This window comes from Geotrypetes seraphini, chromosome 1 (assembly GCF_902459505.1).
Source record: "Geotrypetes seraphini chromosome 1, aGeoSer1.1, whole genome shotgun sequence".
NCBI lineage: Eukaryota > Metazoa > Chordata > Amphibia > Gymnophiona > Dermophiidae > Geotrypetes > Geotrypetes seraphini.
In genome coordinates, this window is record NC_047084.1 from 378,425,359 (window position 1) to 378,497,447 (window position 72,089).

Genomic DNA, 72,089 nt, shown 5'->3' on the forward strand with positions numbered 1-72,089 from the left:
AGGGAAAAAGAACCCGATGTTCAGCTACAAAATGGGAGGATCATTGCTAGGGGTAAGTAACCTTGAAAGAGACCTGGGAGTGATGGTGGACACGTCTTTGAAGGCGTCGGCACAGTGCGCCACAGCCTCAAGAAAAGCAAACAAAATGTTGGGTATCATTAAGAAGGGTATCACGACCAGGACAAAGGAAGTCATCCTGCCACTGTATCGTGCAATGGTGCGACCGCATCTGGAGTACTGTGTCCAATATTGGTCGCCGTACCTCAAAAAGGACATGGCGGTACTTGAGAGAGTCCAGAGAAGAGCAACTAAACTGATAAGAGGTATGGAAAACCTCTCATATACTGACAGACTGAAAAAGCTGGGGCTGTTCTCCCTGGAAAAGCGGAGACTTAGAGGAGACATGATAGAAACCTTCAAGATCCTGAAGGGTATAGAAAAAGTAGACAGGGACAGATTTTTCAGATTACGGGGAACCACAAGTACAAGGGGGCACTCGGAAAAACTAAAAGGAGACAGGTTTAAAACAAATGCCAGAAAGTTCTTTTTCACCCAGAGGGTGGTGGACACATGGAACGCGCTTCCGGAGGCTGTGATAGGCCGGAGCACGTTACAAGGCTTCAAAGAAGGTTTGGATAGGTTCCTAGAGGATAAAGGAATTGAGGGGTACAGATAAGAGTAGCGGTAGGTTATAGGGATAGTCTGGGACCATTGCTTAGGCAATGGGCCTGATGGGCCGCCGCGGGAGCGGACCGCTGGGCGAGATGGACCTCTGGTCTGCCTCAGCGGAGGCAACTTCTTATGTTCTTCTTATGTTCTTAATTGCAAGATTAAAGATGGGGCACAGCCATTGGAGAGTGGGGGAGGGGCACAGGAGACTGGGGGATCACAAATTTCCTCTTGCTCCTCCGCACATTAGGTATCATACTTTTGTTGGTGGGGATGCCAAAGCCCCATCAGTCAAAGAAATATACTGCCAAAAGCCGCCTCCTTCTTCCTTGTGCTGCCTCAACAGCAAGAAAGTCAGCAAGGTGCCTCCAGCTGCCGGTACTGGCACTCCTCACGCATGCTCAATTCATGTTCAGAGCAAGTTTTGATGGTTGGAGGCATGCTGCTGACGTCCTTACTTCTGAGGCAGTATGAGAAGGAAGGAGGTGGCTTTGGCAGTGGATGTCTTCAACTGGTGGGGCTTCAATATCCCCACCAGCTATTTAGCAAGAACTGCAGCTTTGGAGGGGGCCTGAGCCAAAAGGAAGGGGGGGTCAGGTCTCTGAGGGTCCTGCCCCCAGATCCAACTCTCTACCTATCTATCTTCCTCCCTCCCCCCAGCCCCCAGGTTCAGTTCTTGCCTTATGTATCTCCCTCCCTCCGTCCCCCTCATCCCCTAGTCCAACTTTCTCCCTATTTCCCTCCCTCCTTTCTCCCCATTTTTTTCAGACTGGACAACAAGCATTAAATGTTTTGGTAATTCTCATCGAAAGTTATACTATTTGATAGTGGCATACCTTCAGGGCCTTCAGGGGATTCAGTGAATCCCCAGCTGTACAGCCGTGCTTTTTGTTGTTGTTTGCTTTCTGCTTAATGTAGTTTGATTGGTTGAGGCGATTAGCATTTTGAGGGAAGCTAATGCTTATTTTATGCTTTGAATCCTTGTCCATTGATTTTGGTCAAGTGAGTTAGTGATATTTTTAGATCTGTGTTCACAGCAATTAATTTATCATTGTCTGAGGATAATTTTACAGATTGCTTAAAATGTGTCCTGGTCAAGCCTTTATTTATAAAACCTTTGCTTGATGCTAATTTATCAGAAAATTACAGGCCAGTGAATAATCTTTCATTTTTTAAACTTTATTTTTACTTAAGAATGTAAGAATTGCCATACTGGGATAGACCGACGGTCTATCAAGCCCAGTTTCCTGTTTACAACACTGGCTAAATCAGGTCACAAGTACCTGTATAGATCCCTGGCTAGATTTTATGCTGCTTATCCCAAGAACAAACAATGGATTTTCCCAAGCCATCTTTTGTATTGCGGAATGAACACTATAGCATAGATAGTAAGGAAAGTCAGAATGCTATGGGTAACAGCTATTTATTGTGGCCTTTTATATAATTAACTAGCTGATGCCCCGGCGTTGCACGGGTATTTAATTATAGCAATAACACTGTAAATGGATTCAAATAAAGATACTTTATAGTGGTGAATGAAATTATTTTTTTACAGCTTAATAAAAAGTACAATATTCAAATTATAATGTGAAATATTTGACAAAATGAATACAATACAACTAACGCAAAACGTGATTATAAACAACATTTTTAGGTTCACCTCCTGGAGCAAGAACATATAAATTCTTGGGTGAACCCACCCTTGAGCAAGCAACATAGAGTTGTGGGCTGCGAGACCCCCAGAACATATCACCCCAGGTAGTGAGGGATCTGCATACCAAGTTTCGTTCAAATCGGTCAAGCCGTTTTTGAATTACAGTGAGAATGGCAGCTTTTTACATTTTTTCCATTGACATGAATGGTTGAAATCTGATTTTCTGTTTGTAGCTCCGCCCACATGTGCAGGTGGGCCGCGAGACCCCCAGAACATATCACCCCAGGTAGTGAGGGATCTGCATACCAAGTTTCGTTCAAATCGGTCAAGCCGTTTTTGAATTACTGTGAGAATGGCAGCTTTTTACATTTTTTCCATTGACATGAATGGGTGAAATCTGATTTTCTGTTTGTAGCTCCACCAACATGTGCAGGTGGGATGCGAGACCCCCAGAACATATCACCCCAGGTAGTGAGGGATCTGCATACCAAGTTTCGTTCAAATCGGTCAAGCCATTTTTGAATTACAGTGAGAATGGCAGCTTTTTACATTTTTTCCATTGACATGAATGGGTGAAATCTGATTTACTGTTTGTAGCACCGCCCACGTGTGCAGGTGGGCTGCGAGACCCCCAGAACATATCACCCCAGGTAGTGAGGGATCTGCATACCAAGTTTCATTCAAATCGGTCAAGCCGTTTTTGAATAACTGTGAGAATGGCAGCTTTTTACATTTTTTCCATTGACGTGAATGGGTGAAATCTGATTTTATGTTTGTAGCTCCGCCCACGTGTGCAGGTGGGCCGCGAGACCCCTAGAACATATCATCCCAGGTAGTGAGGGATCTGCATACCAAGTTTCGTTCAAATCGGTCAAGCCGTTTTTGCGTGATCGCGGCACATACACACACACATACATACACACATACATACCTCCGATTTTATATATATAGATAGATGAATGGGTTTGATAAACAGGGTTGCAATTTGATGATTATTATGTATGGGGTGGGTCCTATGGATGTGATGTTATAATTAGTATAATAATAATTGCTGTTGCACAATGAGCTGTTATTAGCCTCCCAGCCCTTTTACTAGGCTGTGGTAGAGGTTTCTACCATGGCCTGGAGCGCTAAATGCTCCAATGCTGCTCCGATGCTCATAGAATTTCTATAACCTTCAAAGCATTTAGCAGCTCAGGCCATGGTAGAAACTTATCCCGCGGATTAGTAAAAGAGAGCCTAAGTTTGTAACTTGTAATGAGCTGTTTTTAAAATTGTAAACTGTTATCGCACTTTGGTTTTTAGCAGTATATTAAGTATTAAAATCAATAATGGCTTATGGACTTTTGTTTTAGGAAATTATCCAAGCCTTTTTTAAACTCTGCTAAGCTAATTGATTTCACCACATTCTGGCAAAAAATTCCAGAGTTTAATTATACATTGAGTGATGAAATATTTTCTCTGGTTTGTTTTAAATTTATTACTTAGTTGCTTCATTGCATGCCCCTCTAGTTGTAGAATTTTTGGAAAGACTAATTCAAAATACAGTCATAAAGAAATATGCTATGATTAAAGACATTTTACAATTTAGATCAAAAACAAAGCTTAAAAACAGGAAATACCTATATATAACATTCAACTACAAAATTTAGGATCCAAGATGTAACACAAAAAAGAAAAGAATGAACTCTTCCATTAAAACATGAAATAGATAAAACACAGATTTGCCAAGCTGACCTTAGTGGTCATGGATCTGCTATACTGCTGTTCTGTGGTACAGCCAAAGTGGTTTAAATATACAGTATTATATGCAAATACTTTCTCTGCCCCTAGTGGGCTCGCAATCTAATTTTCATACCTGGGGCAACAGAGGGTTAAATGATTTGCCCAGAGTCACAAGGAGCTCCAAATATATTATTTGGATAAAGCTGGGCTAAAACGTAGGCAAACTATGCATATGCCTAGAGCCCAAAGGTTTAGGGGGACCCTCTCACATGTAGTCAAGAGTCAGGAGGCAGTAGCTCTAATCGCTGAGACTGTGGCATTACCCAGCCATTAGGAAGCCTGCTAAACTAAACTAAACTAAACTAAACCTTGGGTTTATATACCGCACCATCTCCACGAATGCGGAGCTCGGCACGGTTTACAGGAAGAAGGATGAGAGAGGAACTACAGTGGAGAGATTAAAGAGTTAGGTGTAAAGGGGAAGGTGAGAGGCCTAAGAGGGGGGAAGTGTTACAGTTTTGAGAATAGCCAGGTTTTTAGGTGTTTGCGGAAGAGTTGGAGGGAGCTTGAGGTTCGGAGTGGGGAGGTGAGGTTATTCCAGATCTCAGTGATTCTAAAGGGGAGGGATGACCCAAGTTTGCCTGCATGGGAAATACCTTTTATGGAAGGGAAGGATAGTTTAAAAATTTGTGAGGATCTGGAGGAAGTAGGGGTTGGGGAGTTCCAGGATAGAGGGATAACGGCAGGAATGTAGGATCTTGTAGGCCAGACACGCACATTTGAAGTGGATCCTGGGGATTACTGGGAGCCAATGGAGCTTAGACAGGAGTGGTGAGACGCGATCAAATTTGCTTTTCGCGAAAACAAGCTTAGCTGCGGCGTTCTGAATCCGCTGAAGTCTGTGGAGGCTTTTCTTGGTTAGGCTGAGGTAGATAGAATTGCAATAATCCAATCTGGAGAGGATGATGGATTGTACTAGGACTGCGAAGTGTTTTTGGTGAAAATAGGGTCTGACTTTCCTTAGCATGTGAAGGCTGAAGAAGCATTTCTTCACCAGGGATTGGAAATGTTCATTGAAGGATAGAGAAGAGTCTAAGGTGACACCCAGAACTTTGCTGGGCCGGAGGACAATGGGATGGAGGAAGGTAGATGGTCTAATATTGGGCCGAGCCAAAGGAGTTTTGTTTTGGACTCGTTTAGTTTCATATGCATTGTGAATGCCCAGGATTGGAGGTTCTTTATGCATGAGGATATGTTCGTGGAGAGGTTAGTGAGGTTCGAGTCGGTCTCAAGGAGGATGAGGATGTCAGCAGCGTAAGAGTAAAGAGTTTCAAGGGGGGATAGTTGGAGTAGTTTCAGGGAGGACATGTAAATGTTAAAGAGGATTGGGGAGAGGGGTGAGAAGGGAGGTGCTGAGCTGAAAGTGCTTTGAAGACGGTATAGGACATGAGCCCGATCGTGAAGGTGAAATGGTAGGAATGTAAGAGGGGTTGGGGAAAATGTCAGCGATCTGTTTTATAGTGCAGAAGCATGCAAGAACTTTTCATGATGTGAAAAGCTGGTTGAAGGGAGGAGAGAGCATTGACACACTGCTCAGCATCAGGGGAGAGAGCGAGAGTGAGAAAAAATGTATGCTTGTGTAGAGTAGGGGTCTGCACGGAAATGGGGATTATGGGAACCCCACGGAACCTCACAGGAATCCCCCAAGTCCAAGGGACTCCTGGGGGATCCCCCAGGTCCACGGGAGTCCCGCGAGGATGGACGCTGGTTCTCCGGGGTTCCCATGGAAATGCCAGCCTACCTTTGTTCCAATGTTCCCTCTAAGCTTCTTCGATCCCTCAGCGCACTAGTTGCTGATTGCCACTCACATGACATCACATTGCATCCGAGCGTGTGTGGATGTCCCTCCCAACGCAATCTACTTTTCAAAACCCAGAAAAAGTGCTGGGTTTTGAAAAGCCATCCAGACACCCGGACAGGCCCTCGAAAAAAAGGACATGTCCGGGTAAATCCGGATGCCTGGTAACCCTATCTAAAACCTCTCTCCTGAGACTGGTTAACTTGGGAGCACCCTAGCTCTAATCATAAGCCACTCCGTTCAAAACATAGCTTACCTAGTTCTAATGCTCATTAACAAACTACTGGTGCTGACACACCTACAGATACAGTAGGCCATGCACTTTTGTTTGCAACTCCATCTATATAAGCCTAACTAAGAAAAACCTACATAGACTTCAGCTAATTCAGAATGCCGCGGCTAAGCTTATTTTCGCAAAAGGCAAGTTTGATCACGTCTCCCCACTCCTCTCCAAGCTTCACTGGCTCCCAGTACACTCCAGAGTCCTCTATAAATGTGCCTGCTTAGCCTTCAAGATCCTACATGGCATCCTTCCTCCCGTTATCCCACTCTTTTGGAATTCCTCAAACCCCCACTCCACCAGACCCTCCCCAAAACTGAAATTATCATTCCCCTCTATAAAAGGTATATCCTGCGCAGAAAAACTTGGAACATCCCTCCCCTTTAGAACCACAGAACTCTGAAACAACCTCTCATCCCCGCTCAGAAACTCAAGCTCCTTCCAATCCTTCCGCAAACCCTTGAAAACTTGGCTCTTTTCAAAAATCTAATCACCTCCCGCTCTCTGGTACCCTTGTCCCTCTCTATCTTCTTAGTTCCTCTCCTATAATCCTTCATTGTAGTTCCTTTCCTCCTAACTCTGTAAACCGTGCCGAGCTCTACGCATGCGGAGATGGTGCGGTATACAAACCTAAGGTTTAGTTTAGTTTAGTTTAGTTTAGGTGAAATGTTGGCAGGAAGGCCATGAATGAAGATCTGGGGTGGGGGAAGCAAGGAAGGTAAATGTGATTAGGGAATAAGTGAGGAGGAAAAAATGTGTCCCCGTGGTAGTGAAGCATGATTGCGTAGGCCTCGATATACTTTTAATTCAGCCCTGCATTTGGATTGCTAAATTTGGAAATCCTAACAAGCAGTTAATTTGCATCTCTGTATATGATTACACTTTAGAGCTGAAAGCCTCTATTTAGGGTGATTTTAGATTCTTGAACTTTCCCCAGAACAGCTCAATGCTTCCCTTTCAAATAAGGCCTGGTCTTGTCTATGTCTGATATGTTCTCTCAAGCATTTTTTGGCCAGCAACCAGCTTATAAGGGTGCTTTAGTTGCTGGTTCTTTTGCAGTTTCTCTATTGTAATTCCTTTTTTTGTGGGATTGCTGAAGAAAAGTCTATAGAGTTTACAGATGACGTAGCATGCAACCAAATGGCTGCTGCAGGAAGGATCGATCACATGGCTCCAATGTTGTCCAAACTTCACTGGCTGCCACTGCCCTCCAGAGCACATCTTTAAAAAAAATGGCACCTAAATGTAGGTGCCCATAACCTGCACATGTTCCAGAATAATACACTTACGTGCATTATTGATGTCAGTAATAGGAATGTTACACCTTGGCTCCCCATCCATTTTCGAATACAGTTCAAACTCCTCTTACTGACTTACAAGTGCATTCATTCTGTAGCCCCTCAATATCTCTCCTCACTTATCTCTCCCTATGATCACCCCCGCAAATTTTGTTCATTGGGTAAATCCCTCTTATCTGTACCCTTCTCCTCCACTGCCAACTACAGATTCGGTCCCTTCTTTCTTACCGCATCTTATGCCTGGAACAAGCTCCCAGAGACAATATGACATGCTCCGTCTCTAGCGATATTCAAATCCAAGCTAAACTCACTAACTGTCAGTTGCTTCTACCCACTGATCATTCCTTCTTCTAGAACAGGGGTGGGCAACTAAGGTCCTCGAGGGCCAGAATCCGGTCGGGTTTTCAGGATTTCCCCAATGAATATGCACGAGATCTATTTCCATGCTCTGCTTTCAATATATATTCATTGGGGAAATCCTGAAAACCCGTCTGGATTCTGGCCCTCGAGGACCGTAGTAGCCCACCCCTGTTATAGAAGAAGGAATGATCAGCCCATCCCTAATATATACCGTACCTTTGAGTAATTGAATAAATATTACCTACAGCTGCTTTGCTGGCTTTATTTCTGCACATTCAAGTGAACTAACAAAGCAGGAGAGATGAGAGAAATTCTTACATCGCCACTCAGAAATCCAAAGACATCAGAGTTTTATGTAAAATTTGAATGCACTGAGGAGATAGATATTTTTTCTAGGATCCAGAACAATCAGAAGGTTCCTGAAAGACAAGGAGCAGTTTTCCAGAAATCAACTCCTCCCAACACACATAACTGCTAGGTACAGAGAAGGATTTTCTGTTTTATTTGTTCTCTTTCTCCTTTTGTTTTCCTTTTGTTTGTTTTCTCAAATTTCCTGACAGAGGAAACAGTAAGATTTTGCAGCTGATTTTACACATAAAGGATAGTGGGGTGAGTGGGTGGGGGGAGGATTTATTGGGGGGGGGTTGGTCTTACATTATTTATGTTTAGTTTCTTAGGGCTCCTTTTATAAAGGTGCACTAGCAGTTTTAGTGTGTGCGCTAGCCGCTAGCGCCTCCTTTTAAGCAGGCGGTAATTTTTCGGCTAGCGCACGCTATAGCATGCGCTAATCTTGTGTGTGCGCACCTTTGTAAAAGGAACCCTTAGTGTTTTCTGATCGTATAGTTAATTTATATAAATTTTCTTACACTGTATCAGCTATATTTTGTTTTATAAAATTAATAAACAATTTTTAAAATGAAATAAAATGAAGGGAGGGATGCTGGATGGGAGGGCATTTGGTGGGTGGGGAAAGCAGGGAGGGGACAGAGAGGAGATGAATTGGGGGGGGGCCTCCTCTTTAATTTCTGCCCTGGGCCCCAGCATGCCTAAATTAGGCTCAGTTGCACTTAATTCTAGAACACTGTGTGCAAATCCAAGAAACATCTCTGACCCGCTCAGGCCCATCTCATGGCCACGCCCCTTTTGGATCTGTGCAGAAAAATATAAGTATGTATCTTTTTAAAATAGCAACTATAATGTGTAAATTATAAATATTGCCAATTAGCAACAATGATCGATTGTTAGCACCCAATTATTGACACTTGACTCGTTAATTATATTGCATGCATAATTTGGGTCTGCACCCAAATTTGCATATGCAATTTTGTTTTTTTAATGCTTGTTGAATTTTAATTTTAATCACATGCCAACCAAGTTGTGATATTAGAAACAAAAGCAAATCAATATATCATAGGAAATTTACAATTAAGCAAATAATTATAAAAATCATCCTCATATAAGGAAAAAAATATCCAAAATACAGGAAACATAACAGTGTAAACAATATAGGCTAAAGAAAAACAAAAAATATAATAGTTGACTAGGGATAAGATGTATACTGTACTGTAAGTTTGAGTTTGCAACTAACATTGGATAAAAGATTCTTAAATTGGAGCCTTATTTGAAAATTTGGGGTATGTTGATGGATAGGTTTATGTCTGTCGATATGCGTGTTCAGAAAGTGGCCCAAGAGATCTTCTGGCTACTTAGAAAACTGAGCTGTATCAGGAATTGTTTTAAACAAGATAATTTTAGATTGATGGTGTAATCTTTAATCCTACCACTTGTCAATTACTGTAATGTTCTATAGGTTGGCTGTAGATCTAATATTTGCAAAAAATTGTAGACTTTGCAGAATACATTAGATTAATTTTTTTCCAATGTCAAAATGATAAGGTTACACTGCTATATTTTAAATTACATTGGCTCCCTTTGAAGGCACGAGACATGTTTACGTTATATACTTTTATTTTTCTCATTATTTATGGTGAAACTCCTTTTATATGAGTAATTTAATAATCCTATCAAATTATAATAGATTACAAATACCTAAACACTATTTGGAGCTTTCTTACCCTAGCCATATGCTACAACATTTCAATATCAAGCAGAATTGTTCATTATGGTCAGTTTCGTAGGTCTCTTACAACTTTCCTATTTAGAAAATATTTGCTGCCTAATGATTAGACATGGTGAGGGTTGACTGATAAACTTGTCGATCCTGGGTATAGCCAGCTCTTAAGCTTGTAAACTGCATCAACCTCAGAAAAAAAGTGTTTGAGGATTATAAGTCACAAGTTAATGTTAATGTTAGCTAACATGGTAGATAGTGTGAGTTACCTGCTAATATGCCACATTAACTAATAATAAAAATCACTCAAAATACAGACCGTGTTAATCGTCAGCTTATATCTTTGAGATATTACCTCAGACTGTATGCAATATTTGATAACTGTGGGCTCCTTTTACTAAGGTGCGCTATTGTTTTTAGCGCGCGCTAACCCCACGCTACGCGCCAAGAACTGATGCCAGCTCAATGCTGGCATTAGCGTCTAGCACAAGCGCTAAAAATGCTAGCGCAGCTTAGTAAAAGGAGCCCTTTATGTAACATATATAATTCTTTATAGCATGTATAATTCTCTGTAATATGTTTAACTCTATACAGCATTCTCTGTAGCAATATGTTATGTTATGTTATTTATTTCTTATATACCGCTAAATCCGTTAAGTTCTAAGCGGTTTACATAGAAATATACATTAAAGGATACAATAGAATAAGATAAATAAATAAAGAATGGGTACTTTGAAATTCCTTACTGTCCCGAAGGCTCACAATCTAACTAAAGTACCAAATACAAACAAATTAGCAAATAGTAGATAGGAAAATAAAGATAGCGGAAATGAGATATAAAGCATCCTAACAAGAATACATTGAACTCTCAATAACATACTGTTAAAAATAAAACGTACATTCCAAAATAATAAAGTATTATAAAGAAACTAATTAAATAGAAAATACTTTTAAGAATTAACAATTATAAAATTATATAGAGAAAATAAACATTAGAAGTGAGGAAAAAAGAAAAGGTAAAAGACGGCATATGAATAGATTGGAATGAGAAACAGTTAAACAATAGAATTCTAAGAAAATTTTAAATGAAAACTAAACAAAATTAAATAAAAAGGAATAGATATAATATGCATAATAGAACAAAAGTCAGGAAGGTCTTGATTTCATTTCCATCAGTCATCAATGTCATCATCTCTAAAGCTTTAGTTGTTTCAGCCGGGTAACCGCCATCATCGACCTCTGCACATCAGCCATGGGTCCATTTTTTCAAAGCAGATAGAAGCATTTCTCAATTTTCTGGAATACTGTTCATTATTTTCAACAGCTTACAGATCTTCCAGCTTCTATTCTCCGCTCCTTGGTCTGGATAATGCAGTTCACTCAACCAGACCTCACCCTTGTTGGTACCGTCACTCACAAACAGTAAACCAAGTTGGCTGTAGGACATCTGACGCTGTAAGACTCCAAGCATGATGAAAAGCCATTCTCCAGACCTCCCGTCCTGTTGGTGTCGCATTGCCAGTAGGAGATCCAATTTGCATAGCTGCAGGGAGATTAGAGTCCACTTCTTTCACCTTATTTATGTTGCTTCCGCGTCGGCAACCACCTCCATTCGGCGACTCAGTCGCCCTCCGTCGACCTCGGCAATATGATGATTGTAACCCACCTAGAACTCTAATTTAAGTTTATTAGCTTTTATATACCGCCTATCAAGGTTATCTAAGCGGTTCTACAATCAGGTACTCAAGCATTTTCCCTATCTGTCCCGGCGGGCTCACAATCTATCTAACGTACCTGGGGCTATGGAGGATTAAGTGACTTGCCCAGGGTCACAAGGAGCAGCGGCGGGGTTTGAACCCACAACCCCAGGGTGCTGAGGCCGTAGCTCCATCCACTGTGCCACACACTCCTCCGAATTAATGAGAACTCGATGGAACATAACATAACGTAACATGTTATTGGATGCTGCTTGTTGAGTTAATATAAGACGTTTTAGGCCACAATGAGGGAGTTTTCAGAGAGCTAATTAACTTAGGTTAGTTGCATGTTATTCTTATAAATCATGGTCAGTATTTGTATTCTCTTCTTTAAAATCTTTAAAACACTTTCAGTTCATGTTTCATATTTTCTTTTTATATCCCTGGCCAATGTGGCATACTTATTTTTAGGATTAAATTGATAACAGATTCATAATATGCAACAATTGATTTGAAACATCTAATCCTATGCATATTCCTTTGCAAGTCTGCTTTCATTTTCCAGACTACACTAATGTTTCTAGCTTTAGCTCTTGATGTCAAGCCACAGTGCATTCTCGTTATTTGTGTATTCATGGATTATCTAATTCAAGCAAAATAAATTCTAACCTATTTTTGTTATTTGCTCACATTAACGTTTATTAATAGAAAATACAATAACCCATTTTCGCTACTCACGGACATTTTCGCTTATTCACAGTCGTGCACAATGTGTCCCCCAAGAGGATGAAGATATTCATACAGCTGTATATGAGTACTGTTAGACCCAAAGATTGTTTTTTTTGGAAAGCAGTATATAAAATGCAGATTATAATTAGTAAGCTGTTCTTTACAAAAAGGTTCATGAAATGATGAATTTATGGTGCTACTGTAGATAGCAAAAGTGTTCAGTAAACAGGGTCACACAGGAACCTAACTCCCTTTTTCCCATAGGGTCAATAGCTCTGTATATGCAATTTTGATATTCAAGGGGTTTTCTAGGAACTTAATCCCAGCAAATAGTGAGAATGCACTGTATTAAAAAATTAAAAAAACCCAAAAGGATTGCATTTTGGATCCAAAGAGAGCCACTATATTACCCAAAGCAAGATTAAATATTCTGCTTAATTAATTCTTAACCTTTCAGGGAACACTGGAATTTAGATCTGAACAAGCTCACAGGGTCTTCAATCCCATTATTAGCAAGGATTGACATTTTTAGTGTATCTTCTTTGGATGTATAATTTCAAATTTTCAACAAAAAAAGTAACTAGGGGGGGCGCTGCTGAGCCAGTGAGAGATGGCAGCCTGAATTCTGAGCTCCCGCAACCTCTCTCATACATGTGCAAACAGCTTTACCAAATCGAACCTTAACTTACCGCGGAATGCTCACATGTTCATCTGAAGTGTAGTGGAGCTGATATATCCAGCTATTTTTCTCCTAAACCAATCTGATTTCGGACAAAAAAGTGAGTAAGAGGCATAAGCCTGATCTAATCTCACCATCGAAAACGCCGCTCCCTGCCTCTACCGGTGTTAATAGCCGTGAGATCTTGTCAGAGCTTCGCGAACTGAAGGAACTGGCTTCGTAAACGAAAGTGTGTACAGATGAAATAAATGACAAACTCACCAAACTTATATCTCCGGATCAAAGTGGTTTTATAAATGGGCGTTTTTCCTGTGACAACACACAAACCTTATCTCATGCCATTGCTTAGGTACACCGCCAAAATCAGGAAATACTTGCGGTGGGACTTGACGCTGAAAAAGCCTTTGATCGTATTGAATGGCCTTTTCTCTTTCAAACTCTGCATTGGTATGGTTTTTCGGAAGCTTTCATCACCAAAATCAAGGTACTATACTCTATGCCCATCACTAGAACGTTCATAAATGGTTCTTTATCATCAGCCTTTCAGCTAACCAGGGGCACTAGGCAAGGTTGCACCCTATCGCCACTGCTCTTCAATCTTGCGTTGGAACCATTGATTCAGCTGATGTGAACTAATCCCAAGATCTCTGGCTTTAAATTCAAAAATCAGGAACTTAAAATATTGGCTTATGCAGATGACATCTTTTCCTCATTTACTCTCCTCCATTGAAGCCTTTGCGGCTGTATCGGGTTACAAACTAAATACATGTAAAACGTGTTGCCTATCAATTGCCCCGTGGCAGAAATAGAAATATCTACCTATGGAGTTAAATGGTCGGCTACCTCCATGAAATACTTAGGGGTTTTCTTCAGACCCACCCTTGAGGATACGATACAGCTCAATGGAGAATATCTGCTGGATACCATCAAGACTTATATCAATAAATGGTCTCCCTTGATCTTGACCTGGTGAGGCAGACTTGAAACTATTAAGATGATGCTTGCTCCCAAGATAAATTATATTTTGAGCATGCTGCCCTTCCATCTGCCATCATCCTTCTACAAACAAGTTGACTCCTCACGAAGTTCTTATGGAACTACAAACAACCTCGCATCGCATTAACTTAATTAAAGGCGCTTCGCAGCTTGGGAGGGGTTAATTTTCCCTGCTTCTTGCAATACCATCATGCGTTCATTTTGAGACAGTGGTCTGCAGGTTACTATGGTTCTAGAAATCAAGACCCCCTTGCTTGGCTTTCCTTGGAATATGCCATATACGGAAAACAACGTATCAAATACCTGGCTGGTTTTGACCTGCCTAAATCGGATAAGTCAGACAATATTCTTGTGGCTTACAAGACTGCAATTACCACTGTGGACTCTACTTTCACGTCTCCTTTGGATGCTTCTACCATGATCCCTCTATGGAACAATGAACGTTTAAAAATTCTAAACTCAACAGTGTCCTGGCGCAAATGGCAAAGATGTGATATTTGACTTATTCAAGACCTCATGAATTCAGATGGTTGGTTATCCTTTCAAGATCTTTCTGCTGCTAGAGGCCTTGCTAGCTCCCAATACTTCAGATGGCTCCAACTTTTACACTGTGTCAGACATTCCATCCCTCAAGTTCATTTTATGACTGGTGACCCTGGCCTACATGTTTTACTACACACCCTATCAGGGGCAACCGCCAAAGCGTCTTTGTGGTATAAAATCATACAGAAGGCTGCCTTCACTGGCCCTCTAGAAACGGAAGTCAAATGGCATAATCAACTCAATCTTCCTTCTGATGCTATCGACTGGATTGACTTATGGACGACTTTCTTCAAATCCGTACGTTCTGCTTCACTCCTACAATCTATATTCTTTGTACTTCACAGAGCAGTGTGGACCCCTGTATTGTCTAACAAAATCGATTCCTCTACATCCTCTCTCTGCTGGTCCTTTAAGCAGCAAATGGGTACATTGGAACACCTACTCTTTTCTTGTCCACATTTACGGACTTTTTGGGATAGGGTATTATCTACCAAATGTGATATACTGTCTCTTAATGATTGCTTATCGTTCTCCATTATCATTGTGACGGCACAAGCTCTGACATACCCCATATCTAAGGATGCGTCACACCTACTTACCATAATGTTATCTTTAGCGATTCAGACAGTGTTGTATTGTTGGAAAACCTTACTAAAGTTGACTTTCATATGTGGTGGAATGCCCTTTGCCATACGGGCAAATTTGAAAAGGTGTATGCAGAAAAGTCTAATATACTTCCGAGATTTTTTGCCATCTGGAAACCTCTCCTTGACTATTGTGATGAATGACCTTTTGTATTTACCTAAGCTTGTAGACTCCTTTGCTTAGCCGCCTGAAGGTTATAAATATCTATATCTATATATCACTCTATGTATGCTTATTTACTTGATACCGCTCTGATAATTATACATGATTCTGTTAGTCATATTCAATAGGTATGTCTGAATATTGCTGGTGTCTGTACTCCGAATTTCATTTTTCTTTCTTGTTATTGCTTTTATAATTGTATTCTTTAAACTCAATAAAACTTGTTTTGAACTTAAAAAAAAAAAAAGTAACTAACAGAAAAAAAAGTAAAAAATGCATACATGTATATTTATAATATACAACAAGGGCTCTTCAGAATGGCTGGCATTATCCTTTCTGTCCTCTTCTAAGCATTCAGAAGAAGATACTTAAATCAAGAAACTAAAGTATCTCATTATTTTTCTTCTGACGTTATAAAAGGAATATGGAAAGGTGAAAAATGCCCCACTTTGTAACATTTTCAGCTGTCCTTTTTTTTTTCTTGCCTTCTGCTGAGCACAAAGAGCATTGCATAATCAACTGACAGCCTAAAAGATTTACCGCAAGTCTGCCTACCATGTAAATGTGCCACCCTCAAGCTTGGAGCTGGGATAGCAATGGAAAATAAGTCATAAACAATGATAATAAGAACTTTCAACATTAGTTTGTGTGTTAATTCGTATCCCGAGGCAAACTCTTCTTGGAACACTAAAGCAGTGTCTCAAAAACTGGCACAGGTATGAGAGCATGAAGTAAAAATGGTTCCTGTATAAGAAAGAACACATAATGCTCTTTTTACCTAATAGGCAATAGATTATAGGTTCTATCAGGCTCATAATAAAAAAATATAGACGTCCTAAAAGCATCCTAGATCAGCACTTGGACATCCTGATTGACAGGATGTCCAAGTGCTGATAAAGCTGTCTTTCTGTACGTCTAGCGAGGTGTTCCAGACTCTGTATGTCCAGAGCACGAGAGGTGGTGGAGGCATGTTATGTGCGGGCTTTGAGTGGTCTCAAGGGCGGATTAGACATGGATGTCTTGCAGCGATAATCAAACATTTTGCAAGACATCCTGGATAGAACTTATATGTTTGGAACTAGACCTGTTTTACAAGAGTCTAAGTGCCACAAAGATGCCCAAACTGACCAGATGGCTACTGCATGCATCAAGGTAAGACACCCCCACACTCCCCAGTGCTCACTGACCTCCTTCCACCACACAAAATTAAGAACATAAAGGTGCATACCTGGCTCTAAAACAGCAGCATCTGGTATGAGGAAGCCTAGAGAGCTGCACATAGATGTCTTAAGTAGCCTGGTGAGTGGGCTAATGGACCATAGAGAGGAGGATCTAGGCCCATAAGCCACTCTAACCACTACATTTATGGTAGAATGTGTGAGTCCACCCAAACCTTATTATACTGCCATATAAATGCCACCTGTAGCCATAAGTGCTATTGGGGTGGTACACAGGAGGGTATAGTAGGATTTTTTTTGGGGGGCGCACTCTAAATTATAAGGGGGTTATGGGCAACCTTTATATGAAGTTCACAGCAGTGCCTTCTAAGGTGTCCCATTGCTCTATTGGTATGTCTATGGCCAGTCTATTACTATGCTGGCCCCACCCAAGTCTAAATGTGCAGGATTAGGACATTTTAAACCTGGATGTTTTTTTCTGATCGAAAATGGGGTATAAAGTTAGATGTTTTGGTGGCCTAGATGTCCTGGTGATCATGATGTCTAAGTAGACAATTAAAAAAATATATATATTTGGATGTTTAGCAGTTTACGGATCGAAAAAGGCCATTTTTATATCTCTAACTTTCAGCTGGAAATGTCCAAATTGGACTTAGACTTTTTTTTTAAAAAAATGCCCCTTCATCTACCTATTTATCTACACTATTGACCAAAATTATGGAAATACTTTGAGTTTTTTTGAGATCGCAAAACTTTATTCAACTGTTGCTCCAGTTACTTATTTAATCCTGCAATGTATGATATTTATAAATGTTCTTTGATTGTTTATAATTATTACTGGTAATATTTGTGTAGTAATCTTGTTTATTATGTGGTTAGGAATGACTTTTTGTGATTTGACATCAAAAAGGTAAGCAATTGATTGTGTTTCTTTTGATATGTTTTGCTTAAATTGATACAAAAATCTCTCTCAAACAAGAAAGAATTGCTAGCATATAGTACAGTAAGTTGTTTATGTGTCTCATTTTAATGCTCTGATGTTGTTGTCACAGCTTATGGGTGTTGTCTAAAGGCCAGTTGTGCAATACCATGTTTCCCCGAAAATAAGACTTACCCTGAAAATTAGCCCTAGCATGAATTTCAGGGTAGGTCCTAATATAAGCCCCACCCCCAAAATAAGCCCTCTCTCCCATCCCTTTGTGCACTGGAACCCAACTGACCCTCCCACCATGTTTTACCTATCCCTCCCTCTCATCCCTTTGTGCACCAGAACTCCACCGACCCTACCACCATGTTATACCTATCCCTCCCTTCCATCCCTTTGTGCACCAGAACATCACCAACTGTCTTACATACCTCAGAAACCTCAAAAATGGTGGCAGCGCTCTGAACGGGCTGCTTTGTGGCCTTCCCCACCGGGGCCTTCCCTTTGCATCACTGATAATGGACCTTCCCTCTGTGTCACTGATGATACAATTCTTAATTTGTAAGGTACAGTGTGTATAATACCATCAGAATAATGTAATGGAAAATTTTTACTCACATGAACTCAGTCCTTTGTGTGCATAAAAATAAAATTGTTTTTGCTCACGTGAATTCTGTCCTTAGTGGGAACATTAGACTACATGTCCAGAGATGTTGTGGGTCGAATGCAGGTGCTTGATGGAGTAATAAATACTGACAAATATGTCCTTCATCCCATAGTCCTGCCCTCAGCCAGAGAAATCTTTGATGTCAGTTGACCATTTATTTTTCAACAAGATGGCGCCCCATGCTACACAGCCAAGAAATGCCTCACCTGGTTCAAAGAGAACAAGGTTGAGTTGTTGAACTGGCCAGGAAACAGCACAAATCTCAACCCATTGAGAACCTCTAGGCCAGTAGCAGCAAAGCAACCGTCCAACAAATATGAGCTGATAGCAGCAATAATCAACTCTTGGTTCCATATAATACCTATTGATCTCCAAAGACTTGTGGACAGCATGCCAAGAAGGTGTGAGGCAGTATTCATGACTAGAGAATGACATGGGGAAAAAATTTGTCCCCATCTCTGCCCCGTCACCACAAACTCAGTCCGGTCCACGTGAGCTCGGTCCCCATTCCCGTGAGCTCGGTCTCCGTCCCTGCCCCGTCCACTCAAACCATCTGATCCCATCCATACAAGCCTCGAATAATTTTATACTGAACACAGCTACAATGCTACTTTATCCTAAAGCAATCCTATATCCTAAAGCAAAAAAAGAAAAGAAATAGAAATGTTTTGCTACCTTAGTTGTCTGATTTCTGCTTTCTTCATCTTCTTGTCATTCTCTTCCTTCCATCCACTGTCTGCCTTCTCTTTGCCTCTTCTTTATGACATCTGCTCTATTTCTATGCCTTTACAAGAAACTGTTTGTCTCTCCCTTCCATCTCTCCCTCCCCCTCCATTGGTCCTGCACCCATCTTCTTCCCTCTGCCCCCCCCCCCCCATGGTCTGGCATCTCTGTCTTCTTCCCTTCCATATCTCACTCCCCCATCCAGGTGGTTTTTTGCATATCTCTCCTCTTTTCCTCCCTTCAGATCTGGTATCTGTCTCCTCCCCCTCCCCAAATGTTCTGGTATCTCTCTCTCCTCTCCCTTTCCCTTCCTTTTCTCTTCTTCCTTCTCAATTTGTATTCTACCTCTTGTCTACTTACTTTCCAGTCCTCAATTTCCATTTCATTCTGTCCACTTACTGGCCACATCTTTCCCTCACCCCTTCCTGTATCTCACTAAATCTATCCTCTTACCCCAATCCAGCATGCACTCTTTTTCTTTATCCCCTCCTTCCATCTAGTATGTGCTCGCTCTCTCCTCTCCACTTCCTTCCAGATTCTACTCCCCTCTCTATCCTCTCCCATCCAGTGTCTGTTCCCCTCTCTCTCTCCCCTCCCATCCAGTGTCTGCTCCCCTCTCTCTCCTCCCCACTTCCTTCTAGCATCTGCTCCCTCTCTCTCCACTTTGAGCATCTGTTCCCCTCTCTCTCTCTCTCTCTCTCTCCCCCTTCCAAGCAGCATCTGCTCCCCCCCTCCCTCCACTTCCCTTCAGCACCACTCACCTCTTCCATTCATCAGGCCATCTTCCTCCATTCCCCTCACCTTCACTGGTGCTCTTCAGACTTTTTTTCTTTCTGGGTGTCCAGATGCGGCAAATTCTCACAAGTCCTGCATGACTGCCCCAAAGCTTCTCCTCTGATGCAAACAGGAAGTGCGTCAGAGGAGAAGCTTAGGGGCAGTCAAGTCCTGCGCTTGTGAGAATGGTTTACCACATCTGGACACCTCAGAAAGAAGAAAAAAGTCTGAACAGTGCCCATGAAGGTGAGGGGAAGAGAGGGAGGTGAATAGATGAAGGTAAGAGATACCCGGATAGGTTGGGGTTTTTTTGCTGCCAGAGGGAGTGAGTGAGTGTGCAATCACAAGGAGGGCTGGGAAGGGAAGCAACGCAGCAGATACTTTAGTGCAGGGACAAGGCCATTCACCGCTCCAAGGGGCAGTGAATGGCCTTGTCCCCGTACCAACGGTGACCAGTTTTTTTCTCCCCCGTTTCGGCAGGCTTGCCACAGGTAACAGTCACTGTGTCATTCTCTAATCAAGACTAATGGATATCATATGCGCGACTAGTAAGACTGATGAAGTCATTGGATGACTGAACAAACTATCATTATAAGCTTGGGTAGCTTATGAACAGCATTATTTTTGTGAAATATGTCAAATATTTTGCTTGTCTTAAGTGATAACAGAGTTTCTGTCAGTAGTCAAAACTTTATGTATTAAATACAATTATGATGTTGTAGCCATGTTTTTACAAAGTATAATGCCTAAAATACTAGGTGTTTCCACAATTTTGGCTATCTATCTATCTAGTGGGCAATGGAGGCAGGAGAGATCCTTACTTGCTCCAGTCCCAGTGGCTGTCTCTTTAAAAATGGCATCACTTGAACTGCATATCACACAATACAAAGGAAAAAAACACAACCTCACGTGCAGGATATGGCAACGGAAAAGGAGTGGGGAAGGGACAGCATTGACATAGCGTTCTTTTTGGCACCATGTCAGATAGCAGACTTTGAGAGCAGTCCTTTTTGATTACAGTAGTAGCAATCTGGTGCCATCTACTGGGCTTCTATTTTACACACCCCTGAGGAAGGCTACCCTAGCTGAAACATGGACCATGTTGGGGTCCAGTTTATACATTTATATTTTCATGCCTGCTGATATTGGAAGATCTGGACACAAAGAGGCAGCTTATGTTCATTATCCCCCAAGGAAGACCTGTTTAGGGTTGAAACGCCCATAAAAAGGAAAGGGCGTCAGGAATCATCTAAACATCAACGTTAATGGTGGCAGGATCCACTGTATTTCAAGATAAGTGTTGCCTTTAAATTAAAATCAGGAGTTTTTTCATATGATTTATAATGTCTCTTAAAGAAAATATTTATAGGTACCATTAATTTTTTTTTAAAATAAATTAAAGGATTATAAATAAAGATTTAATAGGGATTGACAGGAGGTGGTGGACAAAAATGATTATAATAATATACAAGACAGGAACTTGAAATGATATACATCATAAGAGGTTCCGAAGATTGATGTCTGTACAGTTATATGTTCACCACAAGCTTAATTACTTGGAGAGGGAATAAAAAGAACATTAATTGAGACACATAAAACAGTAAATGTTAGGAATTAATAATAAATAGTTCATTTGTTATCATAACGTTTAAATCAATTCTAAAAATTCATTATTAAAATTGTCTATTTTGATCATCTGGATAATCCCCCTTTTTGCAATAAGTATTTAATGTACATGACATATATGATATGAATATATGATGTTTTAATAAATTGATTGACCTCACAGTGGTTTGACTCTGTGTCCCTTCCCAACTCCTTTTTCGTTGCCATCACTTGAACTGTAGCAATAGTTTCACAGTATACATATAGATAGATTGACTTGTATATAGATCCACGTATACATATCTATACTGCAAGACAACTGCTAGGGAGACAGCCACAAGGGCAGGAGCAAGTAGTTGATTGGGGATAAAAAAAAAAGCACTCAGGGAGGACAAGGCCATAACAGAGAGACTAAATTAATTATTAGAAACATAGAAACATAGAAAGATGACGGCAGAAAAGGGCCATAGCCCATCAAGTCTGCCCACACTACTGACCCACCCCAATAAGTCTAGATGCTAGTGAATCGTCTTACGTAGGGATCCCACGTACATGTCCCATTTGCTCTTAAAGTCAAGCACGCCTGTGGCCTTGACTACCTGCACCGGAAGCTTATTCCAGTGATCTACCACCCTTTCCGTGAAAAAATACTTCCTGGTGTCACTCCTAAATTTCCCCCCTTTGAGTTTAAGCAGATGCCCTCTTGTGGTCGAGGGTCCCCTGGGGAAGAGGATGTCATCTTCCACCTCGACACGTCCTGTGATGTATTTAAATGTCTCAATCATGTCCCCCCTCTCCCTGCGCTCCTCAAGAGTGTAGAGCCGCAGTCTGCTCAGTCTCTCTTCGTACGAGAGACCCTTGAATCCCAAGATCGTCCTAGTGGCCATCCGCTGAACCGACTCGACTCTAAGCATGTCCTTACGGTAATGTGGCCTCCAGAATTGCACACAGTATTCCAGATGCGGTCTCACCATGGTCTTGTACAGCGGCATTATGACTCCTGGTTTCCGACTGACGAAACTTCTATTGATACATCCCATCATTTGCCTTGCCTTGGATGTGGCCTTCTCTACCTGCTTGGCAGCCTTCATGTCTGCACTGATGACTACTCCCAAATCTCTTTCTACTGAGGTTCTAGCTAATGTTACTCCATTTAAGGTGTAAGTTCTGCACGGATTTCTGCTACCGAGGTGCATGATCTTACACTTGTAGCATTGAAGCCTAGCTGCCATGTCGAGGACCAGTTTTCCAACGTACGAAGGTCCTGTGTCATACTATCATGTAAAACGCTATCACTTACTATGTTGCACAGTTTTGCGTTGTCGGCGAATAATGTCACTTTACCCTGTAGCCCTCGTGTCAAGTCCCTTATGAATATATTAAAAAGGAGAGGACCCAGGACTGAGCCCTGTGGCACTCCGCTGGTCACCTCTGATGTTTCAGAGAGGGTACCGTTGACCATCACCCTCTGAAGTCTACCACTCAGCCAATCATTGACCCATGCAGTTATCGTCTCACCCAACCCCATTGATTTCATCTTGTTTAGTAACCTGCGGTGTGGGACGCTGTCAAAAGCTTTGCTGAAATCCAAATATACTATGTCCAGAGACTCTCCTGAGTCCAACTTTCCTGTTACCCAATCAAAGAAGCTGATGAGGTTGGATTGACACGACCTACCCTTAGTGAATCCATGTTGACTAGGATCCCTAAGATTCCCCTCATCCAAGATAGTGTCCAACTTACGTTTAATTAGTGTTTCCATGAGTTTAAATACATACATATTTGCTTTGGTCCTCTTTGGAGAAGATATGGGGGAGATATCTGTGCCAGAAAGGGCATTTAGTCGGGGTGGGGGTGTCGGCAGTTGCCGGGCCAGGAGGGCTTGGGCTTCCTCCTGGCCCGATCGTTGCTGGGGTGGGGTGGGGGGATTCTGTAACCGGTGTTCTTTTTGACAGACACTAGTTAGAGATTCCAGCTTTTAGGCGAAGGACTGTCTCCTCCTTCGCCTAAAAGCCCTTGTTTTGGGTGTTTGGGACCTAGGTTTTTTTTAGGTTGAATATATGGTGTAAGTTTAGACGTAGTGGTGGTCTGGGCGTTTAAACAGCTGAATGTAGAGGCAGGCCATTATTTTAAAAAAACCTCCTTTTGGACGTTTTCTTTGATAATGGACATTTTCCCTGCTTCTACTTTCAACGTTTAGGGCCTTAGGCCAAAAGGGGACTTAGACGTTTTTTTTTTTTTATTATGCCCCTCTAAATGTCTAAAATATCAAAGGGTCAATACAGACATGTCCAGCACTAGAATGCTCATATTCTAGGATAGGATAGCAACACAAATGGGGAAGAACATATGCAGTTATGATAGCAATTTATTTCTTTTTCTGAAGTTGCCAATTTTACTTTGTTGGGGGAGGGGAATATCAACTACCAGGGTCCTTCTTGGGAGTTAGCTCCCAAGAAAAGAATCTGGGTGCCATTGTAGACAAAACGAATGGAGCAGGAAGGCAGGAAGATTGCTCCTGCTCCATGTACTGGCTGGCTACCAGGGACCCAAAAGGTATGTGGGGGAGGTGTGGTTATCAATTTTGGCAGGCACTGGAGACAAAAGGGATTCCTTCCGTCCCATGCACCATGAGGCCATGAGGAGTCGGGGGTGCTTTTGGGGGGGTTGCAAGGGGGAGGCAGGGAGTTTTGGATTCAGCCAGGACAGGAGACGGGGTTACCCCTCATGTCCCAGCCCACTGCTGGACCACCAGGCCTTTGCGCAGGCCCTGTGGAGGCCTGCAATAGGTCCAGGAGGGGGGACGGATAGGCGATGGCCTGAATGTAAGCCAAGACCCCCATTTTGGGCCTTTTTTGGCCCAAAATTCTCAGCTTATATTCAAGTATATATGGTAATTAGAATTTGGACATTCATGCAATATGGATGTCTACCGTATTTTTCGTTCCATAAGACACACTTTTTTCCCACCCAAAAGTGGGTGGAAATCTCGGTGCATCTTATGAAGTAAAGATATAAAAATTTGTACCCCCCCCTGTACAGTTATAAAACACCCCCACAGCCGCACCACCTTTTTAAAACAAACACCCCTGTACAGTTGTAAACCACCACCCCCGGCAGCCGCATCACTTTTTTAAAACAAACACCCCCGTACAGTTGTAACCTCCCCCCCACCCGTAGCCGCACCACCTTTTTAAAAAAAACACCCCACTCACTGCCATCACCGTATATTTTTCAAACACCCTGGTGGTCCAGCGTATATCCCATAACTGTGAAAACCTCAGGACATGAGAAAACACAATACACAGTTGTGTTGTCCTGCTGTGCTGATGGCACCAAATTGCCACCAATGTTAATTTTCAAAAGGAAAAGGTTTCCAAAAGAAGTGATTCCACAAGGAGTTGTTGTATATGTTCATGAGAAAGGATGGATAGCTGAAAATGGAATGAGAGTATGGGTTGAAAAAGTGAGGTCCAAACGTCCTGGAGGGCTTCTGAAAAAACCTGTTTTATTAGTGCTTGACCAGTTTAGAGCACATATTAGCGAAACAACAAAAAAGAACTTTAAAGAAGTGAAAACTCATCTAGCTGTAATTCCTGGGGGTCTTACTAGCCAGTTGTAACCTCTTGACGTTTCAATCAACAAACTATTTAAAGTCTTTATGCGAGAAGAGTAGAAGAAATGGATGGCTGCTGGTAATCATGATCTGACACCTACTGGATGCAAGTTTGTGAATAGGTTAAACATCATGGCACTCAGTGAAGGACGAAACCATTGTACGGTCATTCAAAAAAATGTGGCATTAGCAATGCTTAGATGGAACTGAAGATAGTATCATATATGAAGATAGCGAAGGAAGTGATATCAGTGATTGTGAGCAACTGAGCTTCTTAAATTCTGACACTAGTGATGATGAGTTCTTGGGGTTTCCAGAAAACTAGAAGAGTGCTTGAACCTTAAAGCCTCTCCTCATTTGTTAATGACAGTGATGATGGTTCTTAATACTGCTTTTGACTTTACATGGTTGAAATATTATTCTGTTATATTTTATTAAATATATTAGTACATCATTTGGCTCAGAATATTTTTTTTTCTTGTTTTCCTCCTCTAAATCTAGGGTGCATCTTATGGTCAGGTGCATCTTATGGAGCGAAAAATACAGCAAATGCCAGTTTTCAGACAACCAAAACATGAACAGAGCTGTTAAAATAATTATCACTGGGGTTTGAAACTCTCTAGATTTTCTTTCTTTTTACATGCCTGACGCAGCTACCATTGAGACATGAGAGAGCTTGACTTTACCAAAACCAGCTGGTGTTTACCCTTTTCATCTAACTTATTTAAAAGAAGGCTGAATGGTTAGTGAGAACAGCCACATACAAAACTACTGGTCTTGTAGGGAGCTACGGATTAGTGCAGCTATAACAACTTTTAGGGCTGTTATAAACTTCAAGAGCCCAAAGGTATTAGAATGTGCTTCTGCTATAGTGGGAAAATAATCTCTCTTGCCTTGTGCTTAACAAATCTTGGGTACGCCACGTCTTTATAATGAGATTCATTTTGCACAGAAGGAGATGTATCAGAGAGAATTCTTGTATAGTATTCACAATTGCTTCTAAGGAGGATTCTGAAAGAGAAAAATCTGGATCTGGGTGACTTCCAGGGCATGTTGAGAGAGCTGAACATGAAAGAGTGGGACCTGCAGGTGATTGTATCTGATGATCTTAAGGTGTCAAATAGGTAGAAAAGGCAACAGCAAAAGCCAAAAGGATGCCTGGTTACATAGGGAGACAATAGCCAGTGAGGAAAAGGAGGTGAGAATGCCTCTGTATAAGTCTTGGTGAGACCTCATTTGGATTATTGTATACATTTCTGGAGACCTCACTTTTAAAAGCTATAACCAGGATGGAGTCGGTCAGGAGAGTGACTACTAAAATGCTCAGTGGTCTTTGTCATAAAGTTTGTAGGGACAGACTTAAAGATCTCAATATCAGTGGTGTACCTAGGGTATATGACACCCAGAGCCGATCATTTTTTAAACCCCTCCCTCCAATATAAAAAAATATATTTTTAGTAATTTTATATTCCATCCTCCCCAGAGAGCTCAGAATGGGTTACAGTTTAACATCCACAGTGTTACAATATAACATTAAATAGGGTTACAACCTCTCCAACCTCAAGCAGGTGCTGAGGTGTAAACAAACAAAAAATGACTTTTCCTCTCTCTGTTAGGTCCTAGCTCACGCTTGCTCTCTAACACCAGCTCTGGCAGGATACACATTTCAAATCTGACATATTGTAATCACAAAATAGAAAATAATTTTTTTCTACCTTTTGTTGTCTGGTCATTTAATTATTCAAATCATGTTGGTCTCAGGCTCTAGTTTCTGTTTGTCTTCTGTTAACTCACCCGCCAGGGACTCCTACCCATTTGACGTTTTCTTCTTTCTCCTTGCTCACCATCCATCTTCCATCCCAGGACCTTCCTTTCTACTGCCATAGCCAATATTTCTTTCCTACTACCATCTCTTGTCTCTTTCTTTCTCTCCTTGCCTTGTGCCCTGGGTCAAACTTCTCTATTCCCCTCCCTGCAGCATCTCTCCCTTCCTCACCTCCATTATCATGTCCAACATTTCTCCCTCTCTTTTCTCCATGCATGTCGCCCTCCCTCCACCATATGCAGGATTTCTCCCTCTCTACCTCACTTTCTACCTCTTTGTTGCATCTCTCCCTTCCTCTCCTCCACCCTATGTCCAATTCTTCTATCCTTTCTCCCCCTGTGCAGCAGCTTTCCATTCCTCCCTCCTATTCCCCTGTGTAGCAGCTTTCCATTCCTCCCTCTCATCCCCCTCTGCAGCACCTTTGGACCCGACCAACCCCCACCATGCATGCACCTGATCTGTTGCTGCGTCAGCATTGGGGAAGCAGGGAGAAATCCCGGGCTCCGCAATCAACTCGCATTGCCTTCAGATCGCGATCAACGTTTTGGGCACAGCTTCGGGACACTCTTTCTGAAAATGGAATATTTCGGCATCCTGAAGCTGTGCAAGGGGACAACGGGACAGGCTACGTAAAAACGGGATGGCCACGTTAGGTATGCCTAAGTCCAATGTAGGTGCAATACTATAAATGGTGTCTAACTTGAGATTGACATGTGCTAAGCACCATGTTCTTTGGTGCTTAAGTTTTAGGTGTTGCTTATAAAATCAGGTCCAAAGTTTGTAAATGTTGGGCCCGCCTATGTTCCTCTCATTTAGATGTCAAGCCATTTTCTGTTAAGAAAGTAGAATAGCACTAGGCACATGGCTGCTATTTATATGTGTAAGAGTACCCTTATGCACATAAATAGAAGTATTCTATAAATTTAAGTGCGAAGTGGAACATTTTTAGATGACCGGTTACAAAATGAGGAGAATATTGCCTTTGTAAAATAGGTGCAACATATGCATCTACCTGCCTTCCCGCCTCAATGCCTTATTATAAAAGTAGCTCTAAGTGGTCCAACTAACTCCTTTGAAAGTGCTTTGCCGAATTCCACCAACTGTAGACGATGAGCTCGAACAGACCCTGAGGCAAGAAAATACAACAAGCTCAGAAGCTTGACAAGCCCAGGCTGACATGACACCTGGCTGTGCGAAGACTAATGTCAGCTTTAACCTCTTCCAATAGGGCTCTAATGACCCATGACCTCAAGCAATATACAAAGATCACCTCTTCTTCTAGAAGCTCCACTAGTTTAGTTCTGGACCTGAAGATGCACAACAGTGATCCACTCCTGGCTTTTCTCTGCTGATTCTGTGGTCCATTTTGCACAGGGCTTGTCTGTTCTGCGGCCTTCTCTGCTCTCCTCTCTTCCTCATCTCTCTCTCTCTCTCTCTCTCTGTTCCCTCTGCATCTAATTTTTGAATTGATTTTATACAATGTAAATGGTCCCATATAACTGTGACAAAAGTTTAGATCAATCGTGTCACAAATATTGACATTACCAAAGTAAAAGAAAATTGGATTTTGCTAAACAACAAGATCTATGTCACAATTAGCTTAACACTGTTTTGAGATAATAACAGTTTGCTCTAAGAGGGCTGACATTACCGAGTTTCAATGATGACTCCTTCTACGTATTTCATCATATTTATCATCATTCCGTAAACACATTGCACCATTTTGTGATAGTTACGTAAAAGACGAGCATAAAGCAGAGATTACAGAATGCAAGCGTTTATAAAACAAGACTTCTGATTACATTTTCTTCCAGTTTTAGCTTATTGCACCAAGTTCCTTAATTGATGACTGACAATAGAGCCAAGAAATACGACCTCTATCACAGACATTTTTTCTTTTTTCTCTTCTTAAGCTGCAAAAAGACTTAAATGCACAAGAAATAAAAAGGGCTTTGTTCTTTCCATTTCCGCTGATGTCTATCAAGCAGTTGTCTGAACTTGGCTCTTCACTTCATGTTTTCCATGTCATTTTGCTAATAAATATAGCTTTCTTTCCAGTCAAAAACAAATACTAGAAACAGTAGCTGTTTAGTTTTTTTTTCATTCCTCATATCTGCACTGCCTTTTATGGATATCACTTTTTTCCAATGTTAGGATCCCTCCCATTACATACACATCCCATTCAGCTCATATTTTTCTAAGGTAATCTTATGTAACTTACATTTTTGCTCTAATCATTCAGGGCTCCTTTTACAAAGGTGCGCTAGCGTTTTTAGTGCATGCACCGGATTAGCGTGCGCTAGCCAAAAAACTACCGCCTGCTCAAGAGGAGGGGGTAGCGGCTAGCGAGCGCCATTCTGCTCGTTAGGGCCCTAGCGCGCCTTTGTAAAAGGAGCCCTCAGTTTTGTAAAAGTATCAAAAAACCAAAATTACCCCCCCCCCGTCCTTTTACAAAACCGTAAAGTGGTTTTTAGAGCCGGCCGTGGCAGTAACAGCTCCGACGTTCATAGGAATTCTATGAGCATCAGAGCTGTTACCACCGCAGCTGGTGCTAAAAACTGCGCTATGGTTTTATAAAAAAAAAGGGGGAGAGGGTTAGTTCTAGGACTGATGTTAAAAACCAGTGCACTCCCCAGCTCTGCCTTTATTTGATTGCTTATTTATTTACATTTAATATTTCTGGATACATTAAAATGGTTTTCAAAAGTTCCAGGGTGGGACTTGTCATAAATGTAATACGGGCACCTTCCCAGAGGCCTATTTGTTCTGATAAAATCATTTTAGAGCAAAATAATATTGGTAATGTTGGTATTTTATTAAAATAAATCTGAGCATCTAAGGGTCCATTTTTCTAAAGCTTAGTGCTCGCTAATCAACATTAGTGTACGCTAAATACCATGTGGCCCAAGGTTTAACATAAGACATGCAGCATTTAGCGTGTCTGTTAGCTCATGCCAAGCTTTAGTAAAAAGGCCCCTAAATTAGGAGTCTCCAATTTTCAGTCAAACCGAGAAGCCAACATTTTCAGCTGAAAACTGACCTAAATTTAGGAGCTTACAAATAACCCCATAATTTTATCTATCGATCACTCAAAATTGCGTGTGTAAATTTTGGCACATGCTCAAATTGTGTGTATAATGTAATTGCTTAGTGAACCAATTAGTGCCGATATTGGATACTAATAATCAATTATAAATTATCAGCACTAATTGATAATAATTGGAATTTACACACACCTCTCTTTATAGTTGCTATTCTGTAAAGATGTGAGCGTAAATTTAAAGAGGCTTAGCCAGGGGGGGAGGAAAAGACAGTTCAGTGACTGTCAGGGATTTGTTCACAGTGTTATAGAATTTGTGGATTTAGGTGTGGGGATTTACACCGGGGTTCAGTTGGTATAAATTCTTTTTGGACACAGGTCTCAGCACCAAGGCCCAGTTTCTATACGCACCATTAAAAACCAATTAAAAAAAATAAATTGACCAATAGGCACCTAACTCAGCAGGTGCCTATCACCTCACAGTAGGTATCTACACTGAGGCGCCTACACAGAAAGTAGGTGTGGTTAGGGGGTATAGTTGGGCGTGGACTGAATGGTGATGGGATAATCGCACGCCAGACACCAGCGTGCCGACAATCCAGCGCTGACAATTCGGCGCAAGAAAGAAGCACGCTGCCGAAAAACTTATTTTTAAAGAGCTCCCACTTTAATGCATAGTGTTTACATTGTCGTTGGGGGGAAATGGGGGGTGCAACCCCCCACATTATAGAGAAAACGGAACTTTTCCTGAAAAAAATCAGAAAAAGTTCCGTTTTCTCTATAATGGAAGGTTCCAACCTCCCAACCCCCCCCCCCCCAACAGCAGCGTGAACACCCCCCGTCGGAGCTCTTTAAAAATAAGTTTTTGGGTGGTGCGCTTCTTTCTTGTGCCGAATTGTCAGCGCTGGATTGTCGGCGTGCTGGTGTCTTGTGCGCTACTGACTATGAACCAAATTGAATTAGGGTGTTGGTAGAAAACCCTGGCTTAATATACTTGTGCCTAAGGTATACATGCCCACCGGCACCTAAGTCAGGTCCGATTCTACAAACGGTGACTAACTTTGATTGACATGGAACAGGAGCTCTTTTTACAGGTGCCTAACAAATTAGGTGCTTTTTATAGAATCCGATCCTAAGTGGCATTCTGTAAAAGACACTTTACTTTGAGCACTGTATGTAGGATGCAGTAGAGCATGCATTTTTTGGGGGGGGAGGGGGGAGCACCATTTACAGAACTGAGTCCAGAGACCCTGATTCTATAAAAGACACCTATCTTGTAGGCACCATTGAGTGCAATTATCAATCATCCGCTAGGCACCATTTATAGAATTGCACCTAAGTGTCACCTAAGTGGTTTAAGGCGCCAGTAGACGCTGGCTTAAGGGTATTCACATTTATGCCAGGGTTTTCTTGGCTTAAATGAGTGCACCTTATTTAGGTGCCTACCGGCGCCTAAGTCAAATCATGCACCAGATCCACCCTGAATATGCCCCTAACCATGTCTACTTTCTGATAGGCGTCTCGGAGTAGATGCCTACCTTGACATGGTAGCACCTACTGGGTTAGGCATCTACATTACATTAGTGATTTCTATTCCGCCATTACCTTGCGGTTCAAGGCGGATTACATAAGAATTGTCATGAAGTTACAAGATATATAGGTGGATTACATAAGAATTGTCGAGAAATTAAGATAATATGTGTTGGGTAATTAGAACATTTTAGATTTGATAGGAGTAGACAGTGTGGTAAGTGGAGCTTGGGAAGGAACTGGTCGTGTTAGATAGGTTTTATGTATTTTTTGAAGAGTAGATCTAAGTGTCTAACTTCAGCTGCCAGCTATAGAATCTAGACCAAAGTGCCTAAATAAATTTAGGCATGCATTTTCCTAGATTTATGAGCTTAGGGCCTGATTCTATATATGGTTCCCAAAAAATCAGCACCAACTAGCGTGGCACTTACTGCAATTCTGTAGAAAGTACACATGCCTTATAGAACTGTACTAAGTGCCAGTGCTCATCATAACCTGTAGGCGCACCCATTCAGGCCAAGGAAATCCAGGCCTAAATCTGTGCACATAACTTTTGTGTGCATCAGGCATATTCTATAACATAAGAACATAAGAATTGCCATCTCCGGATCAGACCCTGGGTCCATCAAGTCCGGTGATCCGCACACACGGAGGCCCCACCAGGTGTACCCTGGCCTAGTTTTAGTCCCCATATCACCGTATGCTTCTCAAGGGAGATGTGCATCTAATTTACCTTAAGAGTGCATATAAATTCTAGGAACACCCATGCTCCTCCCCTGGCTATGCCCCCTTTTCAGATTCATGCACTAGAACTTGTGTGCAGCATTTTATAGATTACACCTACCAAGGTGTGTGCATAACTTTTAATGAATGCCAATTAGCATCAATTATGAAGTGTTAATTGCCAATTATTGGTGCCGATTAGGCTTATTAAACAATTAAGTTGTACATGGAAATTGTTTGTGTGCACAATGAAAGCCACCATATACATAATTTGGGGTTAGGTGTCAAAATCTAATGGGATGATTCTATAAACTGGCATCTCAGTCTAGGTGTTCCAATGCCATAGGCTTTGTGCCAATTCTATAACAGCATCTTGGTTCTGAGATTCCATTATAGAATACTACCATATGTTGGCATTGGCATGCCCATGTTTAAGTGTGACCTTTTACAACATGTCAATGGCAGGCATAAGTTGGTATACCTATATGTGCTAAGCTACATGCATAATATATAGCATTCTATAAACGCAGACTGGGAGATGCTCCCATGGTTCGCCTGTGCTCCGCTCACATGCATGCCCCCTTTGTCATTAGGCGCTATGGCACTTTGGTGCTATCCCATTGAATAGTACCTGGTACATATAGGTGCCTTTGATGCAAACACTTGATGCATACCTCTAGGTGCCAGTTTATAGGATTGCCACAACTGTTCCTTCCTGCCCTAAATCTGCCTCTGCTGCTACCCACTTTTTAGGCACCTAATTAAAGGGTTTAGTGAAACTTTGAGCATACATTTGTGCACTCAGCCATAATACATTTTCAGAATGAGCAATTTGGGAGCATAGCTCTCAAACTTAGGTGTGTAAACCCTTCGGGCCTGCTATTAATAAAAAAGTAAGCTCTTAAACTTATGCTCTGCAATTAATCTCCTAAATTTGTGACCTATGAGTGGCCGCTGAAAAGTTCTCAGCCCAACCAACAAAGTTGGGGCAGTCTCCACTGAGGGCTATACACTTAAGTCCAGTGATTTTCCACTTTTTTCATTCCGTCAGGCAGAGAACTTTTCAGTGGCCCCTCGTATTTTCAGCCAACTTCAGAGCCTAAATTGTCAGCTGAAAATTCATCTTAATTTTAGGAGCATAAAACTTATGCTTATGTTTATGCTTATTAAACAGACTTGCTATATTGCTAATTCAGATATTTTCGGTCATGGTGGTTTACATTATTCAAATAAAAGCAAAATTGGAAAGCGCACCATAAAATAAATAGGACAGAGTAGAGGAGGATAGTAAAAACCTATCCAGTCTAACAGGTAGCTAGGTCCTAGTATAATAGTTCAAGGGTGGGTAACATTGAACGACAGATCAAAGTAATATGCCTTCAACTGGCTTTTAAATCGAAGAAATAAAGATTCAGAGCAAATGCATGGTGGCATTCACAGCTTGGAGGCATGAAAAAAAAAGCTGAATTTTTGGTTGATTCGTAATGAGCCATTTTTGGATCAAGAAGAACCCGGTGACTGAACATAAAGATTGGTGAGGAATATATGGAATTACTAGTAATAATATATAGGATGGAGCCCCCCAATGATAGGCCTTCAATGCAAACAGAGAATATTGAACTCTGAAATAAACTGATAACCAATGTAGTATAGAGAGTGGAGAAATATGGCCTCACTTGCGAGCCCGGCAGAGAAAACAAACAGCAGTATTTTGGAGCATCTGGAGCTGTCGGACTTAAAGTTTTGCGATACCAGCATAAACAAGATTACAGAAGTCCATTCGTGAGATGAGGAAAGCCTGCATCAGTGTATAAAGGATTGTACCAGGGGGAAGATTACAAAGGAAGAGAAGGCAGCAAAGTAAATAGAAACCAACATGATAAATCCAAATCAAAAATAATGCATAAGCATCTGAAGAAATCAGTTGGTTAAATGGAGATGCCAAATAAAGAGTGCACTAGAGATGGTACAGGATGGGAACTGGTAAACTAAGAGATCACGGTTTTTTCAGGGTTGAGCTCAGCCAAAGCACTAAGCTTGACAAACAACAATGCAAAAACAGAAGATTTGGTGGCCATAGTGAAGTATGAAAATCCAATCAAATATCATCAGCATAGCAATAAATTTCTCTGTTAAAGTCTTGAACAAGAGTTGCTATTGGCCTCAGAAATGCACTGAAAAGCAAAGGTGAGTGATGGATACCTGAGGAGGGAGAAGTCTGACAAGGGGTATGTACTCTGAAGGATAAATGTAGGCCTGCCATTCATTTCCCTAGGCCAGGGGTAGGCAATTCCGGTCCTCGAGAGCCAGAGCCAGGTCAGTTTTTCAGGATATCCACAATGAATATGTATGAGATGGATTTGCATGCACTGCCTCCTTGAGATGCAAATCTTTCTCATGCATATTTATTGTGGATATCCTGAAAACCTGACCTGGCTCCGGCTCTCGAGCACCGGAATTGCCTACCTCTGGCCTAGGCTTATGAACCTAGTGCTGAAAATCAGTGCTAAACTCCTAGCATTATCTCTACCCTAAATCCGTTCCTGTTGCCACCTTCCTCTTACACTCCTAAATGTAGAACTTTAGTAGAATTTTGAGTATGACTGCAAGCATTCAGTCGTAGTATATTTTCAGAGGCCAATTTAGGATCATAATTCTCAAAGACAGTAGAATATTGAATATTGGGACCTATGAATACTGTATATGCTTTATTATTTTTGCAGCTAAAACATAAAAAGCTTCTTTCCTGTTTCTCTTGCACCCCCTTGAAACCCCCATCCATCTATGTACCTACTTCCCTTTTGTAGAACGGCATCTCTCTCTTCCCCAGTTCATGGAAAATGGCTGATTTTGAGCCTGAGCCCAAGGTGAATGGGGACAAAATTCATCCCCCCCTCCCCTGCATACTCAAAATATTAAATACCTGAGCTGGTGAGTATCCCAAAACCCTGCCAACTGATGACTTCATCCTCCTCATGCTCCCAGTTCTCTTCCAAACAGCAGTTGGCAGCACTTGTTTTGAGCCAACGCTGATGTTGGCAGGTTGCCCATATGCAAGCATCAAGCATGTGCAAAAGGGTTGGTGTCAGTGTTAAGTCAAGGTTGGTATTTATCATTGAAAGTGTGCCTGCTCAGAAATATACAGTATATCATAAGATTTGGTGTAATCCAGATAAAATGACTTTAGCACTACAAATCTATGGTTCTAGACTCATTAAATAAAATGAAATCTCATAATATCAAGGAAAGAAAATGAGGATTAGAAAAGAGATCAATAATGATTTTGTCCTGTGAAAATGCACATAGAGCAACTCAACTGTTTGCAGGGATGTCACTTTATTCCTCCACAATGACCGGAACATGGATGGACAGGGAGCAAAAAGAAAAGCTTGAGTGAATGTCAAATAAAGTGCTCCCTTTCTGAAGCAGTGAACAGTTAAAAGGTTGGATGAGCCCTAACAATCTCTTCCAGATGTGAGAAAACAGATGGCACCTTGATATTAGTCTTCGTGGTTGACAATAAAATGACCTAACTCTATTTATGGAACATGAACAGCTACTCATGGATTGTTTATAGCTTTTAGTAGCATTACGATAGAGTTCAAAGCAAAGATAAAATGGACAAGTGGATAAATAATGACCCAACCTTGTTAAGAAAATTTACTGTAACTGTTGCATGGCTAACATAAACACAGATGACCTTTGTATTTGTTTAAAAGTTTTATCATTAGCACAGGAAGCGGCAAATGATACCAGTGGTAGAGAGTAGAATCTTCCACTGAACTATCAAAAAAAAAAGGAAAAAGGAAAAATAATTCATGTGAGGACAATAACATGATGGAATCGATTCAAAGTTAAACTCATGTCTTTTGAATAAATCTAATCTGATTGTGGTAAACAGTTGACATGCTTTCTAATCCTTCCTTTAATCTCTTTTCTGTCATCTAAAACTAAATAAAAAAGCAAACGGAAATGCGTAGGGTAAATTTAACCGATGTTGCTCATTGTAGACAAGAACAGTTGAAGTGGCTTGAATTGCTCATGTTGGGCTATTTAAATATCATGGGGTTTTTTTAATGCAGGTTTGCCAGCTAAACTCATCTGACCTTTGAGTTTAGTTATACAGAACAGAAGCAGACATTTTAAAAATAGACCCACTAAAGTTTGAGTTAAGAAGTAATTGTTTTTTTAAAATTTGTAGCCAAAATTGTTTTCTGGCTATGATTCGACTCTTTTGCTATTCCCAGTTGAGCCAAGGACTCAAGACTGAACTCTAGCAGAAGTTTAGGGTAGGGGAAGGGATGGTGTCTTATTTTCATACACTTGTGGATATCTTCCATGGAGTCACTATGTTTGGTCTTCAAAACCTGTCTAAATTCTTTTAAAACTTTTTTTTTCCCTCTGAAGTCTGAACTAGTAGATTTTTGTTGTTCTTTTTTTGAAGGGAGATTACTACTTTTAAGTCAACTGTTTGTTATTGCTGACTACCACTCTCTTCCTTTCCCACCATTGGTAGAAATGATTGAAGCCATAGCACAATAGTTGTGGGAGAGCTGCTTTTAGGAAGACCTTCTGGAGGCTACGGTGTTTCCTTATCTAAATCCAATTCTCAGTTCAAACCAAAACCCTAATTCCAAAGTCTCAAATTTATCATCACTTCAACAAAGTATCACAGAAATAAGGAAAATATGGATTATGTCCTGGTCAGATAGAATAGATATTGTATACTTCTCCCTCCGTATCCACGGGGGTTAGGTGCAGAGCTGGACCGCGAAGTGTGAAAAACCGTGAATAACTTTTCGGCCGGCTCTAACCTACACCTGCCTCATTCTAGACTTTCCTGCCTCCCTCCAGGCATCCCAGACCTTACCTGGTGGTCTAGCGGGCTTTCAGGGCAGGAGCGATCTTCCTACGCTCCTGCCCCGTGCAGATCACTCATAGCAAATGGCTGCCATGAGTTCCCTCGAGACTACGACTATACAAATGATTCAAACCTTGTATAGTTCCCCTTCTGCCAGATTGTATATAAATACTACTTTTTCAGAGCGGTTTTGTCTGGGGAGGGGAGTTAGATAAGGGTGTCCATTGTCTCCTTTGCTTTTTGATATTGTTCTGGAACCTTTACTTTTAGCTATTCAAAAAGCGGAGGAGATACATGGTATTCCTTATGCAGGTCAGGAATATAAGGTCTCTGCGTATGCAGATGATATTTTGATTCATTTGAGGAATCCTGAGTCGACCATTCCAGATTTACTGGATTTAATAGATATATTTGGAAAATTCTCTGGTTACAAAATAAATTGGAGTAAATCGGAGGTTCTTCCATTAAATGTACATTGTGCAAAAGGATTATTTGATGCGTTTCCTTTTATTTGGAAGGAAGATGGAATAAAATATTTAGATATTTGGATAAAAAGTACATTGGAAGAAATGATGAAAGTAAATGAAAAATCCTTATTGTTAAAGGTCACGGAAATTTGTGAGCAATGGAACCCTCTACATTTGTCTTGGTGGGGGAGAGTTCAAACGGTCAAAATTATGATTTTGCCTGTGGTTTGCTACAAATGGGTATGTTGCCAGTTTATTTTCAATGGTCCTTTTACAAAAAGCTAAATAGTATTCTAACAAAATTTATTCAGCTAGGGAAAAATGCAAGAATTGCTTTAGTATCTTTACAGAAATCAATTGTGGAGGGTGAGGTAAATTTTCCCAATTTTTATAGGTATCATCAAGCCTATATAATGCATCAAGGTATGTACTGGGTCCTCCCTGAGCTCATGGAACATCAGCCAAATTGGTTATATCTTGAATGGAAAATTATGTCCCCTATGCGACTGCCTCATGTACTAAGTATCAAGCTACCTAGATATGCTAAGGACAACATAATTTTATTGGATACATGGAAAACAATTAAATTTATTGACAAACTAACAGAGGTTCCTATAATGAAATCTACTTTACAGTCCTTATGGTTAAACTCCAAGATTTAAATAGACGGTGCTGGGATTGCCTGGAAGAATTGGATGCAGGCAGGTATTCGGACTTTGGATGATATTATGTCTAATGGAAAACTGCTTGATTTTTCACGGCTGCAACAATCATTTGGCATTTTAAAGTCTCAACAATAAAGGTGGTTGCAGTTGAAGCAGGCTGTTCAGAGTGGGTTCCCTGAATGGAAAAGCTTAAAAACGTATTATAGCTTGCAGATCCTTTGCTACCAGACAGATCTAGTAGGACATCAGGCCGCCCAGTGGTACAAATTGATTTCTGGATTTTTAAATAAGAAGCTAAAAAATAATCTTAGGGATATCTGGAGCATCAAAATAAAACAGTATATTTCTGTGTCTCATTGGCCACGAATTTGGACTTGGAGGTTGAAATGTACAGCGTCAGTATCTAAGAGACAAACATGGTTATTTTTATTGCATAGGATTTTTTGGACCCCAGTTTGTTTACAAAAAATAGATAATTCTAAATCTAATAGATGCTGGCATTATCATATTAATATAGAGACTTTAGATCATCTGTTATATTTTTGTCCATTGATTCTTGGTTTCTGGAAGTCAATTTGGGGACAAATTAATCTCATTCTTGAATCATCTATCCCCTTGTCATATGAGGCGATAATGTGTGGTATGGTGCTTTATGTTAAACCTACTTTAGATAGATATAAAAGTCATCTTTTCCTGATCTTGACAGGAAGAGGGGTTCAATTGATTATTCATAATTGGAAAAGCTATGATAGGATCAATTTTACTTTTTGGTGGGTAACTGTGTGTACCATGTATAAGTATGAAAAGATGATGGCAGAATGTTTTGGGAACAATAAGTCTTTTAAAGATGTATGGAGTCCATTGACTAATTTTATTGTATTATAATTAAGGTCATGTTTCTATCTTTTTTCATTACATTCTTTGCACATCCAGGGAGGATGGGTGGGTGGGGGGTTGGAAATATATTTTGAAAAGTTAATTTATTTCATTATAATATTGAAATTATTTGTATGTACTATTGTTTAAATAATAAGTTAAGGAGGGGAGGAAATGATTGTTAATAGTGTGTTTTTGTGCAGTTTTTCTGATATATCATTTGTATTGCACTATTATAATTTGAAAATCAATAAAGATTTACAAAAAAAAAACACCTTGGCTGCAGCTTTATTTTCTTCAACAAATTCAAATAGCAATGTAAATCCATTTACCCTCTTCTTCCTAGGCGCCTCTCTCCTCCCCCCAACTCCCCTTTTTCCCCAACAGCTAGTCGGTCACAAGCTAGCTGCTCTTTCCCTAATTTCATTACATTATATTAATTAATTTTATTCCACCATTACCTTGCGGTTCAAGGCGGATTACATAAGAGGTTATCTGGACATTTCCAGAAGAGTTACATAGCTGACCAGGTTACTTCTGGGGACTGAAATGTTTCCTGCGGAGTTAGCTTGTCTTGATGGATTTCTTAAATAGCAGGATTTTTATTTCTTTTCTGAAAGTTTTGTAGTCTGGTGTTGTGATCAGTAAATTGGATAGTTGGTGGTCAAGTTTTGCTGCCTGCATGGCCAGTAGGCCATCGTGCATTTTTTTGCATTTGACGCCTCTGATTAGGTGGGGGGGGGGTGCGTGAATGGTGTCTGGGTTCTCTTTTGTCTGGTTGTGGTAGTTCAGATATGGCGGTTGTTCAAGTAGGCTGGGCAGTCTCTATTCATGGTTTTAAATAGTAGACAGTAGAATTTGAATAGTATTCTTGCTTGTATTGGGAGCCAGTGTGAGTCAAGGTATACGATGGTGATGTGGTCGTATTTCTTCAACAAATAGATCAGTCTCAGGGCTGTGTTTTGTATTGTTTGTAGTTATTTTATCAAGACTGCGGGGCAGGGGAGATAGAGGATGTTGCAGTAGTCTAGAAGGCCTAGGACTAGGGATTGGACCATGAGCGTGAATTGTTTTCTGTCAAAGAATTTTCAGATTTGCCTTAAGTTTCGCATGATGATTTCTGTATTATTTTGTTGATTTGTGGTTGCATGGTGCAGCATCTGTCTATCATCACTCCCAGAAGTTTTAAGGTGGGTTGAATGGGGTATGTGGTTGAGTTTATTACTAAGTTTGTTATGATTGGGGTTTTGTTTTTTTCGAGAATAATAAATTTAGTTTTGTCTGGGTTCAATTTTAATTAGTGTTCTTTCATCCATGTAGCCACTATTTCTAGTGTTCTATGTAGTGTGTTTGTTATGGAAGGTGTAGGTTGATCAAAAGGGAGGAGGATGGTGAGGTCGTCTGCATAGCTATAATAAGTTAAGCCTAATTTGTCTAGGCAGGTGCCGAGGGAAGCAATGTAGAGATTGAAGAGTGTTTGGAATAAAGGCAATTCTTGGGGTACGCCGCGGGGGTTGGACATCAAATTCAATTCCAAGTATCCCATTTTGCAAGACCTGCGGTGCTGCACACAGTATACAATCACCAGAATAACTCTTACACCCCTCACCAAACTCTTGGCTGCCTGGAAGGACCCCCGCTATCATTTTTCGCATAGCTGCGACCTTCTCCCCCTTCCCCCCACCCCCAAACAATCCCACATACCACCACTATAACCAAATATTGAACAAAATCCCCTCCCATAGAAAATCCTCCAAAACCAAGTACTAAAACAACCACTGCCTTCAACTCCTTCCCCCAACAAGGAAGGGCAAATTAAACACACCAAAAAAAACCCTCTCACCCCAACCTTCCCCACCTTCACTTCATCTACCACCCAAACTCCCACACCACAAAGTTACTTCACACAAACTCCCGCTCAAATCCACCAATCAGCACCTTTTCTCTTTTTGCCCAATCAGAGGATGTAAACTCAAAAAACACCATCAACACCTTCTCTCACATCATGCAGCATTATGGGGTAAAGATCTAGAACAATTGCTTTCACCCACTACTTATGAGGAATTCAGGAAGCGCCTAAAAACATATCTGTTCCTGAAGTATCTAGACAACTGACCCGTACAACTTTCTCCTCAATAACGGTTCTCTTGACCTATTAACCACTTTCTTTCACCTTTTTAACTTCATTCAATTTGTACCATCTTTTAATCTTTTGTAAACCGCAAAGAACTTCATGGTCCTGTGGTATAAAAACTGCTATTATTATTATTATTATTATTAAACATTCCTTCTACTTGTATTCAACCAGAAATCTATTTCCCCCACCAATCCCATATCCCTATCAGCCATACTCACTACCCCAACCCCATTTAACCCCCATCCCAATTAACCCCCCCTCCCATCCCTCAATCAATATTTCCTATCCCAGTGGGCTCGGCCAATGTTATTAGCCCACTGATTACCTCAGTGGGCTTCTCCTTATCCAAGTAGCATAGGCAAATGTACTAGTACTGCCCTTATTTTGCTTCTTATATTTAAATTGCTTGGCTAGATATCCAATAAACTGACAGAGTTATCATAACAGATGTCGGAGTGCTCCTGTGTTAGACTGTGGATCAAGCAATTTTCCAGCTGCTTTTTCTTCGATCAGGATATCAAAGGTAAACTTCTATGACTCATGAATGTTAGATCTTTTTTTTAAAGAAGCACTTAATCTAGTTTTTGCAAAAGGCAATTGCATGCTGGGAAACTACGTATCATGATTTCTGCTCCTACTGTGTGGGGAATAGGGAGATAAGAGCAGCACAGCAAGTATATGCATTAGAAAGTATTTTATAGGACAGATGCAGCATGGAGGTAGGAAATAATATGAAATTTCAATTTTAATATGGGTTCAGCCAACAAATTGTGTCTGCATAGGAAAATCACATAAATGCAACACTCACTGGAGCATGCTAGTTACAGAAGATACATAGAAGGAGAATAAAAAGAAAAAAAAGAGGGAATAAGCTATCAAAACGATGTTCTATTTAATCTGAAGTCTTTGTTTCCCTCTCATTTTACATCAGGCTATTGCCAGCAGATATGGCTATCAAGATTTTGAAAAATTAAAAAGTTACCACTAAGTATGTTGTAGGTAATCAACTAATAATTGTATTAATGAAGAGGAGAAATAAAGACAGTTTACCTGACAGAGATCTGAAATAGTAAAAAAGTGCAAACGTTTCATTGGATTCCCTCTATATAAGCAATATGGATTTTCTAGTTTGCACTTTCTCACCATTTTAAGTGTAGTAAATCTGTGCACTTTATAACACATGGCTTCTTTTTCATATAATGTACTACTCACTACAACATCATTAAGGTTCATATCACAGTAGATTTTACTACAGAAGTAACTTTACAAACAAGAAGAAACAGTTAATAAGATGAATTAAATACCCTACAGCTCTTTTTAATGAATTTCTGAGATTGTGTAAGATACCACAGAGATTGAAACTGTCCCATGAATCACTGGTGGAGACCCTAAGTCCAAAGGAGCAGATAGGTGGCACAAAAAAGATTATTTGAATTTCAAATTTTAGACTTTAACAGCTCTCAATTTCTTTAAAATCAAAAAAGTGTTCCTCACTACTGTATTAATTTGAATATCCATCTTTAAATAATAATCTACTTTTACTCCTAAGATGTGGGATGACCAGGGCCGGTTTTAGACATGCTGGGGCCGAGGGCAGAAATTAAGGAGGAGGCCCCTGATCCCCTCTCTGCAACCCCCTCCCAATATCTCCACCTCCCTTTACTACCACATATAAAACAACTTTAAATGACTTCTTTACACACAAAACACAGATAGACCTTTACCAAAGGATCACAAATAGAAATTCAACTGGGAACCCCAAGAAATTAAACTCAGCAAGTATTACAACACTGGAGAAATAAAAACAGATGTGCATTTAAACATAGAAACATGATGGCAGATAAAGGTCAAATGGCCCATCTAGTCTGCCCATCCACAGAACACATAGGGATCCAAGGCCAGGTCCAGCAAAAATTACCCATTTCCCTACCAGTTGAAGACTACCTCCTCCATTCTGGCAGCCAGTAATCTCCAAGCTCTGTAGCTAGTGGCAGTGTCTCTGAGCTGCCACCAACTGCAGAGCTTCAAGTGTTCTGGCTGCCGAACTAGAGGAAGAGATCTTCTTCCGGCAGAGCTTTGGGAAGTCCACCAACTTAGGTATTTATATTTTGCATTTGGGTAGGAGGCAGGGGGCACGGTGGGATGAAAATTTAGTGCCCACTATTTTATTGGACTACTACATGTATCAATTAGCTTTCAGAGGTCAAAATTTCTTTCTTCAGGGCAATAAAGTATACTGCTGTTACAGTATCCCTTTCCTGACCTGAGGAAGGGGGTTTTGGTCTCTGAATTAGTCAAAAATGTATTAAAATTAGTCCAATAAAAAGGATAATCTTATTGCCATTTTCTATTTATAAACATTTATCAACACAGCTACAATACTACTTTATCCTAAAGCAAAATAAATAAGGGGCTTATAATCGAAACAGAAATATGTCTAGAAACCCGCCTAAATTGGCACTTGGACGATCAAAGAGACAGGTCATCCAAGTACCGATAATCGAAACGGGTTTTAGACGCATCTAAAAGCAGCTTAGGCTTTTTTGCTGCAACTGTACACTCAGAGCGAAAAGGGGCATTTTTGGAGGCGTGGTTAGGGTGGGAGGTAGATGGGATGTGGGCTGACTTAGACTTAGTCGTTCTGCAGCAATAATTGAAAGTTTGATGAAACTGCCTCGATAGAACTTATACGTTGTGAGTTAGACGATCTAAAAACAGGTCTAAGTGCCCAGAAGGTATCTAAAGTTACCAGATAACCACTGCAGACACAAAGTACAGATCTCCAAACACTCCCCCAGTGATCTCTAACCTCCCCACATCGCCATAAAAATTGGAATAAAAGCGTATATACTTGCCTCCAGAACATCAGCACCTGCCATAGAAAAGCCTAGTAGAGCTGCACAGAGGTGGCTTAAGTAGTCTTGGAGGGGGGGGGGGGCCTAGTGAACCATAGAGAGAAGGACCCAAGCCTATAAGCCACTCTAACCACTGCATTCATGATGGAAAATGTTAATCCACCAACCCCCCCCCCCCGCCAAATCCTACTGTACTGCCATATAGGTGGCACCTGCAGCCATAAGGGCTAATGGGGTGGTAGACAGGTAGGTATAGTAGGTTTTGGCGATGTTTTGGGGGGCTCACCATGACCTGCAAGGGAGTTGTGATGAGATGTTTATGTGGCACCCTTTTTATGAAGTTCACAGCAGTGCCCTGTAAGGTGCCCCACTACTCTGTTGCCATGTCTGGGTGGCCAGTCTATCACTCACAGGCATTTTGGACTTGGATGATTTTTTGGATGAGAATGCAGTATAGCGATAGACATATTAGCGATCTGGATGATCAAACGGCTGGACGTATACTTAGACGATTCTCAAAAAATATATATATTTTGGTTGTATTTTTCGAGAATGGACTTTAGACACTGCCGACTTTGGCTGACTGGCGCCCTAGTCCCAAAACAGATTTAAATGCTTTTTTTTATTATTATGCCGCTCCACATAAATAAAAGAAATATTATTTTTTTTCTACCTTTGTTGTCTGGTTTCTGCTTGCTTCATCTTCTCATCATTTGCTTCCTTCCATCCACTGTCTGCCCTGTCTCTGCCTCTTCCAAATGGCATATGCTCTCTTTCTATGTCTCTTCCAGAAAACTGTCTCTCCCTTCCTCCATTGGTCTGGCATCCATCTTCTTCCCTCTGAGAGAGAAAACTTTGGTTTGGAAAAATGTCTGCGAAGGTGAGCGGAAGGGAGGGAAGTGGGCCGACAAAGGGAAGAGATACCCGGACTAAGGGTCCCCCTGGAGCTGTGGGGCCCAGGGCAGCTGCCCTGTTTGTCCCCCATTATTGCTGGCCCTGGGGAAGACACATCCCACTTATAATTTGAAACAAGTTCTAACAAAGGAATATCAATATTTTGAAACTGAAGAAAAATTTTCTTAATTTGTAAAAGGATCTCTGTCAGGTTTCAATGGTAAAAAAATAGCTCTGAAAAATATTTGTACACAATTATCATCCAAAAATGATTCTCATCATCAAAAGATTTATTCTATTATTTACGATAAGTGGTATATCAAATTCAATAAACCATAACCAAGTTAGATGCTTGCAAAGGAACCCAGAAAAAAACAACCTTCTCAGTCTATCTTCTTCAGAATAATGGTGGCAGTATTATTTTTAAAGATAATAATTAAAATGTACTCTTACTAAAATTGATTCACCCAGTGATCTCAATTAGATGAAAGGAGTAGATAAAAAAGAAATACATACCCAATAGTGGTAAAAATAAAAAAATAAAAATTCAAGACTGTTCTGGAAAAATCTGGTGGGAAGAATGAGTCCTTCAACTGACACATAAGGCTCCTTTTATCAAGCTGCACTAGCGGTTTAACGTGCGTTAAACCACCGGCTGCACTAGCCGTTTCCGCTTCCTCTTGAGCAGGCGGTAGTTTTTGGCCAGCGCGGGAGTTAGCATGTGATGAAAAGTCGGGCACGTTAACCCCACTAGCGTGGCTTGATAAAAGGAGCCATAGTCACACTGATCAGCAGTGAAAGAGGACTTGATCATAGAGGTATGCATTTCTTTATGTCTCTTCATTTTCTATGCTGCTAGTTCAAATAGAGGCTCTAGGTAGGCTACAACATATCCAAAATAAAATGCAATTATAAAGTCAAATAAAAAATCAGGGCATGATACAAAATATAAACTAAATACCAATTGCAAACTATAGGCCGGTATGCTAAATGATTTATTGGTTAACTGCATAAATTTTGTTTGGGGCTAACCATTTCATAACTTTTTTTGTTGGCTATCTTAGTATTATATGAAAATGTTAGATGATTCATACGATAAGAAGGTCTTCCGGGGTTCTGATTTAACCTTAACTGGATAACAGCTTTCAGCCACTACATTCTGTTAAGTTTATCCATTTATGTATGACTAACGTGACCATTAATTTTTTTCATCAAAATGGTACATATATTAATTGTCAGTCCCACCCCTAATCCCGCTCTAGCCCCACCCCAATCCTGCCCTAGGCCTGTCCCCAATCCCACCCCCAATTTCTTCCATTCATTTTTCATGTACACATTATTAATTCATAATGGTAACCATAAAATTAAAAAAACCACAAAGCACACTATACGTAGAGAAAATGTTAATTATCATTTATATTTGGGGGGGTTTCAAAGATATCAAGGCAGATGACTTTAAAATATGCAATGTCACCTCAGTAACTATAGAAAAATAGACAAATATAGTGCAAAATATAGACAGCAGATATAAATTCTCAAAACTGACACATTTTGATCACTAAATTAAAAATAAAATCATTTTTCCTACCTTTGCTGTCTGGTAATTTCATGAGTCTCTGGTTGTGTTTCCTTCTGACTGCATCCTTTCTTTCATTTCTTTCTTTCTTTCTGCACTCAGGCCCAACAATTGTCACTTTCTATTCCCTCCCTCCCTCCTTCCTTCCTATGTCCTTAGTGCCCCCAGTGCCTCCTTCCTATGTCCTTAGTGCCCCTTCCTATGTCCTTAGTGCCCCCTTCCTATGTCCTTAGTGCTCATTCCTATGTCCTTAGTGTCCCCAGTGCCTCCTTCCTATGTCCTTAGTGCCCCTTCCTATATCCTTAGTGTCTCCTTCCCATGTTCTTAGTGCCTCCTTCCCAAGTTTTTAGTGCTTCCTTCCTATGTCCTTAGTGCCCCTTGCTATGTTCTTAGTACCCTCAGTGCCTCCTTCCTATGTCCTTAGTGCCCCTTCCCATGTCCTTAGTGCCCCTAGTGCCTACTTCCTATGTCCTTAGTGCCCCTTCCCATGTCCTAAGTGCCCTCAGTGCCTCCTTCCTATGTCCCCCTCACTGCCTTCCAGCCTTTGTCCCACCTCCTCCCCCTAAGCCTACCTGCCTGCCTGCCTCCCTCCCTGCCGTGCCAAAGCCTGCCTGCCTACCTCCCTGCTGCGCTAAAGCCTGCCTTCCTCACGCTAGCGCCGATTCAACACCCCCCCCCCCCCCGGTCTGCCACAGCCGCTGCTTCATGCCATCCAGAAGCCTTCTTCCTGACGTCAATTCTGATGTCAGAGAGGAAGTTCCGGGCCAGCCAGGCAGTGATTGATGTCGGGAAGAAGGCTTCTGGGCAGCAAGTGGACCGGGGGGGGGGGAATGTTGAATCGGCGCTGGAGGGAGGCAGGCTTTAGCACGGCAGGGAGGGGAAGCGATTGCCGGTCCCTTGTCCCTGCACACAGCTTGCTAGTATGTTGTCAAACATCTTCTTGCGCTGAGTACCTTTGAATGGGGGGTAGGTAAATGGGGTCTGAGTTCTTCTTTGTCTAGTAGTAAGGTTCTGATTTAGGCGGTTGTTTAGGTAAGTGGGGGCAGTGCCATTTAATGCTTTGAATAATAGACAGTATAATTTGAATTGAATTCGTGTTTGTATTGGTAACCAGTGTGAGTCTAGGTAGGCAGTGGTGATGTGGTCATATTTACTTAGCGAATAGATCAATCTGAGAGCTGTGTTTTGTACAGTCTGTGTTTTGTACAGTCTGTAGTTGTTTTATCATGTATATAAGCTGATTGTTATGTTAATGTGTGGCAGCGACCAAGAAAGCAAACAAGATGCTAAGAATTATTTTTAAAAGGGATGGTTAACAAGACTAAAAATGTTATAATGCCTCTGTATAGTTCCATGGTGCGACCTCACCTGGAGTATTGCGTTCAGTTCTGGTATCCTTATCTCAAGAAAGATATAGAGGCACTAGAAAAGGTTCAAAGAAGAGTGACCACGATGATAAAGGGAATGGAACTTCTATCATATGAGGAAAGACTAAAAAGGTTAGGGCTGTTCAGCTTGGAAAAGAGATGACTGAGGGGAGATATGATTGAAGTCTACAAAATCCTGAGTGGAGTAGAATGGGTACAAGTGGATCAATTTGTCACTCCATCAAAAATTACAAACACTAGTGGATCCTCAATGAAGTTACAAGGAAATACTTTTAAAACCAATAGAAGGAAATACTTTTGTCACTCAGAGAATAGTTAAGCTCTAGAATGCATTGCCAGAGGTTGTGGAAAGAACAGATAGCATAGCTGGTTTTAAGAAGAGTTTGGACAATTTCCTGGAGGAAAATATCATAGTCTGGTATTGAGAAAGACATTGGGCAAGCCTATGCTTGCCCTGGATCAGAGGCATGTAATGTTGCTACTCTTTGGTTTTTGACCAGATAATAGTGACCTGGATTGGCCACTGTGAGAATGGGCTACGGGGCTTAATGGACCTTTGGTCTGACACAGTAAAGCTATTCTTATGTTCTTATGTCCATTAGAACATTTAAGACATGGGCCCTGCTCAGAACAGCTTACAATCCAATCAACAGACATACATAACAATTAGGGGGTTGGGTAGTTTATTAGGCATGAATGTCCTACAGCAAGTGAGGTTGTGAGTTAAAAGCAACCTCAAAGTGGGCTTTAGGCCTAGATTTGAATTCAGCCAGGGACAGAGCATGACATAGTGATTTGGGGAGTCTGTTCCAGGTGTATGGTACAGCAAGAGAGAAGGAACGGAGTCTGGAGTTGGCATTAGTGGAGAAGGGTACTGATAGTTGAGACTTACCAAATGAATGGAGTTCCCAGAGAGGAGTATGGTGAGAGATAAGAGAAGAGAGATATTGAGGAGCTTCGGAGTGAATACATTTGTAAGTCAGTAAAAGGAGTTTGAATTGTATACGATGATGGTTAGGGAGCCGATAGATTCCTGACATCAGTTCTGGAATATCCTGTTTTTTCCTCATTTATAAAAGATCAATTACTTGTCTCAATCAAATAAACCCAAAGGAAGATCTACTCCATTGCATGTGTCAGCTATTTTGGAGACTTCCTAGAAAGACATTTCAGACAGAACCACGTTGCTCGTTACAGTTGTGTTTTTACAAGAAAAATAATCTATTTCGGGATTATATTATCAAATTAGAGCTACTACATTTCTAAGAGAGACGAGTCAAATGTTTCCAGATGTCTTCAAAACCATGAAGACACGTTTTTTTTTAGTGTATAGGAAGTGTGCGCTGACCCCAAAACTATCATGGGATGTCTGAGCATGGGGATAAAAGGTAATCTTCCCCACTGCTTGGGACAAACCTACACCTTAATGAGGACATGAAAAGGAGGTTATAATTAATCTGTACCCCTGAAATCATGTTTAGATTGGATGAACTTAGTTAATAAGAGATGGACCCCTTAAGGTAGCTCAGTGCAACAGATGATATAGCCCAGAGCATGGGAAAGTCATTATTACCTGGCCGATCATAGCATAAGCACCAGCAACAAGAGAGACTTTGATTTTCCCACGCTTCCAAAAATATGTATGAAATAAAAGTTCTATGATTGATGGCATTACTTTGTATGTTTCTTTTTTTGGAGCAAGTACTGGCCTGTGTACATGCAATGTATGTGAGCTGTTTAGTTGTGACTACTGGGAAGATTATACCTGAATTTTGGAAGGGTTAGAGCATTGCTTTTTCAATCTTTTTTTTTTTTTTTTTCTGAGACACACCTTCTAGTTTCCTCAATCTTCATGCACATTGAACCAAATCTTGCAACTTCGCCAGTTCCTTCCCTCCTCTGTGTAGGAGGAGAGCACCACTTCTTATCTGTGTGTGCCGTATTCTGCTGGCTTCAATCTGACATCTGAGGGGCCTTACAGATTACAAGGCCCTGATATATTCAGACATCTGATTGTACATGGCAAATGAGGCACCATAGGCAAAAAGGACTTCTCTCCTTCTGCCAGTGGGGAGGAAAGAGGGAGAGTAAGCTTACTGGATTTTTTCTAGGTGAGTGGGATCCTTCTAACTTGTAGTGTCTATAATGAGCTAGTAGTTCATTGAGGAGAGGGGTTTTAACTGAAAATAGAAGTGTTTTATTCTCAAATTATACTTTTAAAGTCCATTCTTTAACTTAGATTCACAATTTATTCATTTATATGTATTTCCTACCATGCTCATGGTCCATCAGATTTGTTACAATTAGAAAAGCTCAGTGCTGGCAATATCTCCTGCAGAGAAGAGGATGATGAGACACCTCCAGGTAAGAGTATGTAAATTATGTCCCAGGATATTTTTACACTGGTAAGATATTAATATTCTTTATCACACTTTAAGGATTTTCAGCCTTTGGTATAGTTTCAATCTGTTTATATTTTTCTCATTCTCTGATCTTTCTTATTTCTCTAGAATCCTCTTTCCTTCTTACTTACCCATTTCCTTCAAAATTGATATTTTAATATTTTCTTTTCCTTCATACTCTCTTATATTTTCCTTTACTTTTTCTACTTTCCTCTTCCTAATTTTTCTCTCTCTGTTTTCCTTTCCCCATGCCTTTTCCATATTCTTTTCCATTCTTTATCCCCAAAATTCTCAATTTATAACATTATTTCTTTTCCCCACCCACCAAATTCAAGGAATGATCTTTCTCTATTTCATCCTTCACCTCTTTCTGAGCTCTCTTTTTATCTCCCTTTCATCTATCAAAGTGTTTTTTTTTTGTTTGTTTTTTTCATCTTCAGCTTTTTTTTTTCATCTTACCCCCTGCTCATGCTGTCTTCTTCCAACCTGGATCCTTTTTCCCCCTTCCCTCCTTTTATCTAATATTTCATCTCCCTCAGTCCCCAGTCTTCTCTATTTTTTCCTCTTCTCCAAACCCTCTTAATCCCTAGATCGTGCCTTTTCTTTCTGGTCCCTTCTCTTTTTCCCCATTTCAGAGTTATTTCTCCATCATCCACTTTCCAGTATCTAGCCTTCTCTATTTGAATTCTGAGTTCTATTTCCTTCTTTATTCATGATCCTTTTTCTCTTGGCATCCCAGAGGTCTGAAAAAGGGCAGACGTGGTCCCTTTCTACAAAAGTGGAAGTAAGGAAAAGGTATGGAACTACAGGCCTATAAGTCTGATTCTCTGGTACATAAATTAATGAAAACTCTTTTAAAACAAAGAGTAGTGAAGTTTCTGGAATCCAGTAGATTAGAGGACCCAAGGCAACATAGATTCACTAGAGGCGGGTCTTTTCAGACAAATCTGATCAATTTCTTTGACTGGATGATCAGAGAACTGGATAGAGAGAGAGTGCTAGATGTGGTATATTTAGATTTTAGCACGGTCTTTGGCAGTGTTCCACACAGGTGTCTAATAAATAAACTGAATGCCTTGGGAGGGGCCCCAAAGTGACAGACTGGGTGAGGAACTTGTGTAGTGGAAGGTGACAGAGGGTAGTGTTATGTTAATAAGATTTTCTATTCTGCCTTTACCTGTTCAGTTCAAAGTTGGATTATATTTCATGAGGTTGGGTCAATGGAAATCACTCTGAGGAAAGGGATATTACCAGTGGTGTGCCTCGAGATTCAGTTTTGGGCTTATTCTTTTTAACATTTTTGTAAATGATATTACTGAAGGGCTGTCTGGTAAGGTTTCTCTCTTTGTAGATAGTATAAAAAACTGCAATAGAATAGACAACCCTGATGGTGTGGATAACATGAGGAAGGACCTAGTAAAGCTTGAGGAATGGTCTGAAATTTGGCAGCTAAGATTTCATGCTAAAAAATGCAATGTAATGCATTTGGGCTGCAAAAACCCAAGGGAACGAAGCTGAAGAACTTCTGTTTAGAAGCTGAAGAACTTTTGTGCAAGAAAGAAGAGTATGTGATGACCTTAAGGTGGCCAAACAGGTTGAAAAGGCTATGGTGAAAGCTAGAAGGATGCTTGGGTGCATTAGGCGAGGAATGGCCTTTAGGAAAATGGAGGTATTGATGCCCCTGTGTAAGACTCTGATGATACCTCAAGTTTATTAGGATTTTCTATACCGCCTATCAAGGTAATCTAAGCGGTTTTACAATCAGGTACTCAAGCATTTTCCCTATATGTCCCGGTGGACTAACAATCTATCTAACGTACCTGAGGCTATGGAGGATTAAGTGACTTGCCCAGGGTCATAAGGAGCAGCGTGGGATTTGAACCCACAACCCCAAAGTGCTGAAGCTGTAGCTTCAACCACCCCGCCACACATTCCTCATTTAGAATATTATGCACAATTCTGGAGATCACACTTTCAAAAAGATATAAACAGGATGGAGTCAGTTCAGAGGAAGGCTACTAAAATAGTCAATGGTCTATGTCATTAGGCGTAAAGAGACAGACTTAAAGATCTCAATATGTATACGGGGGAGGGGAGATATGATAGAGATGTTTAAATACCTACATGACATAAATTTGCATGAGACAAGTATCTTTCAATTGAAAGGGAACTCCAGAGTGAGAGGGCTTAGGATAGAGTTACGAGATGATATACTCGAGAGTTATCTAAGGAAATACCTTTTTAGATGCATGGAATAATCTCCCAGTAGAGGTGGTGGAGACAAAAGCTGTGTCTGAAGTCAAGAAAGCATCTCTTGGGGAGAGGAATAGATAGTGGATGCTGCAAATGGGCAGACTGTATGGGCCATTTGTCCTTTATCTGCTGTCATGGTTCTATCCTGAATCATAACCAAGGTTCTTTTTCCCTTCTTCCTGTCTCTTCTATTCTAGGTCATCTCTTCATTCTATCCCTTCCTTCCCATCCTTTCTCCCTGGGTTTTTCTTTTATCACACATACCTGGTTGTCTCTCTCTTTCTCAGATCCAATCCTAAGTTTGGTCACATGTCATGTCATAAAAGAAGCTCAAACTTGAATTTTGTTTCCCTCCCAGTTAGAGGATGTAAATTCAAAATTCATCACCAACATCTTCTCTCTTATCAAGCAGCATTATGGGGCAACGATCTGAAATAACTACTTACGCTTGCCAATACATATAGGGAATTTAGGAAACAACTGAAAACATATCTGTTCCTAAAGTACATAGGAAACTGATTCGCACAATCTCTCTCTCAATACCAGATCTCTAGAACAGCTAAAACAATAGATATTAACTATGAAAAATTCTACTCAATTTGTAACATTTTTTATAATCATTGTAAACCGCATAGAACTTCACGGTCCTGCGGTATATAAACCGTTATTATTATTATTATTTATATCCTTTGAGGACCCTTTATATACTCTATACTACAGTAATTTGGACTGGATTGTCTTTCTCTCCCTACTCCTAACTGGCAAAAGCAGCAGTGCCTGATACCATATCAGTGTGCCATCAAGACGTCAATTTTAGAGGTAGATTTTTATTTTTCAAATTTTACAAACTACTAGTGACCAAATTATGCAGTTTTGCATGCTGAATCTAAAACTGTCTTCAGAAACTGCTTAAAATAAGTTATCTTCATTAAATACCATACTACTACTACTACTACCGTATTTTCACGCATATAACGCGCGCGTTATACGCGTTTTTACCTACCGCGCATACCCCTCGCGCGTTATATGCGTGAGCGCGGTATACAAAAGTTTTAAAACATAGTTCCCACCCCGCCCGATGCCCGATTCACCCCCCCAGCAGGACCACTCGCACCCCCACCCCGAACGACCACTCGCACGCGCTCCCACCCGCACCCGCATCCACGATCGGAGCAAGAGGGAGCCCAAGCCCTCTTGCCCGGCCGACTCCCCGACGTCCGATACATCCCCCCCCCCCGGCAGGACCACTCGCACCCCCACCCCGAACGACCGCTCGCACGCGCTCCCACCCGCACCCGCATCCACGATCGGAGCAAGAGGGAGCCCAAGCCCTCTTGCCCGGCCGACTCCCCGACGTCCGATACATCCCCCCCCCGGCAGGACCACTCGCACCCCCACCCCGAACGGCCACTCGCACGCGCTCCCACCCGCACCCGCATCCACGATCGGAGCAAGAGGGAGCCCAAGCCCTCTTGCCCGGCCGACTCCCCGACGTCCGATACATCCCCCCCCCCCGGCAGGACCACTCGCACCCCCACCCCGAACGACCGCTCGCACGCGCTCCCACCCGCACCCGCATCCACGATCGGAGCAAGAGGGAGCCCAAGCCCTCTTGCCCGGCTGACTCCCCGACGTCCGATACATCCCCCCCCCCCGGCAGGACCACTCGCACCCCCACCCCGAAGGACCGCCGACTTCCCGACAATATCGGGCCAGAAGGGAGCCCAAACCCTCCTGGCCACGGCGACCCCCTAACCCCACCCCGCACTACATTACGGGCAGGAGGGATCCCAGGCCCTCCTGCCCTCGACGCAAACCCCCCTCCCCTCCAACGACCGTCCCCCCCCAAGAACCTCCGACCGCCCCCCAGCCGACCCGCGATCCCCCTGGCGACCCCCACGACCCCCCCACCCCCCTTCCCCGTACCTTTGGTAGTTGGCCGGACAGACGGGAGCCAAACCCGCCTGTCCGGCAGGCAGCCAACGAAGGAATGAGGCCGGATTGGCCCATCCATCCTAAAGCTCCGCCTACTGGTGGGGCCTAAGGCGCGTGGGCCAATCAGAATAGGCCCTGGAGCCTTAGGTCCCACCTGGGGGCGCGGCCTGAGGCACATGGGCCCAACCCTGGGGGGGCGGTCGGAGGTTCTTGGGGGGGGCGGTCGTTGGGGGGGAGGGGGGTTTGCATCGAGGGCAGGAGGGCCTGGGATCCCTCCTGCCCGTAATGTAGTGCGGGGTGGGGTTAGGGGGTCGCCGTTGCCAGGAGGGTTTGGGCTCCCTTCTGGCCCAACTACCAAAGGTACGGGGAAGGGGGGTGGGGGGGTCGTGGGGGTCGCCAGGGTGGTCGCGGGTCGGCTGGGGGGGCGGTCGTTGGGGGGAGGGGGGTTTGCGTCGAGGGCAGGAGGGCCTGGGATCCCTCCTGCCCGTAATGTAGTGCGGGGTGGGGTTAGGGGGTCGCCGTGGCCAGGAGGATTTGGGCTCCCTCCTGGCCCGATATTGTTGGGGAATCGGCGGTCCTTCGGGGGGAGGGATGTATCGGACGTCGGGGGGGGGGCATCAGGCTTTCAGGATGGGGACAGACCTTCAAGGGGGGACAGTGCACGGAAGTCAGGGGGGGTGAACGGAGAGTCGGGACAGCGCACGGAAAGTCAGGGCGGGCGAAAGGAGCGTCGGGCAGCATGCGCGGTATTCCCGTGAGCGCGGTATACCAAAGTTTTTGTACATATCAGCGTGATTTCTGCGCGCTATACCCGTGTGCGCGTTTTATACAGGTGCACGTTATTTGCGTGAAAATACGGTAATTTATTTTTATATACCGCCTAACCAGCAGTTCATAGTGGTTTACACAATTAAGAACTCAGCATACAATATAATAACATCATACATAATATAATCTGAGAACTAATACAAGCATTAAAACTAATGAATAAGGATAACATGATATCAACTAAAATAAGTGCAAATAAAAAGATAAAAAGTACATTATAACTACATGATAATATGAAAATCAGTAATGTATATTATATTGTTTAAATAAATGGGTTTTAAGTTCTTTTCAAAATTGATAGTAAGAAATGGAGAAACAAGAAGATTCAAACATGAATTCATTAATCCTGCTTGGAATGCTAGGGTCTTATCCAAAAAAAATTTGTAACGACATGCATTTGTTGAAGGAAAATAAAACCAACTAGATCTATGGATATTTTTCTTAAAAATAAAAAAACTAAAATGAGAAACAAGCCAGTGCTAAGCCAAATAAAACTTTAAAACAAATGCATCCAATTTTAAATATCACTCTAGCCTCAAACGGAAGCCAGTGAAACTTTTGATAATATACACTGATATGATCGTATTTTTTCAAATTAAAAATCAAACAAATAGCTGTATTTTGTATAATTTTTAATCGGCTAGTGGTTATTTTATACGATCCCAGATAAATAACATTGCAATAATCCAATAGTGAAAGGATTGAAGATTGGACCAGGATTATAAATGATATAAAATCAAAATATTTCCTAATAGTACGCAGCTTCCAGAGGACAATAAAACATCTCTTAACCAGTGAATCTGTATGGACCTTAAAAGATAAGGACCGATCTAAAATAACCCCTAAAATTTTCAGCGCAGGAGATATCGAATAAGATTGACCGTTTAAAAGTAGAGTTGTTTCAGTAATTTTTTCATTAGGACTAGCTAGAAAGAATTTTGATTTACCAGGATTTAATTTCAATCTAAATGTAGATACCATTCAGTTTTCTTTTTATTATTATTTATTCATTTTATCAATAAATTTTACAAGTATCCACTTGTTCTAGAAATACGGAAAATGAGGCATTAAAACAATAGAAAAAAGAAATGGAATTAACAATATCCCAAACTATAAATAAATTATTATCTCTTCCTCAGACCACAAAACAGAACACGGGGGGGGGGGGGGGGGCGGGGGGTGGATACAGAATGATAAGGAGATCATTAATGAATATTAACATTAAGGTATAAGCTTAGCGGGTTACATCATCTAACTTTTAATCATCCCTGAATTTCCTGGACCAGCTTCTTAGTATCCAAAAAGGCCTTAAGTTGCTCAGGAACAAAGAAGACATATTTTGTTCCAACATATTTAACTAAACATTTACATGGGTAACTAAGCAAAAAAGTAGCCCCCAAAGCCTTAACTTCTTGTCTCATATTCAGGAATAATTTCCTGCATTCTTAAGTAGACTTAGGGCTCCTTTTACAAAGGTGCGCTAGCAGTTATAGCACGCACTGAGTGCGCTAAAATGCTGCACGCGCTAGGTGCTACCGCCTCCTTTTAAGCAGGCGGTAGTTTTTTGGCTAGCGCACACTAATCTTGTGCATCCGCTAAAAACACTAGCGCACCTTCGTAAAAGGAGCCCTTAGTCACATCAGGAAATTCCCAAAATTCTTTGCCCAAAAAATAAAGCTTGAGAAAATATTTGCATTACGGAATTTAGATCTTGTTCAAATACAAACGAGACAAGAAGAGTAGGGCGAGATTTAATTTCTAAAGATTTTTCCAACAAGATAGACAGCTTATTTAAGTCATCAATTTGCCTATTTTCAGTTTCAGGGTTTTTTTTCCCAACTCCTTTTTTTCAGGAAGATAGTAAATACGATTTACGGGTGACATAACTTCAGATGAAAATGTTAAAATTTCAGACAAATATTTTTTGAACATGTCACCCAGTGTCACCACTGTAGCTTTAGGAAAATTAAGGAACTGATGATTTAACCTTCTGTTAAAATTCTCAATCTGTTCAATTTTTCTTTGAATGAAAAGTTTGTCCTTAGCCAAGTTCCCTGTTAATTGTTAAAGGAAAGATACTTCTTTGTTAATCAATTCAAATTTATCAGTTGTTTCTTTTTTAATGAACTCTACAGCTTTTGTTAAATTATCAATTTTACTCACAACCGTAGAAAACTCAGAGGATGATTTGGTTATTGCAACTTCCAGCCTTTGCAGCATAAACCAGATGTCGTCCAGGGTAGCCACCGCAGGGGAACTTCTCTCTCTCTTACTCCCTGGGTGACTTGAATCTCGGCGACAGGCAACAGCTTGGCTCTCTCTTCGCGTGTCTGCAACAGCCCTCCCGGGGTTGGAGACACCACGGTGTCACTGATTTCTGACATCGGATGTAATGGAAGCAGGATGAAGGAGGAGGCTTTTGGGCCCGAGATGGGCCCAAAAGCTTCAGAGGCTCCTACCTCCGAAGTCATAGCAGGCTGCTCCACCCCGGTTGTAGATGGGGTGCTTGTCATGAAGTGGTCCATCTTTAGCTGTCCAGGCATGGACAGATTCGGCCAGACAGAAGCCTTTCTTTTTGTATCGGACATAGTAGAAGCAGAGGTATAGAAAGCTCCATCAGGCAGTTCTATATAGAAGAAAAACGGTCGGATAAGGATGAGACGCTCACAGCAGCAACTGACCCGCCCCTATCTTGATTCCCCTCAAGCTACCATTCAGTTTTCTTATATACCGCAATTTTTCATCTGGGATTCAATACGGTTCACAATAAGATTTGTTGTTTTACAATAAGATGTGGTATGGTTCATGACAAGAATTCTTGAATAGAGGACATGAACACTAGTTGAAAGTTATTTGGGCAGATTGTAGTTATAGTTATTGTTATTGTTATAAGTTCAAGGAAGAAAGGCGAGTCCTTTAACCTTTTTCCTGAAGATATAGTATGTTTGTGTTTTTCACAGATGAAGTGGGAGGTTGTTCCAACCTTGGGTCCTTGGTCCATGAATGTGGATTCATGTAGCTTCTTCCAAAGAACCTGTGCAGGATAGGGGGGTGAGGGGTAGGGGTTGGTTTGAAATATTGCTGTGGTCTGGCAGTGAGAAAGGAGCATGCAACTGTGATTTCTGTGCTTAGTCCTGCAGAGTTGTCGCTATAGATGGCCTTGTGGACCATTCAGGCTATCTTGAATTGTATCCTTTTTCTTATTGGGAGCCAATGTAGATCTTTCAGGGATATATAGAAATTAAGTAATATTTATTTGAACACAGTCTGAATTACATCTGTAGCCACATAATTGTCTTTAAAATATCATTTATGCAGTTAATTTAATGCTATTTAACAAAATCTAGCAAAGAGGCCATATCTTGTTTGCTTCTGTTTCGGCTGAAGAGCTTCCTGCTGACCATATAATGTTTCTTCCTCTCCTGATTGTGCACATGGCCAGCAGCTGTCATTTTACATACCTTTCTATGCACTGGGAGTATGATGGCCAGTTTGAAACCAACATGGGCTTGCTCAGAAATGCCTTGACCTCTGCTGTTGTTAAGGTGCAGATAAGAGAAAGCTCAGAGACTCCAGAACTCCAGTCAAGCAATTAGGTGAGTGTACTTTAGTTGCCTCAGTGTTGATGGATGGTGTTTTCCTAGGTCTCGCCCTGCTGTCTCCAAGTGATTTCTCATCTCCTTCATCTCTGATCTTCAATATTTCTCCACTGCATCTCCCCTTTTTACAGTTTAAAGCAACTGAGACTGATCGAGCCTTACTTCTATAGCAACCACTTTGCAATTCTGGTTCAAATGTTAGTAAACACAACTTGATTACTGCAACTCTCTGCGGGCATAGCCTCCTCCCAAACGTACAAACTCCAGTAGATTCAGAATGCAATCAGGCAGATATTCGGCTTAAAAAAAGTATGGCCTCTTCTCTGCATACTACCGCACGCTTCACGGACTGCCTGTAAATGCCTGAATCTTGTTTAAACTTTCCTGCATTGTACATCATGCATTAAACGCCAGCTCAGTGGAGCAGATAATCCACATATTCTCTACCTCTCTCTTCACCTCAACCAGGATCAACAACACCTAACAGTTGATTATCCCCTCATTCAAGGAAGTGAAACACAAATGAATATTCAATGTCCTTTTCACGTATGTCGCTATAAAAACCTGGAACACCCTTCCAACATCCGTAAGAAATGACGCCAAAATATGCAATATAGTAAGGGAAAATAATTTGCAGGATTGTATGACGCAGGACCTGCTTACGTTGGAGAGCTGGTCCACAACATGGCAGCTGGGCTTCAACGCCAAGAAATGTAAGGTCATGCACCTCGGTAGCAGGAATCCATGCAAAACCTACACCTTAAATGGAGAAACGTTGGCTAGGACGACAGTAGAGCGAGACTTGGGAGTGATCATCAGTGTAGACATGAAGGTTGCAAATCAGGTGGAAAAAGCATCATCCAAGGCAAGACAAATGATGGGATGTATCAATAGAAGTTTCGTAAGCAGGAAACCTGAGGTCATAATGCCACTGTATAGAACCATGGTGAGACCTCACCTGGAGTACTGTGTGCGGTTCTGGAGGCCACATTACCGCAAAGATGTGCTTAGAGTCGAGTCAGTTCAGCGAATGGCCACTAGGAATATCTCGGGGCTCAAGGGTCTTTCATACGAAGAGAGGCTGAACAAACTGCAGCTCTACACTCTGGAGGAATGCAGGGAGAGGGGAGACATGATTGAAACGTTTAAATACATCACGGGTCGTGTCGAGGTAGAAGATGACATCTTCCTACTCAGGGGACCCTCGGCCACAAGAGGGCATCCGCTCAGAGGAGGGAAATTTAGGGGTGACATTAGGAAGTATTTCTTCACGGAAAGAGTGGTGGAGCACTGGAATAAGCTTTCGGAGCAGGTGGCCAAGGCCAACAGGGTGCTTGACTTTAAGAATAAATGGGACATCTATGTGGGATCCCTACAGAGGCCTAATAAGTCACTCAGACTTGATAGGGAGGGTCAGTAGAGTGGGCAGACTTGGTGGGCTATAGCCCTTTTCTGCCGTCATCTTTCTATGTTTCTATGTTTCTTACCTCACCTTCAGGAACTGAAAACGTACCTATTTCATAAATGCCTTTCAGCTCAGTGACTCTGTCCACTCTTCATGACAATGTAACTGTCCTCCACAATGTTATATAACTACTTTCCCTCTACAATGGGTTGTAATTTTTCCTCTCTTCTATCAATATAACTTTCCACTACAGTGTGATGTAACTACTTCCCCATGATGCTGCATGGGCCTCTTATCTTGTAAATCACCTAGAACCTGTACTGAATAAGTATGATTAAGAAATCCTGATTAGATAAGATTGTTCACTCTTTTCAAAAATATTAAGACTAGGGGGCATGCGATGAAGCTGCTAAGTAGCAGATTTAAAACAAGCCAGAGAAAATATTTATTTGCACAACGTGTAATTAAACTCTGGAATTTGTTGCCAGAGAATGTGGTGAAATCAGCTAGCAAGGTTTAAAAAAGGTTTGATTAATTTCCTAAAAGAGAAGTCCATAGGCCATTATTGAGATGACTTGGGGAAATCCACTGCTTATTCCTAGAATAAGCTGCATAAAATCTACTGAACTACTTTGGATCTAATTAGGGACCTGGGTTGGCCACTATTGGAAACAGAATACTGGGCTTGATGAACCTACGGTCTGTCCCTGTATGGCAATTCTTATGTTCTCAGATTATGCTTGGAAATTTTAAAATTTAATTTTAATAGAGTTTATATACTGCTAAATTGCCATGGAGGCTTCAAAGCAGTTTACAAACAATCAAATTAGGTATTTTGATCTTCCCTCTATGTCCCAAATGGGCGCACAGTCTTAACTATAGTACTTAAGAAAAATATTTATTTAAATAGCAGAGATATATAGAAAGAAGGAAAAGAAAAACAAAGCAAAACAAAATTTTTTTTCTAGAATCAGTTTCTCCTCAGCTGCCTCCCGTCCTCTCTTTATAACTTGGTCAACTTCATCCTGGATGATCACCTGCTCCCGCTCATACAGCCTGCAAAGATCATCATCACTCACTGTACGCCCACGGTCAGAGATGTCTGATAGGCCCCAGGTCTCGCAGCTGGCGGCACAGACCTGCCCAAAGTTGGGTGAGCAGCAGGCTCTGAACTCTGTAATGGCAAAGGCATGACAGCAGAAGAGGTCACACTGCCTGGTTCCCCCACACCACAGGTCTCAGCGTGATGGAAGAAGAAGAGGAGCAGAGAAGAGGAAAGCATCGGCTTTGCTATGACCACCAGCATCCTGAAGGGAAGAAGCACGGAGGGCAGCTGCAGCACCGAACTAGTCACAGTGCAAGCTGCAATGGCCAACACCTCCTTCACTCCTGCAGTATAGTAGAAGGAGGCCCGAGGGAGGAAGCAAGCCCGAAGAAAACCGCCTACCAATGTAGATGCAAAGAGAAGCTCCTCAACCTCTGGATCACCAGAAATCCTTAAGTTTGAGATTGCAGAACTGCACAGTGATACAGGCCTGGTCCCTGTTAACCATCATATCCAACCCAAACAGCAATGGATGAACTCCAACGGCACTGAACAACACCAGGAACATCCACTCCACCAAAAATAAAATCCAAGGCAAGACAAAATAAAACTTAAAAGATAAATAAATGACAAATGAACAAATAAAATAAAAATAAAACAAACTGAATAAAAAAAAAAAGCTGAAGGAAATACTAAAGTTGGCGTCCTAATGAGAAGCCATCTTGAAAAAAAACTTTGAGACAGTGATGGCTTTATACCCTCCCACTGCATCCCAAGATGCAATAGGAGGGTAAAACCCATCATTCACAGCACGTGGCCATGTAAGCAGGAGGGAGTGGGCTTCCCTCCTGCCGATTTATCATTGGCAGGTATGGGGAGGTCCAGGGATGTGAGAGGGGGTGTCCAACATTGTTGGGAGGTTTGGTAAGATGTCAGAGAGGGTCTAAGGATGTCAAGGGGGGGTCAGGAGGATGTTGGGGCAGGGGTGTAGTGCTACGCAGCTTAGCTGATCTTGGCAGGGGGAATCCCCATCAGCTGAGCCTGCAGGAATCCCTGAAACTGGCTCAGCTGATGGGGATTCCTCTGCCATGATCAACTGATGGAAAGCCCTCAATGTGTTTTTCCCCACATCTTTGGATGGTGGGACAGGGTTCGTGACCACTGGGGGAGTAAGGAGGGGTCATACTTTAAACCCTCCAGTGGTCATCTTGCCAGTTTGGTCACTTTTGAGGCACTTAGATCTGTTTTTTATTTTTTGTATTTATTTATCTTTGCTTTTGTGATTTATGCACATACATTAATCCAACTTTTTAAAAGGAGGTCGGCACAAAGGATAATTTGCAGTAACTAACTGGATGGAACTATCTTAAATAATAGTATTGCACTTAAATATCTTTTATATTCACCATTGATTAGAGCTTTTTGGATATCACATGAAAGAAAACAAATAATTGCACAAGAGAAATCATGATGTATGGAGTGGACTCACTTAGGCACTCATTTTATATATATCACATTTGAGATACTCTCTTGAGTTAAACTACTATTGTTTACTCTCAACAGTCTCGCAGTAATAATAATAATAATTTATTTTCTTATATACTGCCCAAACAGAAGTTCCGGGCGGTTCACAATAAGAGAAGTGAAGATGAAGGATACAGTAGAATTCAGTAGAATACAATGCTATACAATACAATACAACATGATACAATGCGGAATGATACAAAGCAAAATCATCGCATAAATTTGCCAGATAGGTTTTCAGTGATTTTCTAAACTCATAGTAAGATTGGGAGTGGGCAATCAGAGGACACACCTAAGAGTTCATTCTCCCTGCTTGAAAGGCTAGAGTTTTTTCTAAAAAACTTTTAAAACGGCAGGCTTTCAGAGTAGGGTACATAAGAATGCCTGAGTTTCTTGTGTTCTTGCTTGATGTGAATAGTTTTAATTGGCAGGATTGGTGCTTTGACAAGTTTGTTTAAGAATGGTCCATAAAAGCAATCTCTTTTGAGATATTCTGCCTGGGGTTTTTTTTCTATAATTGTACTTGTCTTACTGGCAGCAACTTCAGGTTTTTACAATTACAGAGCGTAACTCTGAGTGCCATTTAAAGAATAGCACTAAGGGGTTTTTTTTCAGTGCCGATATTTTTTTAGACACCAACTTTAAATCTTAAACCACAGTACCAAACAGTTTCTTACAATATATGATTTCTTGCAAGATCTTCAGAAGTGATTCCCATGTGCTGCACAAGATGGAATTGTGCTGCACAAGATGGAATGCACTCAATTCGTCATTTGATCAAGCAAATTGAGTGCATTATATCTTGTGGAGCACAATTGAGAGCCCATGGGAACCACTTCTGAAGATCTTGCAAGAAATCATATATTGTAAGAAACTGTTTGATACTGTGGTTTAAGATTTAAAGTTGGTTTCTCATCACAATAAGAATATAAGAATAGCCTTACTGGATCAGACCAATGGTCCATCTAGCTCAGTATCCCATCTTCATGGAGGCCAATCCAAGTCACAAGTACCTGGCAAAAACCCAAATAGTATCAGCATTCTATGCCACTGATCCAGGGCAAGCAGTGGCTTCCCCCATGTCTGTCTCAACAGCAGTTTATGGACTTTTCCTCCAGGAACTTGTCCAAACCTTTTTTAAAACCAGCTACGTTAACCGCTCTTACATCATCCTCTAGCAACACATTCCAAAGCTTAACTATTCTCTGAATGAAAACATATTTCCTCCTATTGGTTTTAAAAGTGTTACTCTGCAACTTCAAGTGTCCCCTAGTCTTTGTAAATCTTGATGCAGTACAAAAATTGAGAGGATTGAGAAATAAAGTGGAGAAAATGGAGAATTATACCAGAAGGTTGAATCTATGCTCTGTCAACTTTCCTCAATCCAAGAATATAGCTCCCATTGAACTGCTTAAGAGATATCTGATGGAAGTTCAGGGGGTCTCGAAGGAAGTTGTGCCTCCATTCTCCCGAGGAAAAAACGACAAGCTCAAGTCCAGGGAGAACTATCCATGGACAATTTGAATGTCACTGAGTTATTGGAAACGTCTATTGAAGAAGATCTACACTCCTGGTGACATTCGTTTTTGAGTCCTATAAAGACTGGGTGATGAGGCTAGGGTATTTTTTGAAATAATGATAAATTGTTTTGGGGAGGAAAAGTATTGGTATTTCCTGATGACTGTGTACTATCCCTGGGAGCCCATTTCTTTTTACGTTTTCCCTGTAAATGCTTAATCTTATATGAATCAAATAGGTATCTTTTCTTTGATCCCAAACAATTAAAGGCTTTTCTTGAAAATAAGCATGACATACAGGTCCAAACTGTGGGTCCAAGGGAAGAAACTGGAGAATAGTTTAGTGAGGAAGTTTGTATAAAGTTAAATATCAGTTGAGATGTCATTAATTTGTTTGTATTATTTCTTAAAATACGAAGTGCCTCTTTTTCCTATAATTTTCTCCCCCTCTTTTACTTGGGGGCTTATAGGGGATCTAGCTATATAACTTTGCCTAAACACATGATTGTATGACTTTTGGTTGTAATATAAATGATTGTAATAGCTTTATTCTGTTTCCTGAGGCATGTAATATGTAATGAGTTCAATTTAAATTGACTAAAGAAATTTTTTAAAAAATTGATCCACTTGTACTCATTCTACACCACTCAAGATTTTGTAGACTTGATCATATCTCCTTTCAGCTGTATCTTTTTGAAGCTGAAGAGCTCTAAACTCTTTAGTCTTTCCTCATACGAGAGGAGTTCCATCCCTTTTATCATTTTGGTAACTCTTCTTTGAACTTTTTCTAGTGCCGCTGTATCTTTTTGATATAAGGAAACCAGAACTGAATGCAATGCTCAAGGTGAGGTCACACCATTGAGCGATACAGAGGCATTATAACATTCTTAGTCTTGTTTACCATCCCTTTTCTAATAATTCCAAGCATCTTGTTTGCTTTCTTGGCCGCCACCGCACATTGAGTGGAAGGTTTCATTGTATTGTCCACAATGACACCCAGATCTTTTTTTTTGAGCGCGGACTCCTAAGATGGACCATCCAGTAACTATAATTTGGATTATTCTTCCCAATGTGCATCACTTTGCATTTGTCCACATTAAATTGCATCTGCCATTTGGATGCTCAGTCTTCCAATTTCCTAAGGTCTTCCTGCAGTTTTTCAAAGTCCACATGCAGTTTAGTGTCAAAATTTAATCACCTCACTCATAGTTCTAATTTCCAGATCATTTATACATAAGTTAAATAGTACTGGTCCCAGTACAGATCCCCGCTGCTCTCCACTGTTTATGCTCCTCCATTGAGAAAAATGACCATTTAACCCTACCCTTTGTTTTCTATCCAATAATCAATTCCTAATCCACAACTGAACTTTGATATCTATCCCATGACTCTTTAATTTTCTCAGGAGCCTCTCATGAGAAACTTTATCAAAAAGCTTTCTGGAAATCTAGATACCCTACATCAGGGGTCTCAAAGTCCCTCCTTGAGGGCCGCAATCCAGTTGGGTTTTCAGGATTTCCCCAATGAATATGCATGAGATCTATGTGCATGCACTGCTTTCAATGCATATTCATTGGGGAAATCCTGAAAACCCGACTGGATTGCAGCCCTCAAGGAGGGACTTTGAGATCCCTGCCCTACATCAACCAGCTCATCGTTTTTGAAAACAAACAATATTTTTTAGACATCATATAAAATGGTGAGTGGTCTTCATCATAAGGGACAGACTTAAAGATCTCAATATGTATACTTTAAAGCAGTGGTCTTAAACTCATGGCCCGCCAGGTAGCATTTTGAGGCCTTTGGTTTGTTTATCATAATCATAAAACTAAAACAAATCCGTTTCTTGATCATATGTCTCTTTAGCTATAAATTACAATATTATTATCAAGACTTAGCCAAAAGGAAAGATTTATAAACTATAAAGAGTTTTACCTCATGAAAAATTGTCATCTAATATAATAAAATGCTAGGCCACGCATGCGCACTCCCGTCTGCGTGCATCCGTTTTCCGTGAGATGTAGGGCACCTTAGATAGGAGTGCGCATGCGCGCTTACATCACCAGCCAACGATGCCTCCACAAGCCGGGACCGCAGCCAGCCGCTGATCTCTGTTCCTCCAGCGGGCAGGCGGGCGGGCGGGCTGGGCGGGTGTCTCGGAGGAGAGGGATCGCCGCCGCTCAGCGCCCCCACTGAGGAGCCCAGCAACTTTCCACCCCGGCTCTTAAACTGACCCGAGTCCTTTGCCGCCTCCCCTTCCCTTCCAGCGGCCCCGACTACCTACCCGGCGATTCAAGCAGCGTATGCAGCAGTCTTCACATGCTGCTTTGGGGCCTTCTACTGCCCAGATTTGCTCTGCTGCGTCTCTGATGATGTCATGAGGGACGTGCCAGAGTAAATCAGGGCAGTAGAAGGACCCGAAGCAGCGTGTGAAGACTGCTGCACACGCTGTTTGAATCGCCATGTGTAGTCGGGCCCGCGGGAAGGGAAAGGGGAGTAGAGGAAACGCTAATGCTGCTGTACAGGGAACTGGTGTGGGGGTGGGAAATGGAGGGGGAGGGAATGCTGCTTTGGACAGACAGACAGAGGGAGGAAGGGAGACAGAAAGAAAAGAAGAAAGACACAGGGACAGGTGCACAGGGAACTGGTGTGGGGGGAGGGAAATGGAGGGGGAGGGAATGCTGCTTCGGACAGACAGACAGAGGGAGGAAAGGAGATAGAAAGAAAAGAAGAAAGACACAGGGGCAGGGAGATACACAGAAAGCCAAAGGGGACCAGGGACAGAGACAGACAGAAAGAAAGACAGCGGGAGTTGCGTCAGGAGGGGTGCAGGATGCGGCAGAGGGAACTTTTCCAATGGGTGCAACTGGGCGGCTGTCGGGAACCTCTGATCAGGGGCAGAACAAGGTAAGTGTATCATAGGGATAAGAAGGAGGGGGGGAGAAAAAGGAAGGGTCGCCTACTGCTGGACAGGGGGAGAAGGAAAGAGGTGCTGATGGACAGGGGGGCTGAAGAAAAAGGAACGGAGGCCTAATGTTGGACAGGGGGAGAAGGAAAGAGGTGCTGCTGGACAGGGGGGAGGTAAAACAAAGGGAGAAGGGCTGATGCTGCATAAGGAGAGCAGTGAAGGGGTGTGGTGGACACAGGGGAGGTAAAAGGAAGGGAGAATGGACAGGGGGAGCAGGCAAGGGGTGGTGATGGACAACCAAGGAAAAAGAAAGAAAGAAAGAAAGCGGCTAAGGAGAGAGAGAGAAAGAAATAAAGACAGACACACACACATATATTCTAGCACCCGTTAATGTAACGGGCTATAAGACTAGTTTCTTTAATAAGACATTAACTATTTTTTTCTGAGGCCCTCCAAGTACCTACAAATTCAAAATGTGGCCCTGCAAAGGGTTTGAGTTTGAGATCACTGCTTTAGAGGAAAGGTGGGAGAGGGAAGATATGATATAGACATTTAAATACCTTTGTGGCATAAATGTGAATGAGTCGAGTCCTTCATTTGAAAGGAAGCTCTGGAATGAGAGGGCATAGGATGAAGTTAAAAGGTGATAGGCTCAGGAGTAATCAAAGGAAATACTTTTTTACAGAAAGGTGGTAGATGCGTGGATCAGTCTTCCAGAAGAGGTGGTGGAGACAGAGACTGTCTGAATTCAAGAAAGTATGGGATAGGCACGTGGGGTCTCTTAGAGATAGGAAAAGATAATCTGTTATTGCAAATGGGCCATATGGCCTTTATCTGCCATGTTTCTAAATTTCTTTATAGAGAATCTAGCCTAATATGTATGCATGCACAGTGGTTTCTGCAAATACAGCCCGATAGTATAAATCAGGAGTGTCCAACCTGCGGCCCCGTGAAGTATTTTGTGCGGCCCCGGTCGAGGGCAATGCAATGTTTTCCTCCGGTGCCCCCGGGTATTTACCGTCTTGCCGACTCCCTCCTCTGTCTTGCTGCAGCGTTTGCGCAGCCCTAGAAAAACTTTTTGGGTCAGTGCGGCCCAGGTGTCTAAATCATAGGTGTTGTGATCCCAAGCTTACTCCCAAGAAAAGGCAACATTAGGAACTTAAGGTCCCTTATCAAAAGAGCTGACCAGGTCAGTAGTCATAGTCAGGAGTTAGCTGACTACTCCCCAGGCAGTGAACTTGAGCAAGTCAGGGACTGGTTACCTAGCCACACACAAAGGACACCTCAGGAAAGGTTTATTTCTGAGCCAAGAAGGTTTACTGCTTTTGAAGAGAAGCCTGTTATTTTGAGATAGTCCCTTAAAAAGCAGTATGGAGGAAGCCAGGCTCCTCAGCTTAGAGAATTAGTTCCCCTCCTCCGCTCCAGGTGCAGCGGGCGTGGCTATTCCAAGCATAAAATGCAGGGCTTGGAACAGCTATAGGAGGAGCCGAGGGAGGAAGGAGAGGAGCAGGTGAATCAACCTTAGGAGCAGTGGTGGAAGCAGCAGAAGGAGCTGGTGGAAAGGACCAAGGGAGCAAAGCAGTGCCTTGCTGAGCCATGGTTAGGTCAAGAGGTGGACATGCTTGAGGAGGGACTGGCTTCACCCCAAACCTCCAGGGAACCACTAGATTGAGAAGCCATGGATACCACCTGTGGGCCATAGGAGGTCAGTTACCTTCCTAAAGTTATGGAGGTGGGTCCCTGAAAGGTTAACCTTTGAACTGTTTTGGATTGGTTTGTTTTTTTTTTTTATCTTCTTTACCTGTTTTGTTTAAACTGGGGGCTGGGAAGCAGAAGCTTCTATAGAAGGAAGTAGGAAGCTGACTTTGGGGAGTTTTGTCTCTTTTCCCCTATCAGTGTTTTGGAGGTTTGTTTTTTTTCTTTTCCTGCATTTCTTTTTGGTTGTGAAGGTTTTTTTTTTCTACTGCTCAGTTCAGCAGTAATTGCAGCCAGGTGTGGACTATTGGGAGTGTGTTCCTGGGGAGAAGGCTCAAGAGCCCTAGAAGTCAGACCAAGAGGATGGGCATTTATTTTGAGGTTTGTTTTTTTATAAATGCTAATTTGTGAATTTTTTTTCTCCTTTATGCAAGCCAGACCACACTTACCAGTTCAACCAGGAGAAAAAGGAACAACCTTCCTTTCTTTGAAGCACTTACCAGCATAAAGCCATTACAGGACCTGATTAAACCTGTGAGACCACCTGCAGCACAAGCCATTGAAAAAAGCTACAACTCAGTGGTGCAGTTTATGGTGTATCTTCTTTCTGTTTGGCATTGCATGTTTCTCTGTAAAGTTTTCTTTTTGATTTTCATGAAAAATGTGGTGTGGATTGCCTTTGTGATTTACAATTGCCAGCCTGACTATTTTGCTTTAAGCCCAGTGAAAGGGCTAAATAAAGACTACTTTTTCTTTTCACCACTTGTTTTGTGTGGTGGTGATTTGGGGCTAATACAGCCATCCTACCGGGTGGTCCTGGGCAAGCTCCCGGGCCAGTGTTTACTCCTAAGGGTTACCCTAGTTCCAAATTATTTTAGGAAATGGAGCTCTGAGGAAACCTCCCCAAGGGTGAAACATGTTGGCAAACATATCCCTTGTTCTTTACCACCTAAGATAAGTACAATACATCTTTTCAATTAACAAAAGTCGCTAAAAAGTATAAAATCAAAAAACAGTTTTGAAAAAAGTTGATAATTTAACTTAATTTATTTAGAAAAGGGACATGAATCCTTATAGAGTGACCTTATGAAGATTTGGATGCATAAAGCCAAGTGTCATGAAAATTTAATTGAAAATTTGGTGGCATTTCAGAGGGTCTGAAGAAACATTATATAGAAGGTATATCAGGGGTAGTTAAGGAGACTTCTCCCCAAAATACAGACTGTGATTGAGACCTTCTATCAGCATTGAGTAGTTAAGCCTAACACTATAATTCATTATTGGATAATGGCCTCAGAAGAAGATATAGAGTTTATGGGTTATTCAGATGAGCAGTTTAAATCCATCTTGTCTAGACCCGCACTCCTGGATGATGGGGAGGAATCCCTCAGTGTGACCTCATGGTCTGAATGGGAAGCAACAACTAAACGTCTGATAAGGGCTGAATTACACAGCAGCACTCTTGTGCAATATTTGAAGAAATTGATGATTCCTCGTGGTTTAATAGTAAAAGAACCTAAGGTTATGTCTACTAATAAATCTTTCATGGATAAATGGATAGCAATTTTAAATCGTTGCTCTCAAGATCTTATGATCTTATTGGTGGAAAGCACCACAGAAATAGAACAGGACTTGAAAGTCAAAATAGTAGAGATACAACAGGAATTACAAACTAAATACCCGATGGAGGAATATGACAAGAAGAAGAAGGAGTTGGAAGAGACACTAAACAAAGCAAGGGAGTCCATTAAACTGACTAAAATCAAGAAACTAAAGAGAGATGAACGTGACTACCAGATGGGGCGTGTTTATACATGGAATAAAAAGCAAACAACGGTCACCACTAAGCGTCGAGTAGCATTTGAAGCCACATCTGATGAGTCGGAGGCCATGAGTGGAGACTCCACAGATAGCTCATGTTCAAAAAAGTCGGGAGAAGCGAATCCCAATTCAAAAAACTTAAGATCCAAAGGCAGGGGCAGGGCCACTGCCAGAACGGGAGGGATTCCCAAGCAAAAATGACATCTTTAGGTAGTTAATATATCTTCCTCCCATCTCACAATTGCACAAGAGGAGGTTTTACAGCTTGGACTGGGTTTTGTAGTCCAAGAACAACCAGATTTTTTTAGACTAAAAATAGCATTCTATAAGTTCATCCGAAAAATCCAACTTAAGGTATTTTTCCAGTCAGATCTAGAAGAGATGGAATCCCTCACAGCAGTAGATATGTCTATCTGTAAGGTCAAATTCACCTGGATCCTCCCTCCTCTTGTAGACCCTGTAATTGCAACCTTTCGTGATCTAGTTATAAATGACATCACTAAATACGAGGAACAATATCATCCCAAACATCAAAGATATAATTTATCTTATGCACAGTTCACAGCATTAAAGGAGTTGTCAACTAGAGAGGATATCATCATCAAAAAAGCAGACAAGGGGGGAGCCATTGTCATTCAAGAACGTTCCAAATATATAGAAGAGGCAAGGAGACAACTGGGTAATCTTACTTCTTACACTATAGTCCCCCAAGATCCTGGGGAGGGGTTGATGATGGATATATTTAATTATGTTACAGCCACCTATGAGGGAGGCCAATTGACCAAGAACGAATATAAGTTCTTGTTAGAAAAATTTCCTAAAACCCCTAAAATACAGTTTGTTCCTAAAATTCACAAAAGCCTGGAGTGTTCACCAGATAGGCCCATAGTCAACACTAGAGACAGTCTTTTGGAGCCTCTATCTAAATTTCTTGATATATTTTTGAAAAGAGCGGCCTTTTAAGTCCGTTCTTATCTAAAAGACTCCTCTCATTTTCTTCAGAAGTTGGAGGGAGTGTTGAGTCCTCCCACACAATGTTGGATGGTCACCTTGGACATAGTTTCCCTTTATACAAAAATACCACTGAGAGGAGCCTTGGATATCATAAGGGACACACTGGAGGCCAAACAGGGCCCCCAGAGGATTACGACAGAATTTCTTATGTCCCTAGCCAAATGGGTCATTGAAGAAAGTTTTTTCAAATATGAAGGAATATATTACAAGCAAATTCAGGGAGTAGCTATGGGGGCAACCCTAGCCCCCTCGGTGGCCACTTTGTATGTTGGAAAGGAAGTTATATATCCATCCACCCAATATAATACCAAGATTTTACTGTAGACAAGGTTTTTGGATGACATCTTCTTCCTTTGGAATAGTACAGAGACAGATCTACAAGAATTTATTAATTGGATTAATACGGTGGACAGGAATTTACAATTCACAGCTACATTCAGTACCACAAAAAT